The sequence below is a fragment of the Triticum aestivum genome, chromosome 1B (genome assembly GCF_018294505.1).
Source record: "Triticum aestivum cultivar Chinese Spring chromosome 1B, IWGSC CS RefSeq v2.1, whole genome shotgun sequence".
Taxonomy (NCBI): Eukaryota; Viridiplantae; Streptophyta; class Magnoliopsida; order Poales; family Poaceae; genus Triticum; species Triticum aestivum.
In genome coordinates, this window is record NC_057795.1 from 549,511,943 (window position 1) to 549,584,031 (window position 72,089).

General features: G+C 46.6%; 3 protein-coding genes across 3 annotated transcripts; 2 read left to right on the top strand and 1 right to left on the bottom strand.

Annotated features, from left to right (window-relative positions):
- Positions 1-21,884: 21,884 nt before the first annotated feature.
- LOC123137552 (uncharacterized) lies at positions 21,885-29,179 on the bottom strand. Its single transcript, XM_044557360.1, has 8 exons — positions 27,371-29,179; positions 24,657-25,195; positions 24,518-24,572; positions 23,526-23,636; positions 23,210-23,442; positions 22,581-22,788; positions 22,444-22,503; positions 21,885-22,359 (listed from the first exon to the last, which is right to left on the bottom strand). Exons 1-8 carry the CDS (start codon positions 29,078-29,080, stop codon positions 22,177-22,179), a joined length of 3,099 nt encoding a protein of 1,032 aa, XP_044413295.1. The 5' UTR covers positions 29,081-29,179; the 3' UTR covers positions 21,885-22,176.
- A 36-nt stretch (positions 29,180-29,215) lies between these two features.
- LOC123137550 (60S ribosomal protein L30-like) lies at positions 29,216-31,576 on the top strand. Its single transcript, XM_044557346.1, has 5 exons — positions 29,216-29,437; positions 29,584-29,689; positions 30,975-31,076; positions 31,184-31,252; positions 31,332-31,576. Exons 1-5 carry the CDS (start codon positions 29,417-29,419, stop codon positions 31,370-31,372), a joined length of 339 nt encoding a protein of 112 aa, XP_044413281.1. The 5' UTR covers positions 29,216-29,416; the 3' UTR covers positions 31,373-31,576.
- Positions 31,577-57,861: 26,285 nt separating this feature from the next.
- Positions 57,862-58,513, top strand: LOC123094587 (uncharacterized protein At1g05835-like). Its single transcript, XM_044516566.1, has 2 exons — positions 57,862-57,968; positions 58,101-58,513. The coding sequence occupies exons 1-2, from the start codon at positions 57,908-57,910 to the stop codon at positions 58,430-58,432; spliced, it is 393 nt and encodes a 130-aa protein (XP_044372501.1). The 5' UTR covers positions 57,862-57,907; the 3' UTR covers positions 58,433-58,513.
- Positions 58,514-72,089: the final 13,576 nt, after the last annotated feature.

Consider the following 72,089-nt stretch of genomic DNA (forward strand, 5'->3'; position numbering starts at 1 on the left):
CCAGGTATAGTCCATCTTCCTTTTGGAGCCGGCTTGCTCCACTGCCATAGCTCCATCTCCATGTTGATCTTTCTCTACTTCTACCGGCTTCTACTTGTGATGAGTTTATGTCTCATGAACTAGTGCCAGTACTATTATTCTAATCACACTTCTTCAACATCTTTGCCATCAGGGATGCTCAGGTCGATTTTAGTGGAACTGCACAAAAGCATCGTATGATCTGAGGGTGCCAGCCGTCTTTCCTTCGACAGGTTCTACCTGGCCAGGAAATTAAATCATGTTTAGGGTTTAGGGTTTAAGTTGTAGTGACCCCATCAGTAGTTTTTCTTTCGTACAGGCTCTCACAACTTTTTTCTTTAGTTGTGAAGTAAATATTGGCTATGATCTGTGAATCATTGAGATGCATCAGCATGCATGTTAGTTTTCCTTTGTATTTGATAGAATGTTGTAACGGGGCAACCTTGGAATAGGAATGAAAATGGAGTGGAAAGTTTCCGTTTTTCTGGAGAAAAAATGGAAACAGAGAGAAACCAACATCATTGGATCGCGCCATAGGGCAAAACCAACGTTTAAATCACGTCTGTCGTGTTCGTGTCTCACCCTCCTCCACGGCTCGACCCCACACGGTCGCTCGGCATGCCACTCACCGCAAACCGAGTAGTATACGATAACTTTCCCGTCTGCTTGTCGATGGACCGCGCCATGGAGTACTAGCACTACTAGAAGAGATTGACGAGTTGGGGGAGGACAGCTGGCTGTAGCACGGACTCCCAAGAACTTTTTACATGCATGTTGTAGCCGGCTATTGCGACCTTTGAACACGGAGCAGCCGCGTGCACCCGGAAGCGGCGCGGGCGACGCTCTCTCGGCCGGTGCGCCGCTTCAATGCCGGCGCCAGTGAGAGGTCGCGTCCGCTCTGGCCGGGCATGAATGCAGCACTGACCATTTCGGGCGGGAAGCACGCGTGGGTGATGAAGAGGGTTCGGGTTGGTCAGGACCGGCCGTGGCAGCGGTCCGGACGTGCGCAAACAAGAGATGATGTACTTGCTACGTATATAATTAACAACGTAAATAATGTGCCAGTTGGACAAATATGATTGGAGATGGAGATGAAAATGGAATTTTATGTAGTAAACATGGATATGCATGTCTATGTCTATGTGTGTGTGCGCGACGACTCTCGCGACCTGGAAGCAGGGGCGTGTTTTTGATCGAGTTCTCTTTCTTGGTACGTTAGAAAATCAGTTTGTCTAATTCACATCTACTGATGTTATTTAAGGATATCACATCTAAGCTCCCACAAGTATATAATGTACAGCAACAAGAAACAAAAAAAACAGGACAAAAAAAATAGACCACAAAAAGAGTGGACATCAATTTAGATGTGACATAACTATGTCACATCTAGATGTGTCCTAGGCAGACCCTTAAAAAATTGTCCGCCAGTTTTCGTTTCTTTTTTCCGGAAACGCGCGTATTCTATTTAAAACCACTGTTGTCTAGATCATTAAGTCATCTTAGGTTGTGCACCTTGGCCAAGGAGGAGAGGAAAACGAGAGACATTAATGTTTATTTGCTAATTAATAGCATTGCATGCAATGAACTAACCACTGCATGTCGTGTTTGTAGTCTCAACTCATTAAAAGCATGCACACCCCTCATCTTTTACTGGTTGATATGTCAAGAAACAAGAAACGAGGTAGAAGTTAATGCACCGCGCCTAAGTGTTTTGGGATTATTTGGTTTTCATAAGATGACTTACACACCTAGACGGAGGGATTCCACTAGGTAGATAAGTCTTTGTAGAGATTCCACTAGGGGAACTACATACGGAACAAAATGAATGAATCTACACTTAAAATGCATCTATATACATCCGCATGTGGTTCATGGTGAAATCTCTACAAATACTTATATTTAGGAACGGATGAAGTACTAGTATAGTACGTACTGTAATTTATCAGCGAGATAAATTTGTACAATGCTATGAAGCTTCCAGCTTCTGTTACACGTATCTTGCGTCCAAGGTTGCCCATTGCAACATTTCATCAAATACAAAGGAGACTAACATGCATGCTATTGCATCTCAATGATTGAAAAATCATAGCCAATATGTACTCCCTCCATTCCAAAATAAGTGTCTCAACTTTATGCAAACTTTAGTACAAAGTTGTACTACTACTAAAGTTGACACTTATTTTGGAACAGAGGCAGCTAAAGAAAAAAAACCGATCCATGTAGTCCCTAGCCCTTGAACCGTAAACCCTAACCAGGCTTAAATTTGCTGGCAACATGGAGCTACCCAAGAAATGAAGTTTGCAACCTTTTGCCATCGGATCATTTTGTGCAGTTTCACCAAAATCGAGATGAGCATCCCTGTGGCAAAGAAATTGAAGAAGCGTGATTAGAATAAGATTATTGGGACTAGTTGATTCACAAATACAGTATGTAGAAGCCAGTAGAGGTATGTGCGGGGCAAAGAAGTAGAGAAATATACACAGGGAGTGATGTGGGTAGCTGGAGCAGTGGTGCAAGCCGGCTGTAAAGGGAGTTGTACCTGAGGGACATAGCTCAACCTTGAGGAAGGCGGCGGGAGGCGGCAACTGCCCATGTCGCGGCAGTGAGCAAGGGACGAAGGCAACCTCACCGGCTTTGTGAGAGAGAACGGCGGGGAACCCTGATCGGGATGTGCCGACAGTGGGTTTTCGCCGTCGGCAACGGCGACCGCATCTACACTAAGCATCCACCCCTTCCCCCAGCGGACGTGATCCGTCGGGATGTTAGAGATGTGGCCACAGTCGTTTTGTGCGAGAGAGTGTGAAGAGAGCAACCCCAGCAAGCAACCGTGTAGGCTGGCCCGTCCTGACTATGTATATAGTGGAGCGGTTTCCTTTTCTCTCCATATGAACCTGTCATATTGCGTACGTGCCACTGAAGAAAAAAAACTTTATTTATAAATGACGCGGCACCTACTACTCGTTCTCCTATAACCTTGCGCTTGGCATCTCCAAAATATTAACCTTGCGATTGGCTCTTCGCCTCTTCGGGAAGTCGAGCAATAATGGTAGTGCAGTATATATCGTTCTGGCTATATGAGACCGAATGAATTGCTGCACGTCCACCACGTGGGCGAGGGTCGAGGGGTGAGGGAGAGTGCTACATACGGAGCAAAATGAGTGAATCTACACTAAAATACGTCTATATACATCAGTGTTTGGAGTATGTACTAGTAGTTCATATTGAAATCTACTAAAGGACATATATATTTCAAACAATATGATATAATCTCTATAACCAAGGTATTAGTAGGGACGTGGAGTAAATGGAGGGAGTAGTAAATTTTTCTCCTCGTCATGCGAGCCACCGCGCACATGGGCGAGGGAGCGGGCATAAGGCGGAGCAAGCTTCACCTCATCCTGCGAGCCACCGCGCCCGTGGGCGGGGGAGACGGCGCACTAAGCAGCTTCTCCTCGTTCTGCGAGTTGACGGGACATATCAAAATTACTCCAGTGTATAGAGCCTTGCCTCTAAGGTAGGCCCCACATGGTTTGCCTCTTTTTTTAATTTAACATAACGCGTCAAGTCGCAGTTTGTTTGTTCACCCGTGGTAGACGATCCTCCCTCCACCAAGTGGACAACCAATACACGTGCCAAATTACCACGTGGGCTGCCTTTTTCGTACAGAAATGAGCTCCACCGTGTACCCGCGCGGGCGTGCTTGGGAAAGAGACGGGAGTACGTGCGCCGTGCATGCACGTCCCCCACCTACGTGGGTGTGTGTGAGAGATACAAACCGTGTTCGTGAGTGTTTTTTGTTTTGGGGTGGGGGTGGGGGTGGGGTCGGGGGTTGATTTCATGAATTATTTGTGGGAATACGTGTCGATGACATCTCAAACAAAATTTTGCATGCAATGTGTGTGAAATGGAGGCCTATCCATATCATATATAGAGGGTCGGGCAATCCACGAGAAGAGAGGGAGGGGTCATAGCTATCGATAGAGTCGAAGAGAGGATCAAGTGGGTGGGTGCGAGATCGATGAAGAGAGCCATCGAAATTGTGTGTGTATGCAAGTCAAAGATATAGGGCGATTGGCCCTCTTATTTGATAGAGTTTCTCGCGTCTCGCTCTCTCACCCTCTCCATATCAAAACAAGATGACAATGTCCACTCTATCTCTCTCCTCACCGGTGGTCACAGATCCGGCTGAATCCCGTCCGCTGCGGGAGGTGAGGAGGTGCAGCATTGACGTTGTCGCCGTCGGTGACGGAGGAAGCCGATGCGCACCATCCTCTTGGAGCCGGTGCTGGCGCGGACGAAGATCCTCCGCGCCCTTGTTCGCTTCCGTCGTGTGGGCAAATCCCGCCCGCCCGCCTAAACGACATCTCGCCCACTTGAGGTATAACTTCTTGTACTGGTCCAGCTCCCCAGGTTGCTGCGTGCGGGTTTTCTTCTATGTGACTACTCCCCAGCTCCCCATGCATAGTAGCTAGGGTTCGTCGGCTGGTCCAACATCACCTACTAGTAGTACTATTATATAGGAAATGCCACTCGAAAAGTCATCCTGATTTATGTCTCGGTGGAGGTATACATGTTGTTTCGAAAAAAAGTACATGGTGGTTGTGCGGTCATTGTCCATATGGCGGTAGTACTATCACTAGTTAAATGAAGAAATGCTTTTTTTCTTGGGTATCCTGGTTTAGTTCCCATCAAGATAATTATGATGCTTCTGTTTGTTGGTGTACTTTTCATTAATTCTTATTGACAATTGAGATGTTGTTGCTAACCCTTTTTAATATTTTTGGAAACAGCGATGTGTATCTCCATACCCGGGCATGTCTTCCTCAATTTTAGTGGAACTGCACAAAATTGGATGGCCATTGTTGTTCCGCCTCACTGTCCTCTGCCACGTGGTTCTTCCTTCCTCGAGCTTGATTACTAAGAAGAAACAGACCACAGTGAGGATTTGTCGAACTTCATAGGTGCCTCACCCAAACTTGATGCCAAATGGATGATGCATCACCACGATGACCTATCGATGCTCATGGTTGCGCCTCATGGTTGCGTCGGCTGGTGAAGCTGATCGATTTTCAATGAAAAACAAGTTGTCTTCCATCAATGCTCTTTGCTTGTTACACACAAAGATGATATCCTTCGTCGGTTCACCTTGGTTGCGTTGGAGACGCACTCGTCTTTCACGTTGGTGCAATTTTATCACACAATGGGCTATGAACCAAATGTTTCCTCTAAGAAGGATCGACGTTGGTACTAAGAGCATAAGTTTTGTATTGATTTCTAAGCCTTCTCACAACTTTGTCTCCAGCTCCCCTGTAATTTTATTTGTCCAGCTATTAACTTTGATTTAAAAAATGGTGTGGACTAAAAACCCAGATGGACGTAGTAGCCCTCCATTTTTATTTACTCCGCATATTAGATTTGACTGAAGTCAAACTTTGTAATACTCTCAAACCTTTCCGATAATTGAAATTAAAATTCTTTATTTGTACACACTCTCACACGTTTCCGATAATTTGACGCATGTGTGGTTGTTCACTTAAGGGAGGGTAGTGTACCACACGTGAAGGACAGGAAGTGCGACTAGGACGTGTGGGCGTGGATCGTTAGTTCATCGGACGTAGTAGTACTAGTTTTCTTCATTGTACATTAAATAAAGAGTTTCATTTCGTACTTACACAATTTAAAACGATTATTATGGAGAGAATAAGAAAACCACTCCACTATATATTAGTCGTATAAACGAGAGTACTATATGGACACAACTTCATTGACTTAGTGCACCTGCCTTTGGGTTTATGACAGGTGGGCCCAAAATGTGGCTGGCTCACCTATCATACAGCCAAAAGCAGGTGCAGTGAAGGCACCGGAGCTCAGTCCATACTACAGTAGTATATATATAAGCGGGAGCCTCAGCGCTAGTTCGCTAGGGTTCACACTCTCCGCACGCTAGCCGCACTAAATATATGTTACACGTTGGAGGCTCAGCGTTCATTTGCTAGGGTTTGCTATATTCACAGTCTCTCACCCTCTCTTCACCAGATCTAAAAAAGACTGCATTGGCCTCTTGTCTCTCTCTCCCCCCTCACAGCTGGTGAAGGAGGCGTCCGTATCCCGTCGCACCGGGAAGGGGAGGAGGTGCAGCGTTCACTCTATCGCCTTCGGCGAGGGAGGCAATCCACTGCCGGCTGCGCTGTTCTCTTTCACCCAGCGCCTGTGCGGGAGGGCCACCGACCCCTTCTTCCTCGCTGCCGTACGTAGTGTGGGCAGATCCGGCCTCCCGCCGCACACCTTGCCACATCCCGACGACCCTAAGGTATAAGTTTCTTTGAAACCGTCGTTGCTCTAGCTGCATGTGGATCTTTTTCGATCTGTAGTCGAATCTAGAGCTTGGTTCAAAGAGGAAAGAAGGGTGCGGTGGGCTGGAGCAAGAATCTAGGACGTGGTTCAATGAGGAAAGGAGGGGCGGAAACTGGTATAGACTGGCTATCCAGCCGCTTTATAGGTCGAAAAGGGGGAAAGGGGGTAACCCAGTACACACATCTGTAAGGAACCGATCTCTTTGTTGAAAAGGGAAAGAAACTGGGGGGTCGGGTAGTTTGTGCAGGACTAGATTTGCTGCCCTCACAAAGGAAAAAGGTTCAAAGAGAACAAATATGGGACCAATGCATATATGCTGCTTGGCTACATACTCTGCATCACCCATTTATATGTATGGACGCACATGGTGCTGGCATGTCCCATACAACTATTTTGCTGTTGTTAATCTAAGAATACCGCCGAAAAATTGAAGCAATGCCACTGTTAAAAGTAAATTACATTTTTAATGAATGTTGTTTCAAGAGAATGTCTCTTGTAATATGAACCAATGCAACCGTTTTAGAAATGCTACTATCCTACTTTGTTTTCCATCCAAGATAAGTTAGATGCTTCTTTCTGTCATCGTTTGTTTCATCCTCCTTTATCGGCAAGTAATTGTTTCCTTTTTGCCTCTGTTAAAACAGGGGTATCTATTCAACTTGTTGCTATTGAGACATTTTGCTTCGCTACGCGAAACACTTTGCTTGATTTCAGTGCAACTGCACAAAACGAGATTGGATTTCCTATTCGCTTTGGTAGATTCAGATTTTATAATGGTCGTCTCATGAAAGGTCAGTACAAGCCTTCATCCACATGATTGTGCAGTGTGCTTTGAGATGTTGTGCTACTTGTATTGGTACTATTTTAAATAAATGTTGAATTGAAGTTATTGTATTGCTGTCTTTTCCCATTAAGTAGTGAACAAAAATGGAACAAAAATGGGACCACCCCCTTTATAAGCCAGTAATTGATGCCACTCTCAGAATTAACTATTGAATGTTATTTCAAAACTGCAACACTTGTTAAGGATTGGCGGGATTACCATTTTTGTGGCCGCATGTTTCATCCTCCTTTATTAGCCAGTAATTGATTCCTTTTTTGCCTCTGTTTAAATAGGGATATCTATTCAACTTGTTGCTATTGCGACATTTTGCTACGCTACGCAAAACACTTTGTTTGATTTCAGTGCAACTGCACAAAACAAGATTAGATTTCCTATTCGTGTTGGCAGATTCGTATTTTATCCTAGTCTTCTCATGAAAGGTCATTACATGCCTTCATCCACATGATTGTGCAGTGTGCTTTGAGATGTTGTGCTACTTGTATTGGTGCTGTTTTAAATAAATGTTGAATTGAAGTTATTGTATTGCTATCTTTTCCCATTAAGTAGTGAACAAAAATGGGACCAACCCAGACATGATGCTTGTTGCTTTGTTACAACAAACTCTGCATCACCCCCTTTATAAGTAGATGGAAGCACGTATTGTTGTTGCGCCCACTCTCCCCTGGAACTGTTTATGCTTTTCGTTAATCTAATGCCGCTGGTAAAATTAAGCAATGCCACTCTCAGAATTAATTAACTACTGAATCTTAGTTCAAAACTGCATGTTAGGAATGGTACTATCCTGCTTTGTAGTTCTTTCTACATGTTTAACCAGGGTATTGTTAAGATAATGTCTCTGTTAAAATGAATCAGTTGCATTGTTTTAGGAATGACACTTTTCTGCTTTGTCGTTCTTTATACATGTTGAAACAAGGCATTGTTAAGATAATGTCTCAGTCAATATGAATGAATCACACTGATGGAGAATTGCTACTCTCCTGCTTTGTTTCCCATTAAGATAAAGTAGATCAGTAGATGCTTTTCTTCTGGGAGTACAAGTCATCAACCGTTATTTCTCAGTAATTGTTTCCCTTATACCTATTGTTGCTTACAGGGATATCAAAATTAAAGCTCGGTTTTATTCCAACTTCGATTTTAGTTGAACTGCACAAAAGGAGCCAATGTGTCCAAGGCAAACTGCTGAATTGCTAGGGCTAGTTGGTCGTTCCACTTTGCAGAAAGAAGCAGTCACTATTTGCGCTACATTACAGAAGGAATGACCGAGAAGCTTTACAGAGTATTATTAGACACCGGTGACATGACTAGTCTGCAGAGACCATTGGCAATTTAAGAAGCTATGACAGGACTCCACGATCATAGGCATTACATATTTTGAATGGGAAAAGCTTGTCAAAGTTTAATCATTGATGTTAGCAAGAAGACGTTAGTTTAATATATTGGAATTGGAAAACCTTTTCAAAATTTGCTCATTAATGTTAGCCAGAAGACATGCATTGATATTTTTGAGTAGGACGCCCTTGCTATGAGCAGCGTCGAGTGTTTTTTCCTATTCCTGTGTTCATTTTAGAAGTAAATAGTTACTCTGCTGAGATATTCCTGTGTTAAGAGTTTGTTCTGAATATTGTCTATGTAATGCCAGGCCTTGTGTTTGATTGCAAAGTTGATCTTGGAATGTTGTGGCATGCGGCATCACGAGCTGTTCACCGTGCCTCCTAAGAATAATGCTTTGTATTGTTTTGCATGTCGATCTAATGCCAGTGATTTGCTTGTTAAGAAGATCATCCTCTTCTGTTGTTTCCGTGCTTAAGAAGTTCATCGTCTGATGTTTCATTCATAGCCTATACGACAAGTCGGGTAGGTTAGACGTGAAACCATATGATCTTCCGACCAACTCATGATATTAGGCCGTGATTGGATCGTCGTTTTCCAACCAAAACCGCTTGTAAAACTGACGCTTGTAAATTAAAGCAGATGGTCTTGGGCGAAGGCGCTTGGTTGGTCGATTTCGACTAGTAAAATATCGGAAGTACTTCACACACGATAAAAACGCTGAACGACACTCGGACGATTGCTATCCAGCTGTTAGCTGTTGTTTCAGCCTTGCCTATGGATGGCATGATACGCACGTCATGCATGTATCATCACGTAATGTCGTCCATATAGCAGTGCTCGTAAAATATATATTGGTCTCTCAAATTACACGCATAACCCACCGGTTTTACTTACAGACCTCGGGCCCTCGGTTTCATTACGCATGTATTTTAAGCGTTGTTTCCGATGACGAGTAAATTACACTTGTGTATGTTAATATAGGTTTGAAATAAACCAGAGCTCCCAAGCACGGCCTTACCGTTTTATGTCGTCTCAGTTTCTCGAAGGTGCTCATAGGTGTCCGATGATTCTGGCTTCCTGAATGAGCAGCGGGCGCTGTATCAGGCCATCCATAGGTCCCACAAGGCCCTCTCCGTTGTCCTTCGAGTTGTTGCGCTCGCCGTGGCGCCGAGCATTGTTAACATCATCAACGAACATGAGGATTCAGGAGATGACTTTATTTTGACTGGATGACACTAGGGACCCACTAGGGCCATAACCGTACGTACGCAAGTGCCTCCTTATTATGTACAACTATTTTTTTTTGCTTTCTCCTGGTTTCCTGACATCACGGTCCCACACCATTGTCAACATATGTAGTTAATATAAACGAGAGAATTGCACAAGGTGCGGCCGACAGCTGGGACCAAGCAGCTCGAGCAGTATTTGTGTTTTTGAGGCGTGAGCACTGCAGAGTTTTTCTTGGCGATGATTTCGTTGTTGTTCAGAGGAGAGCAGGGTATTAACTGGGCGGGCTGTGGCCCGTCTAGCCCAGGCCAGATATCCAGCCCAGATACTAATTTTTTCCAGATGAAAATGGCTAGCCCAGCTATACGTCTTTTTGAGGAATACCCAAGCAAGGTCAACTTGTTATTCTCCGTCCCGCTGGGCTGCAAATCTTTCCTAGGAGGGATGCATTAGGCTTAACAGGAAAATGGGCTTTAAAAAATAATAAATGGATGTAATTATAAAAACTGGGCAGTAACTACAAAAAAATGCACCAAACACGAAATTAGTTTATAAAATATTATTTATGGATTTTGAAAATCTTAAATTTTCATTGTTGCGCGCGCAATGTTTCGTTGGATTTTTACGTAATACAAATTTATATTTAATCTGACTAGAAATTTCGGGATAAAAATATTTCGGATCCCATCAAAATGTGGGAAATTTTATTGAATTGTGTCTTCAATGGTTGGTTGAAATTATTAATCATTGTCCTAGCTAGAAAATGGGTTGTACTTTTAACAAACTCTAAATGGGCTGTTGTAAATTCCATTAGAATTCAAGAATGGGATGTACATTCTTACATGCAAATTCTTACAAGGTGCTTCGGGCGCCCAAAAAATGATTCCTCCCCCTGACATCTGGGGCGCACCGTTTTGGAGGCTGACCTGTGGGCTTACTAAGTTGGAGCGTACCAAGGGCTTTGTCAACTTAGTCAATAATAAACGATTCTAGCTTCAGTGACCGTACGATGTCCATCCAACGGCTGTAGTGCTTCTTCAACCTCTAGTCTTATTAGTCCAGCCGCCCAAAGCAGCGCCAGTCGTGTCGCCTGCTCCTGCCTCCCGTGGTCGGCTGTGCTGTCGCGGAGGCCTCATCGCTCCCATACTACTCCCACTGCTGGCCAGGCCATCCCTCCACTCACCCACACCCCCTGTTATTCTGAGGCGATGGCAGCCTCACACCGCAGCAGAACCAGTGAACCCTTGTACTCCTCTCGACGCGGGCTTCCACTGCTACGTCTTCCCCGGCTCCGCATCGTCCCCTTCCTAGGTCTCGCCGTCGTCCACCGCCCTGGTGCTCTCAGCGCGGCATGGTCAACATGGTCAACGACCGACATCCATCAGAAGAGTACTGTACGTGGAGAGGCTGACAGCTGGGTCCATGGCGGCCGCAAGGAAGTGCCTCCTTATTACGTGCAAAATAATTATTCCTCCACCTGACAGCAGGCACCCACCGGACGGGCCACCTTATTTCATGAAAAAAACATTTCCCCCCTGACTGCTGGGACCCACCGGACGGGCCATCGTATTTCACAAAAAAATGTTCCCCCCGCTGTCAGCTCGGACCCACCGGAAGTGCCTCGTTATTACGCACACAAAAATGAATACTCCCCCTACTAGCTGGGACCCACCTTGGTGGGAGGCTGACTTGTGGGGCTACTAAGTTGACGGGGCGGAGGGCTTTGTCAACTTAGTCAATATGAACGATTCTAGCTCCAGTGACCGTACGATGTCCATCCAACGGCCGTAGTGCTTCTTCAACCTCTGGTCTTCTTGCTCCAGCTGCCCAAAGCAGCGCCGGTCGTGCCGCCTGCTCCTGCCTCCCGTGGCCGGTTGTGCTGCCGTGGAGGCCTCACCGCCCCTTACTATTCCCACCACTGGCCAGGCCCTGCGGCGACGGCAGCCTCACACCGTAGCCGAACAAGTGAACCCTCATATTCCTCTCCGCGTGGGCATCCACTGCCGCGTCTTCACCGGCTCCGCCTCGTCCCCTTCCTAGGCCTCATCGTCGTCCACCGCCCTAGTGCTCTCGACGCGGCGTGGTCAACATGGTCAAGGAATGACTTCCATCGGACATGGACTGTACGTGGAGAGGCTGACAGCTAGGTCCACGGCCTCAGCAAGGAAGTGCCTCCTTATTACGCGGAAAATAATGATTCCTCCACCTGATAGCAGGGACCCACCGGACGGGCCACCATATTTCGCAAAAAAACATTTCCCCCTGACTGCTGGGACCCACGAGCTACATCTTCGCACACAAGGAAGTGTGTCCGGGCAAAAAAATGATTGCCCCCCCTGACAGCTGGGACCCACCAGCTACATCTTCGCACGCAAGGAAGTGCCTGACAGTCGGGACCCACCTGGTTGAAGCGTACGTAGCGTTGTCATTCTGGTCACGAACGTGTAGGTACATATATACTGGTCGATGTAGAGGCGCGCACGTGTCGTAGTAGAGGCGCGCACGTAGCATGTACACGTACGTAAAGCGGCCAGGGTGCAAGAAAGAAAATACGGCCACGTATGTGTACATACGGGCGGGGTCTCGAACGCCTACTCGCGCATATATACATATGGCCAGGGCTCGTGTACATTGGCTGGGTCGGAACGGAGAAACAACATCATCGTCGTGTTCATGGGGAGCCAACCGGCTGGGTCGGAACGGAATGCGTGGTCGTGTTCATCGGCAGGGCTTGGACGGAACATGTGATGGAAACGAGGCCTGGCGTACCACAGAACGGAGGAAACAACCTTGTGTTCAACTGACCACGTTCGAAACGGGATCCTGTTCATCGGGAGGGGTCTGGCGTACCACAAATCGGAGGAAACAGACCTCCTACGGTCGAAACGGGGGTCCTGTTGATCAGGAGGGGTGTGGCGTACCGCAAAACGAAGGAAACAGACCTCCTATGGTCGAAACGGGGGTCCTGTTGATCGAGAGGGGTGTGGCGTACCGCAAAACGGAGGAAACGGACCTCCTAGAGTCGAAACAGGGGTCCTGTTGATCGGGAGGGGTGTGGCGTACCGCAAAATGAACGAAACGGACTTGTGTTGGAGCGCTACGGTCGAAACGGGGGTCCTGTTCCTCGGGAGGGGTGTGGCGTACCGCAAAACGGGACTCCACGGGATATTGTTCATCTCCACCTTCGACCTCCTCCAGCCTCCACGGGCTACTGTTCATCCACCGTCGACCTCCTCCAGCCTCCACCTGCGACTGTTCATCCACGGGCTCCTGTTCATCCAGCCTCCACCGCGCGCTACTCCACCGGCTACTGTTCAACCACCCCTCCACCGTCTACTGTTCATCCAGCCCTTCATCGTCTACTGTTCATCCAGCCCTCCACACCACGGGGTCCTGTTCATCCACCCCTCCACGGGCACCCCTCCACCGTCTACTGTTCATCTAGCCCTCCACACCATGGGGTCCTGTTCATCCAGAGGCAACGCCACCGCTCAATGTTCATCCACCCCCCCCCCCCGCAACGCTCATTGTTCATCCAATCGATCGGCTTCAGTTAGCAGCAGTAGCGAAGGAATCGCTCGATCAGGTTCAGTTAACAGCCATCGATCGATCGCTCGGGTTCAGTAACGCGTAGCCTGCAGTGCAATCGCTCGGGTTCAGTTAGAGCCCAACGCCTCGCTCGGGTTCAGTTAGAGCCAATGCCTCGCACACACGCGCGTACGTGTACAAGAGAAACACGCATCGCTCGGCCCCCGACCTCCCACCGTAACCGGGAACTCCCCGAAATTTTCCTCGCCCTCGCTTCTACCATGATTTTTTTCGTCATGGACAGCCCAAAGAATGTCATGCAGCTGCATCTCTGGCCCGCCCAGGACGAAAAGCCCATTTTCTGTCATGATTTTTTGTCATAGAAGTAGGACCCACCACATCTATGATGATACCGGATTTTGTCACAATTATCGTCACAGAAGTGTCATATGTATGACATACATTTTTTTCGTTCGGCCCAAAATGTCACGGATGTGTCTTTTTTTGTAGTGTTATATCATTTGAAGTTTGGATTGCCTGTTTCTCTTCACATATAAAACCGTTATTTGTAGAATGCTCTTTTGCTTCACTTATACTTATTAGAGCATAGTCTTTTATAGAAAGAATTAAACTCTCATGCTTCACTTATATTTTTTTGAGGGAAATGCTTCACTTATATCTATTTAGAGACTTAACATGGTCAATTGCATGGTTAGTCATAAAATCCTACATAAAACTTGTGGATCATTGAATATGATATGTTTGATTCCTTGCAATAGTTTTGCGATATAGAGATGGAATATGTGGGAGGTACTAGTAAATGGTTGTGGTTAGTAAGAATATTGGTGTTAAGGTTTGTGATTCCCGAAGCATGCACGTATAGTCTCTCGTTATGCTATGAAGTTGGAGCATGATTTATTATTGATTGTCTTCCTTATGAGTGGCGGTCGGGGATGAGCGATGGTCTTTTCGTACCAATCTATCCCCCTAGGGGCATGCGTAGTAGTACTTTGCTTCGAGGGCTAATAAACTTTTACAATAAGTATATAAGTTCTTTATGACTAATGTGAGTCCATGGATTATATGCACTCTTACCTTTCCGCAATTTGCTAGCCTCTACGGTACCGTGCATTGCCCTTTCTCACCTCGAGACGTGGTGTAAACTTCGCCGGTGCATCCAAAACCCGTGATATGATACACTCTATCACACATAAGCCTTATTATATCTTCCTCAAAACAGCCACCATACCTACCTATTATGGCCTTTCCATAGCCATTCCGAGATATATTTCCATGCAACGCCCACCGCTTCCGTTTTGATGACTTGAGCATTCATTGTCGTATTGCTTTGCATGATCATATAGCTGACATAGTAGTTGTGGCTCAGCCACCATGCATCATTTTTTATACATGTTACACTAGATCATTGCACATCCTAGTATTGCCAGAGGCATTCACATAGATTCATACTTTGTTATAGGTATCGAGTTGTAATTTTTATTTCTTTTGAGTTATAAGTAAATAGAAGTGTGATGATCATCATTATTCATTTTTAGAGCAGTGCCCCAGTGAGGAAAGGATGATGGAGACTATGATTCCCCCACAAGTTGGGATGAGACTCCAGACAATGAGAGAGAAAAAAAGAAGAAAAAAAGAAAAAAAGAAGAAAACGAAAAAAGAAGAAAAAAGAAAGAAAAAAAAGAAAAAGAAAAAATAAACAAAGAGAGAAGGGGCATTGTTAGTATCCTTTACCACACTTGTGCTTCAAAGTAGCACCATGTTTTTCATATGGAGAGTCTCATATGTTGTCACTTTCATATACTAGTGGGAATATTTCATTATAGGATTAGACACACACCCACTTAGTTTTCGTATGGAGCTTTCATACACTTATAGCTCTTAGTGCATTCGTTGCACGGTAATCCCTACCCTCGCATTGATATCAATTGATGGGCATCTCCATAGCCCGTTGGTTAGCCATGTCGATGTGAGACTTTCTTACTTTTTTGTCTTCTTTATATTTACCCCTATCATCATACTCTATTCCACCCATAGTGCTATATCCATGGCTTGCACTCATGTATTGCATGAGGGTTGAAAAAGTTGAAGCGCGTTAAAAATTATGAACCAATTGCTCGGCTTGTCATCGGGGTTGTGCATGATAAATACTTTGTGTTAAGAAGACAGAGCATGACAAGATTATATGATATTGTAGGGATAGCTTTCTTTAGCGTTGATATTTCGAAAGACATGATTGTTTATTGGGATGCCTGAGTATTGATGTCTTTATGTCAAATTATAGACTATTGCTTTGAATCACTTATGTCTTAATATTCATGCCATGATTATATATATGATCAAGTTTATGCTAGGTAGCATTCCACATCAGAAAAATATCTTTTTTATCATTTACTTACTCGAGGACGAGCAGGAATTAAGCTTGGGGATGCTGATACGTCTCCGTCGTATCTATAATTTTTGATTGTTTCATGCCAATATTATACAACTTTTTACATACTTTTGGCAACTTTTTATATGATTTATTTGGACTAACTTACTTATCTAGTGCCCAGTGCAAGTTCATGTTTGTTGCATGTTTTTGTTTCGCAGAAAATCCATATCAAACGAAGTCCAAATGCAACAAAAATCTACGGAGAATTATTTTGGAATATTTGTGAATTTTAGGAGGTGAAATCAATGTAAACGGAGGCCCGAGGCCTCCACAACCCACCAGGTCGCGCCACCAGGGCCTAGGCACGCCCTGGTGTATCGTTACCTCCTCGAACGTCGGTTGGAGCTCTACTTCGAGCACAAGGAAGCTTATATCTGGAAAAAAATCATGTAAAAATCTCAATGCAATCAGAGTTACGGATCTCCGGGAATTTAAGAAACCGTGAAGGGTCAGATCTGGGGAGCGCGAAACAGAAGAGAATAGAGAAGGAGATCCAATCTCGGAGGGGATGCTGCCCCTCCATCGCCATGGAGGCCATGGACTAGAGGGGAAACCCTCCTCCCATCTAGGAGGGGCAAGGAGGAAGAAGAATGAGGGGGCTCCCCCCCCCCCTCTCTCTCGGTGGCGCCAGAGTGCCGCCGGGGCAAGGATCGTGACGGTGATCTACATCAACAATCTTGCTACTGTCAACACCAACTCTCTCCCCCTCTATGCAGCGGTGTAACACCCATTCTCCCTGCTGTAATCTCTACTTAAAAATGGTGCTTAACTCCATATTTTATTTCCCAATGATCTATGGTAATCCTATGATGTTTGAGTAGATCCGTTTTATCCTATGGGTTAATCGTGATCTTGATTGGTATGATTGTATATTTTATTTATGATGCTATCCTACGGTGCCCTCTGTCTCACGCAAATGTGAGGGACCCCTGCTGTAGGGTATTGCAATATGTTCATGGTTTGCTTATTGTCAATGTTGCGGGGGATGACAACAGCCTAAATGCGGATAAGTGGGTCATGACGTATGGGAGTAAAGAGGACTTGATACTTAATGCTATGGTTGGGTTTCACGACCTTAATGATCTTTAGTAGTTGTGGATGCTTGCTAGGGGTCCAACTATAAGTGCATATGATCCAAGTAGAGAAAGTATGTTAGCTCATGCCTCTCCCTCATATAAAATTGCAAGAATGATTGCCTAGGGACAAATGACTTTCTCGTTGACAAAAGCTATCTACTCTTACTACCTTGCATTTTATCCATAGTTTTATTCTCGGAAAGTACTCGTAGTTTTATTCTTGCAAAATAGTTTCATACTTGTTCTAGGTAAAGCAAACGTCAAGTGTGCGTAGAGTTGTATCGGTGGTCGATAGAACTTGAGGGAAAATATTTTTTCTGCCTTTAGCTCCTCGTTGGGTTCGACACTCTTATTTATCGAAGAAGGCTAAAAACGATCCCATATACTTGTGGGTTATCAATAATCCTCATGTTACAGACCCGGTCAGTGTAGTTGCTACCATCATCTTTCAACTTAGCTTTCTCTAGGAACGCGTTAAAATTCAAGGGAACGGTAGCACATGCCATTGATCTACAACATAGATACACAAAGACTATCAGGACTAAGTTCAGTTAATCATATTACTTAAGAACTCCCAGTTAGATAGTCATCCCTCAAGTCATCTAATGATACATGATCCAAATCAACTAAACCATGTCCAATCATCACATGAGATGGAGTAGTCATCAATGGTGAACATCTCTATGTTGATCATATCTACTATATGATTCACGTTCGACCTTTCGGTCTCCAGTGTTCCGAGGCCATGTTTGTACATGCTAGGTTCGTAAAGTTTAACCCGAGTATTCCGCATGTGCAAAATTGGCTTGCACCCGTTGTATATGAACGTAGAGCCTATCACACTCGATCATCACGTGTCTCAGCACGAAGAACTTTCACAACGGTGCATACTCGGGAAGAACACTTATACCTTGAAATTTAGTTAAGGGATCATCTTATAATGCTACCGCCGTACTAAGCAAAATAAGATGCATAAAGATAAACATCACATGCAACCAAAATAGTGACATGATATGGCCATCATCATCTTGTGCTTTTGATCTCCATCTCCAAAGCACGTCATGATCTCCATTTTCACCGGCTCGACACCTTGATCTCCATCGTAGCATCGTGGTCGTCTCTCCAACTATTGCTCCTACAACTATCGCTACCGCTTAGTGATAAAGTAAAGCAATTACATGGCGTTTGCATTTCATGCAATAAATCGATAACCATAAGGCTCCTGCCAGTTGCCGTTAACTTTTACAAAACATGATCATCTCATACAACAACGTATATGGCATGATGTCCACAACATGCCCTACAAAAACAAGTTAGACGTCCTCTACATTGTTGTTGCAAGTTTTACGTGGCTGCTATGGACTTCTAGCAAGATTGTTCTTACCTACGGCACAAAACCACAACGGTGATTTATCAAGTTTGCTGTTTTAACCTTCAACAAGGACCGACCGTAGTCAAGTTCGATTCAACTAAAGTTGGAGAAACAGACACCTGGCCCGCCAGCCATCTTTATGCAGAACTAGTTGCATGTCTGTTGTGGAACCGGTCTCATGAACATGGTCATGTAAGGTTGGTTCGGGCCGCTTCATCCAATAATACCACCGAATCAAAATAAGACATTGGTGGTAAGCAGTATGACGATCACCGCCCACAACTCTTTGTGTTCTACTCGTGCATATCATCTACACATAGACCTGACTCGGATGCCACTGTTGGGAAACGTAGCATGCAATTTCAAAAAAATTCCTACGCTCACGCAAGATCTATCTAGGAGAAGCATAGAAACGATAGGGGGAGAGTGTGTCCACGTACCCTTGTAGACCGGAAGCGGAAGCGTTTGTTAACGCGGTCGATGTAGTCGAACTTCTTCTCGTTCCGACCGATCAAGCACCGAACGTATGACACGTCCGAGTTCTACACACGTTCAGCTCGATGACATCCATCAAACTCTTGATCCAGCAAAGTGTTGAGGGAGAGTTGCGTCCGCACGACGGCGTGGTGACGGTGATGGTGAAGTGATCTGCGCAGGGTTTGCCTAAGCACTACGTGAATATGACCGGAGGCGTAAACTGTGGAGGGGGGCACCGCACACGGCTAGGAATCAATGATGTGTGTTCTAGGCGCCTCCCCCTTCATATATATAGGTGGGAGGGAGAGGGGACAGCCAAGGGGGCACACAAGTAGGAGGAATCCTACTTGGGGCCCTAATCCTATTCGCCCACCCCCTTACCATAATTCCTGAAGGGGGAAGGAAGGAGGAGCGGGGAGAGAAGGAAGGGCGAGGCCGAACCCCTTCCCTTCCTTTATCTCTTCTCCTCTTTCCTTACCCCCTCTATTTCAGCCTACATGGGGCGCACTAGCCCCTTAGGGGCTGGTCTGTCCCACTCTTGGCCCATTAGGCCCATGTAGTTGCCGGGGGGATGCCCGGAACCCCTTCCGGTGACCCGATACATACCCGATATCCCCGGAACACTTCCGGTGTCCGAATACTATCGTCTATATATCAATCTTTACCTCTCGACAATTTCGAGACTCCTCGTCATGTCCGCGATCTCATCCGGGACACTGAACAACATTCGATCACCAAATCACATAACTCATATAATACAAAATCGTCATTGAACGTTAAGCGTGCAGACCCTACGGGTTCGAGAACTATGTAGACATGACCGAGACACCTCTCCAGTCAATAACCAATAGCGAAACCTGCATGCTCATATTGGCTCCCACATATTCTATGAAGATCTTTATCGGTCGAACCTTTATGACCACATACATTATTCCCTTTGTCATCGGTATGTTACTTGCCCGAGATTCGATCGTCGGTATCTTCATACCTAGTTCAATCTCGTTACCGGCAAGTCTCTTCACTCGTTCCGTAATGCATCATCCCGCAACTAACTCATTAGTCACATTGCTTGCAAGCCTTATTATGATGTGCATTGTCGAGAGGGCCTAGAGATACCTCTCCGATACTCGGAGTGACAAATCCTAATCTCGATCTATGCCAACCCAACGAACACCTTCGGAGATACCTGTAGAGCATTTTTATAATCACCCAGTTACGTTGTGTCGTTTGATAGCACACAAGGCATTCCTCCGGTATCCGGGAGTTGCATAATCTCATAGTCGGAGGAATATGTATTTGACATGAAGAAAGTAGTAGCAATAAAACTGAATGATCATTATGCTAAGCTAACGGATGGGTCTTGTCCATCACATCATTCTCCTAATGATGTGATCCTGTTCATCAAATGATAACACATGTCTATGGTTAGGAAACTTAACCACCTTTTATTAACGAGCTAGTCAAGTAGAGGCATACTAGGGACACGGTGTTTTGTCTATGTATCCACACATGTATCAAGTTTCCGGTTAATACAATTCTAGCATGAATAATAAACATTTATCATGAATAAGGAAATATAAAATAACAACTTTATTATTGCCTCTAGGGCATATTTCCTTTAGGTATCTTCATACCTAGTTCAATCTCGTTACTGGCAAGTCTCTTTACTCGTTCTGTAATGCATCATCCTACAACTAACTCATTAGTTACTTTGCTTGCAAGGCTTATTATGGTGTGCATTACCGAGAGGGTCCAGAGATACCTCTCCAATACTTGGAGTGACAAATCCTAATCTCGATCTATGCCAACCCAACAAACACCTTCGGAGATACCTGTAGAGCATCTTTATAATCACCCAGTTACGTTGACGTTTGATAGCACACAAGGCATTCCTCCGGTATTCGAGAGTTGCATAATCTCATAGTCGGAGGAATATGTATTTGACATGAAGAAAGCAGTAGCAATAAAACTGAACGATCATTGTCTATGCTAACGGATGGGTATTGTCCATTACATCATTCTCCTAATAATGTGATCTCGTTCATCAAATGACAACACATGTCTATGGTTAGGAAACTTAACCACCTTTGATTAACGAGCTAGTCAAATAGAGGCATACTAGGGACACGGTGTTTTGTCTATGTATCCACACATGTATCAAGTTTCCGGTTAATACAATTCTAGCATGAATAATAAACATTTATCATGAAATAAGAAAATATAAAATAACAACTTTGTTATTGCCTCTAGGGCATATTTCCTTCAGGTGCAACCACGGGGACGGCCTCGGGGCGGCTGCAGGGACCGCGTATCACGACACTATGGCCCGAAGGGGCGACGCAGGGGCGGCACACGAGTCAATGCAGCCACGAGGGGAACCACGGGCGACGCAGCGGCAACCCGTTGCTCGATCGATGGAGGGGCGTGCTGAACTCGAGGACGATCTTCACGGGACTTGCGAAGGCGCGCGCGACCGACGGGCCAGGTCGATCGCGTGGCATAGATGAGACGGATCGTGACGGCGAGCGGGTGATCAATCTGATCGCGCGCGAGGTCGGGACGCCGCTCAGTGGAGGCGGGGTGGCAGCGAAGTCCGAGATGAAGCCAACAACGACGGTCGGCAGGGCGGCCATACAGGCACGGCGTAGATCGACGGGCGGGCCTACGTGCGAACGGCGGCTGTGATGGGCCGCCACATGGCGTGAGGCCACCGGGTCGGGGCGATGCAGGAGTCCTGGTCAGAGCAGGGCGGCGAGGGCCGACGCAGGGCGACGAGCGAGCAGACGCGCGAACGGCAGCCGTGAAGGGCCGCCTGTCGCGCTAGGCTGCCGGGTCGATGAAGAAGCCGCCCGGTCGCGTCGGTGATGGAGTAGAGGTGCGTGACGAGGATCGACGGCGACGACGGGCAACGCAAACCGATCAAGCATAGATCGGAAAACCAAAAAGAAAAACGCCGATCAAGGTGACCGGCGGGAGAGAGAAAACCCAAAGCAAGGGCTCATGAAAAAGACTTTCTAGGGCAGCCGGTCAACATGAGCGGCGGACGAACCCTAGGTACGGGCGGCGCGGCCCCCGCGACGGTCATGGAGGCCGACCGCCCCGGGGGCGGCGCGCGGGGCAAAAGTGGCGGCCAACAATTAGGGTTTGAATCGGTTAGGCTGATACTATGTTAAAAGGGAGAGGGAGAGAGACATTGGTGCAGAATATGATGGATGTATTATTGAGCCTCGAGGGCGAGTAGGCAAGACACCTCTCCTGAAGATAAGGCATGAGACAAATTACAAATCCTAGACTATCAAATACATGTATTCAAATATATCTCTAAGACAGATGAATAGGTGCTCCCTTAGAAATAAATATCGTGCAGGAGTTTAAGCACAAACGGCGTCGCATCTACTGTTTGTTCCCCTTCCCATTTTACAGCAGCCGGTGAACTAAAGACAGAGTTCAGACAGGAGACTGCACGTTCAACTAGTACAAATTCGAATGAACAAGTCTACTGCTGCCCCGGTCGCAGGGACGAGAGGACGACATCCTGGAGGGCGCTGTCCTTCTGCATCGCCGCCTTGAACTCATCGAAGGTGACCTCGCCGTCGCCATTGGCGTCCATCGTGTCGAACATCTCGTCCAGCTTCCCCGGCTCCGCGATGTCCCCCGGGAGGCACTCCTCAGGCAGCGCCTACCAATCACAGCAACTTTGTGTTCAGAACAGCAATTTGATCTGGTACAGTACAGGTAGTGTGTGGTGTCTTGCCCTGCTTACCCGGAGCATCGACGCCAGCTCTTCCTTGCTGATGCAGCCCGACCGATCGGCGTCGTACATCTGAATCAGTAGTGTTTTTGGTCAGATCATCATCACAAGAACCTTCTCCAGCAGAGTCGCACTGTTTTGGAGTTTACCTGGAAGCAGAGCCGCAGCGCGTCGTCGCCCCGCGAGTTCCTCAGGCTGGAGAGCCCGCAAAGGATCTCCCTCATGTCCACGGTTCCATCACGGTTGTTGTCGAACAAATCAAATACACGAGGAGCCAGAGGGATCAGCGAGTCCATCTTCATTGCTTTCAGCACCTGCTCAAATTCTGTCAGCGTGGCATTCTCTCCGTCTGCGCATCTGCACCAGGAGCACCTTGCACATAAACTCAAGTATTCAAACTGCCGAATGAACAGACTCCAGAAACACACATCCTTTAAAAGTCGTTGTGTGCAAGTTCCTTTACTAGCTTATGACATGAGCATGGCTTGATATTATAGAAAAACATAATAATCGATTATTATCGCATTCAACACCATGCAATAACTTGCATGCATTTGTCTAGCAAAATAAACTTATTTGATGTTTAAAACAGCTTTTTGAGAGAATATGTTGAGACTTACCACATTTTGAACAATTGCTGTGTTTATACATTAGCAGAGAAATGTTGTTACCAATGTTCAAGTAATAAACAATATATTGAAGCAATGATAAGCAATATTTCAAGTAGTAATAAACAATGTTTTGAATATTGGAAAAGCCCATATAGCAGCTAACTCACATCCTTGCAAAATGTTGCCGCAGGTTATCTAGCTCTTCCGAGCTAAGGTCATGGGTTCCCAAAAGACTCCTCAGCCTTTTTGTCCTCAATGCCACTTTGCTGCTCAGGACACTGGCTATCGCTGCCGCCCTCAATTTCCTTCTAGCATTGAACCTTTGCAGTTTTGAGACGACCTCTGCATCAATGCGATCTTGCTTGGCGCAGTCTCCTATCACCCAAGGATGCATCAAGAGCTGGTTTTTCATCATAAACAGGCCCACGGTCAGCTAATGTCAAGTAAAGTGCGAAGAAGTAGAAAAGGGAGCCCGAGACAGACATCGCTTGCTGTGGGCCTTTTGTAAGGTTCAACGGAAAGAAGACTGGAAATCAAATCTTTGGCCGACGAAGTTATTGTTTTCCATGTATGCTCCTGAAAACTGAATTCACCCTGAAAGAAGCACATCAAACAAACGACATTAGGTTATGACTCTGACTAGTAGTGCAAGATTGGTGGTTTCATTGTTGAAGCAAGTAAGCAATCAGGAGTTTCGGGGACTTGATTCTTCAGAGACAAAGGTGTCAATTCCATTTTTAGTGGCTTATGAAACAATCTCCAATTAACCCCACATACATAATACCCGCCAAAAAAAACACACATCCATAGTGGCTTGTAATTTGGGTGTCGCTCTCATGTTAGAAATTTTTTGTTTGTACGCTTAAAGGAATCTCAAGTTAGCTACTGACTTACACATCTCAAAGAAACTTGGCACATTGGAAGTTTTGAACTGGACATCAGATAAGACAAATCGAAATTCAAGTGCCAACAACTAGCAGAAGAATAAAATTCAGCAATGATTGACAGTCATGTCTCTGTACTATTCAAGGTCAATGCTCCATACCAGCTGATGGAAGGTGGACACTCATGCAACTTTGCAAAGTGAATGAAAATGCCTCACCCATAATTTATACTGGAAGAGCGTGTGCAAACCTCAATATTACATTCATGGGCACGGTGCTTCTGTTTCTTAAGTAAATGCAAAGATGCAAAGATACTCCAGGGGATACAGATTTAACTCCCTTCCAACTACACATGTGTCAACGTGATCAATCAACATTTTCATAGCTGGTTGTAGAAATACTAATAAGGTGGAAACAAGGATATATGAATCATAAGAAAATCCCAGACCAATTTGGTCACAACCGCAGAACATTTTCCCCATATGAATCACAAAAAAAATTACAAATCAGTTTGATCACCACTGCAGAACATTTCCCATTCCCAAAAAAAGAGGACATTTTCCTCAGATGGTAGTTCAGAGGAGTACTTACTTGCAGGATCCTTTGCTGCTTTTCTTGATTAGTTGCGGCATGAAATGGTGGGCATCTGAAATATACAGATCAAAGTCTGCAAACTGCAATGACGAAATCAAACCAATGGAATTATTACAAGACAGGATGACCAACATACCCGGACAAAAGAATGTACAGAATCACCCCAACAGACCACATGTCGCTTGCAGTCGAAACCTCTTGCCGCGAGAGTGCTTCCGGCGAAACATAATCTACCGACCCAAACAGCGCCACAACCGGGTCACTGAAATCTTCTACAGAACTCAAACCGAAATCCATAATCTTCAGTGTTGAATCTTCTTTTCTGTCCGAGAAGAGGCAGTTCTCTGGCTTCAAGTCTCTGTGTATGATGTTGGCCTTGTGAAGGGCCTTCAACCCACCAGCAATCTGCCTAACAACAGCGGCCGCATCAAACTCTGAGTACCGCTCCCGCCCTATGATCCTGTCGAACAGCTCGCCACCCGAGCACAGCTCGAGGACGAGGTGCACGCCGTGGGCGTCCTCATAGACATCGTGCAGGCTGATGACGTTCGGGTGCGGCGCGACGTTCTCCACTATCCTCCTCATGACAAGTATCTCGTTGGTGAGCAGCGCGTCGGAGATGGATACTTGCTTCCACAGTGGGAGCCCACCCGAGCTCGGCGCGCCCTTTGACCCCTGCTGCATCCCCATCATCGCGGGGCCGAGCCTTCGGAGAGTCTTTATCGCGACCTGGGTCTTTCCTTCATCAGACTTGCTCACGCCTCTTCTCACTATGGAGAAACCACCTCGGCCGAGGACATCCGCGACTTCATAGTCGTCGGACAGCCTTCTGCTTTCAGTTGTTGACATTGTGCAGCACCAAAGAGCAGCTTCAACTGGCTATTTGACCAAAGAACCTGAAACTTCAGGAAGCAAACACCGGTAAGGCCCCTAGAGCCTTAGGGCAGGAGCAACCGGGGCTGGCGGTGAACCGGCACGAATCGACCTGCTTCACACGAGAAATCAAAACGGTAAGCACTGTTAGCGGAAGAACAAACTGATCGTAGGTGTCTCTGGGGGGAGAAGAGAGATTGGGGAACAGCAGAGCAGGAACTGGAAACAGTAGTTGTGGAGCTGACAGGGACTTTATATATAAACATCTGCCCTGTGGCAATTATACAGAGAGCATAACGGAGGGGGTGTGGGGAGATTGTGACGGCAGAAGAAAGGGACATGTGCCAACAACCAGCAAAAGGGAATAAACTCACCAGGTACTTCCTTTCTGTGCAGAGGGCAAGATGACAAGAGCAGATCAGATAATGGTTGAGGAGATGCTAATTGTGTTGACCTGGTTGCCACTGCTCTGGGCTGGGGCTGCTACTTTACCTTGGTCTTCACTGGGTGAGGCCAGACTTGGTTCTAGTTTACTGCGTTGCCTTGCGTTATTATTGATGGAGCTTTCTTCTTCAGCCGGTGAACACAAGAGCATATTTTGCCCATAGTTTAAAATAGCGCATAGCGGGCAGCCCTCCAAATCAGCTATAGCAGGCCGGCTATTTCATAAATTTACTGGACAATTGTACATGAGTAGCGGGGGGTTCCATTTAGCGGCACCGTCCTCAAACCGTTATAGCCGGCTATTTAAAACTTTGATTGTGCAACAGAACCTATTTTTTATTGCAAAGAGGCCCAGTAGAGCAACTGTGTCCACTTTGCAGTTGGTCTATCTATCTGACTTGGTAGTACAGTACTTAATTACATTTTAGACTGCAATAAGGCAATTCCTAAAAGCAGTCACAACTACTGGCAATACTATATTAAACAAATGCAGATAATGAGACCAATCAAAATTGGAAAACAAAGAATGCATTGTTGATAGATACTACCATGGAGTAATTGATACCATGAGGAACAGGCAGTTTCTACTAGATGCGGTGACAATTTAGAAAGATAACCATTCCTTTAAACCTCTCATCAAGAAATCACAAGCGAAACAAAACTATAACAGCAAAACCAAATCAATCTTTCACGAATGGACCGTCTTCGAAACTTTCAGAGACAAAAAGGTTGCTACTAGGATAACAGTGGGTTCATAACTGCCGAAATTAGACGACAATATCCTACTTAGATAGTATACTGATGGTTCAAACAGATGTTTCCACTACGGAACACCCACACAGAGGTGCATTGAAAAACTAAAGTATCCATATGAACTATGCTGAATCCCCAAAATCAATTGTTCTTCTGACTCTTCAGATCTATCAACCCGTATGCCCCCTGCCTGTCCCTGGATATTTTCAACTCCTTCCTTCGACGGTTCCTTCGCTCACTTCTAGTTGATTTTTTCTTGCCACCTGTTTCTTCTTCACTTCTTAACTTGCCCTCCTCTGGCTTTCCAGAACTAGGGTGTTCCTCAGACCTGGATTCCTCGCCAGTCCTGACCTTCTTGCTCTTCTTTGATTTTGTCTTGGCATCTGCATCTTCTTGCTCACTTGTCACCTTGACTTCCTCTGCCGTTTCAGAACCAGGACAATCCTCAGACCTGGATCTCTTCCCAGTCTTGTGCTTCTTGCTTTTTGACTCAGTCTTGGCATCTGCATGTTCTTGCTCACTTGTCACCTTGACTTCCTCTGCCATTTCAGAACCAGGACCATCCTCGGACCTGGATCTCTTCCCAGTCTTGTGCTTCTTGCTTTTTGACTCAGTCTTACCATCTGTTTCTTCTTGTTCACTTGTTGGCTTATCTGTCTCTGGCCTCCCGGAACTAGGGCCCTCCCCAGACTTAGATTTCTTGTGAGATTTGACCTTTTTGCCTTCTATCTTCTGTCCTCCAAGGATCAAATCTTTGCTCAGCTTCTTATGATGAGTCACCTGCCATTCATCCTCCCTATATGGTGCTAGCTTCTTCATGGATACATATTGGTTCAGATCCCTGTCATCTGATTGCAGTATCTCATACGTCTCCAGGCCAAAACTGTTTGGCTGAACTTGCCTATACTTGAACCGTGTCTTCAGATCTCCAATGGTGTCCTCGTAGTCTAGCTTATAATACTCATCAAGCTCCTTCTCAAGCTCCACCTTGTCCTTGAGAGAGATCTTCCCCTTCTTTTTCTCACCTTCCTCCTCACCATTTGCAAGCTCCTTATTTTTCTTCTTCTTTTTCTTCTTCTCACCAGTGGCAGTAGACCCTTCTTTACCATCAAGAGCCCAATCTTTGGGTAGCCCAAGCAATTCATCTTCCTTGTCAAAATCAGGTTTGACCAAATCTAAATCATCTCCACTTCCAAACCCAGGATCAACCTCATCAGCACCATAGTAGCTGTCATCAAACATCTCCTGCATTTTCCTGTCATAATCCTCTGGATCAAAATCTTCCTCCAAGTCATCTGCACCAAGCTTACAGGCAGCTTCCCCTTCAACTCCAGCAATCATCCGGATCTTCTCAAGCTTCTCAGCGATCTCTTTCTTCTTCAAATTCTTGAGATGCTTCAGCTCCTCTGCCTGCTCCTGCTTGGCTCGCGCAAGCCGTTCCTCTTTGCTCTTCCGCTGCTTCTTTCTGCTGCTCTCCTTCTTCCTCACAGACCCCTCAACAACCCGGGGATGTCCCATTACCCGATCAGTCACCACTCCCTCTGAAGCTTCCACCTCCTCATGCCGGAATTTATAATTCCCCAACTTATTATAAATATCCTCATAGTCCTCCTGAGTTTCGATCACATCCTCTTCCTGTGAGACCTCCTGGATATCATCCAGCGAGAACTTATCCGGCACTGGTTCAAGGTAGGGCCTATTGAGGATGTAATTCTTCAAAAACTTCTCATTTTCATCCAGCTTGTCATCATCCCCAAAAACCTCAACCAACAGCTCCTCGGTCTGCTTCTCGTCTTCGTCCTCTTCGCTGTCGCCGTCATCTCCTTCAGCCTGCTTCGCCTTGAACAGATCGTCCTCCTCGTCATCGCCATCCCCCAATGCCTTCTTCTCCGCCTCAAGGAACTCCTTCAGCCCCTCCCTCTGGAGCTCGTTGTAGGCAATCCGGTCGTACTTGCTGCCGCGGCCAGTCTGCGCGGCAAACTCGGGGCCCTCCTCGATCAGGTGCTGGGCGTTGACGTCCTTGAGGTACAGTGGCCGCTCCTTCTTGGCCTTCTTCCCCTCCTTGGGCTCCTTCTTGGCCTTCTTCCCCTCCTTGGGCTCCCCCTCGGCGTCGTCCTCGTCCTCCTCCGACGAGGAGGAGTACACCTTGGCGTCCTTGTCGAAGATGGCGCTGTCGCCGCTGCGGATGCGGCGGATGACCTGGAGCACGCGGCGGTCGACGCGGCGCGAGGCGGCGGCGACGGCCTCGTCCTCATCCGAATCGTCGTCGGAGTCGTCGTCGTCCTCGTCGTCGGGGTCGGCGACGACGCCCTTCTTCTTCTTCTCCTTGAGGCGCTGCATCGCCTCGCGCCGCTTGTTGTGCTCGTAGCGGCGGGCGTACCCCTCGTCGATCTGGATGTTCGAGTAGTCCTCGGCGGGGCCGTCCGAGTCGTCGTCGGAGCCCGCGAGGATGTCCAGCACCCTCCTCTCCCCCTCCCCCTCTCCACTCATCTCCTCCGGCGAGGATGGCGGCGGCGGCGGCGCTGCTCGTGCTAGGGTTTTTGCGAATGGAGACACCGCGTAGGGGGCTACGGATCAACCGTACCTATTTACGACCGAGCAGTCTGGCAACACGGGCCCACCTCGCCAGCTCAACGCCACGGCCCGTTGGGTTCATTCCCGGCCCATCAAGGCCCGGTCCAGCCGAATCCGTCGCGGCAGTCTCGTCCGCGCGGCCGCACCTATATAGCCCCTGCCGCTAAACCCTAGCGAGCCCTCCATTTGCGCCGCCGCCTCCCCCGAAGCCATCCGCATCCCCACGCTCGCTCGCCGCGGCCGCCCGACGCGATGGCTCCCACCAAGAAGGCGGTACGAACCCTAATCGATCCCCGCCCGCCGCTCCTCCCATTTCGGCTTGATTCGTTCTCCCGGTTGATTTGGTTCTTCTCTCGCCGTGTCTCTCTTTTCTGACGGATCTTCTCACTGTTTTCTCGATTGATGGATGCGCTCTGCAGAAGAAGAGCGGGGAGAACATCAACAACAAGCTGCAGCTGGTGATGAAGAGCGGCAAGTATACGCTCGGCTACAAGACCGTCCTCAAGACGCTGCGCAGCTCCAAGGGTATGGATGAATCGGCTCTCCGCTTTTTACGGCCTTTTTTATCTCACTGTTGATTGATTTGTCGTTGTGGCCGATCTGCTAGTTATTTTGTCAGCTGGATCCGAAGGGTGGGTGTAGTGCTATAACTTACGCTCGGGACTGTTAATTCCAGAGATGCGTGATTAGCTTTTGTAGAATGAATCCAATGGGCCGCGGTTAATATCTGTTTTGTGGCTGTCAATTGCTTGCTGTACTTATTTGTGGGATAAGTTGAACTGTATGCATATTCTCTGCACGTGTGTTTTGATACCCACTGAAGTTTGTAGAGTTGAAACTTTTAGTTTGTAGAATGGGACTGAAGTTTACCTCATTGGCTTGCTTTTGCCGTGCCTTAGAGATGAATACAGCGCCCTAGAACAAGCCACCTCTTAGTTAAGACTTCTGCGAGACCTCTTTAATGTCTAGTGGACAATGGGAGGGTGAAATATTTCTGTTTGCTGATAGCAGTTTGTACCGTGTGTTGTGTCAGAAGGTGTTGTGTAGTTTTTACGGATTAATTTAGTTTGTAGAGTGGGACGCATTGTTGTTTGTACTGATCAAATATGTTTGTAGAATGGGACTGAAGTTTACCTCACTGGCTTGCTTGTGCCTTAGAGATGAATACAGCGCCCTAAAACAAGCCACCTCTTGAACTGAGACTTCTACAAGACCTCCTCAATGTCTGGTGGACACTGGGAGGATGAATATTTCTATTTGCTGATTGCAGTTTGCACTGCAGTTTAGCTCGTTGGCTTGCTTTTGGTGTTGTCTGAGGCAATTGCATCTTTGTTGGGCAGTTTTGAGTTTAAAACTGATACAGCAAGATGGGTTTTGCTTGCCATTTAGGGCATTCATACATAGTTTGTCTCCTTTTTTCATTCTACAATTTTATTCCAGTGGTTTCAGCTTTTGTAATGTTTTTTTTTACTTTTTGTTTGTGTTAGCATATTGGATTGTAGAACGGGACTGAAATTTGGCTCCTTGGCATCTTTTGCTGCCATGGAGATGAATGCAGTGCCCTAGAATCATTTCAGCCTACCTGTTAAAGACTTCTCCAAGTTTCACTATCTGAGGAACAATGGGAGGATGAAATATTTTTTGTTATATGATGAAAATATTCTCTATTGTTCTATCAAACTAGTCCCATGGAATCACCTATGCCCCAGGATGGCATTGCTATATTTGTTGCACTCATAAGATTGCTGTAGTGTTCACCTGTTTACATGTGATTCTGAGTACTAATATGAGAATTTGTTGCAATATTCAGGGAAGCTGATAATCCTCGCAAACAACTGCCCGCCCCTGAGGAAGTCAGAGATTGAGTACTACGCTATGTTGGCGAAAATTAGCGTGCACCATTTCCATGGAAGTAAGATAATTTTGCTCTTTCAGACCCTTCTTTGTCTGATTGCTTGTCTTATGCACAAATAGTTGTCTGCGTTTTTAATTGTGCTAATAGTTTGCATTGTGTTTCAGACAATGTTGATCTTGGAACAGCCTGCGGCAAGTACTACCGGGTGTGCTGCCTCAGCATCCTTGACCCTGGTTCGTTGCCATTCAGATCACTTGCATTTGTTTCTACTTTCTCACTGTGATATCTGCTGACACTGGTTACATCCTTCAGGTGACTCGGACATCATCAGCACCACCACCACCACCCAGTGAAGAGAAGAGAAGAGAGCTCTCCACCTATTTTATTTAGTCGAGTTGTAGGGTCCTGTTGTGCTCTCGAAACCACTCTTGTTATCTTCGGTTTATGTACCTTTTTGCGACGCTGAGTTGGAGCTGTCATACAGATAATACTTCATATGGTTGTTCCGCTGGACATTCATGTGGTTTTGTTTTCATGATATCGTTGTTTCCATCTTACCCGTACTGTTGTTTGTCAAGCGTTGTGTGATCATACAAATCTAAGATTCGTTTCACCTGAATCATTTTCAAAATCTCCCCCAAATCCCTTGATTTTCCTAATTCTACATGCCAACTGAAACTGGGATTAAAACATAAGCTTTACAGATTTAGGTTCATCTGCCCACAGCCCTGCCCATTGATCTCACTTGACACAGCCCTGCCCGTTGATAACTCTTTCAAGAGATTCTAGTGCGGACTACGTTACACCTTGAAATAATATGCACTCCTGCGGTGCTAATTTGCTGATAATCCATATTGAAGCCTTTAAAGAATGCTTATCGAACATATAAAGGTGCTACGCAGAACCAATGTTTTTCGTCCACGTCGGCTATGAATAGTGCAGCCAACAGTATAGGGAGCATGTTGCGCGGCGAGCAGCTAGTCGAACATCGAACATATAAAGGTCGAAGGGGGTGCTACGCAGAACCAATGCGTCCAGTCGGCTATGAAACAGTATAGGGAGCACGTTGCGCGGCGAGCAGCTAGTCGAACATCGAACATATAAAGGTCGAAGGGGGTGCTACGCAGAACCAATGCGTCCAGTCGGCTATGAATAGTGCAGCCAACAGTATAGGGAGCACGTTGCGCGGCGAGCAGCTAGTCGAACATCGAACATATAAAGGTCGAAGGGGGTGCTACGCAGAACCAATGCGTCCAGTCGGCTATGAATAGTGCAGCCAACAGTATAGTGAGCACGTTGCGCGGCGAGCAGCTAGATAAGAGAGAGAGAGAGAGACCTAGCCCACCCCTCGTCTCCCCCGCAACTCTTGCAGCTCTTGCATCGCCGCCCTTGCCTATGACGAAGAAAGTGAGGAAAGAGGAAAGGGAGGTGAGGGTCACCGGCTGCTGTCGGCCTGCGCCGGCGAGGTTGGGCACAACCTGGCAGGGGAGGAGGGAGAAAGAGAGAGGAAAGAGGAGAATGAGGTGCGGTGGCTGATAGGAGAGCGTCATCGGAAGGAGCCGCTGGCTCGTTGTCATCGCGCTGGGGGAGGGATGCATGTGTACATCCCTCATGCCAGCAGGTTCCTCCTCCTTCCTTCCCGCTGCTCACCTCTAGCGCCGCCGCCCTTTCTTCCTCCATCCCCGCCCCTGCCGAGAGCCCCTCCTCTTTCCTGTCTAGTCAACCTCATTCTCTACCGCTCTCCTCGTTGGCCGTCGCTCCAGGTCGCAGAGGAGGATCTGCTGCCGAATCCACGCAGTTGAGGGTGAGGAGGACGGAGGTGAGGGAAGCAGCAGCAAGGATGGTGGCTGGCGATGGTTCAGGGGCCACCAGAGGAGGGGAAAGGGGGATGATGTCGCGCTTCTCGCCACCTCCACGTCCTTGTCTCCCGGTGGTCCGCTGCTCCTTGTCCACGCCGTTGCAACTCCAGCGACAACAGTTCGTCTCCATGATCCTTCTGCTCCTCCCGCTTCTCACCAAATTAGTCTGAACATAGCAAGGTAAAAGGCCATACATGCTCATTTTTCTTCACTATATTCTTTCTTGTTAGTCTGCTTAGTATACTCTTGTGTCTTCACCGAAAAAATTGTGGTGGCGATGCTTGATTTGAGTATCATGATTTGTTGTATGGAAATAGGGGATTTTACTTCTGATGATGTGGGTAGTGGTGGTCTTCTCTGCACTCTCGTGTTTCATAAATTTTCCCCTTGGAAACCCACCTATCTGAAATATGTGTCTTTCCAATTTGATGTTGGTTCACATGCAGGTTCAGTGAATAGTGCCATGCACGATGACTATTGTTGATCTTTGTATTGCGAGACAGTGCTTTTGAGTTTGATGAGATATGGCCATTCTCAAAAGGTAGATTTAACATATTGATAGAAAATGGCGTAAGTTTGCTCTCCCGTGACCACCCGAAGTGATGTTTATTTTATTTTATTTTTCATTGCAAAGTTACTGTATATAGGATAAGGAAGAACTTTTGGAGCCTCTAATGTTTATATTACTTCCTATTGTGTTTTTTTTTTGAGATTACAAATCCTTGCATGATCTACAAGTTTCAACCGAATAGTGAACTCAAAATTGTATTTTTGCTAGCCTGTTACTGTGTTACATGGCGTTCTGAATCTTGATTTCCATCTATATGTATGACTTCTTGGTATGCCTCTATTGTTGCACTATCACATGGATCAAATATGCTAAAAGATGCTTGCATTGATAACTGTGTTTAGTTGTTTACTGTTGGATTGCTCTTGCACAATAGTAATAAACATGCGGATAAATCATGGCTTGGCCTGGCAGTGACCATGTTAGTCTGCTTAGTGTTCCTACTCTCTACACTCCATGGAATACCAGCCCATTTTTAAACCAGCCCAGAAGTAACGACAACAATGTAGGCACCACAAATAATTTATTTGCATATTACTCGACTCCTTTCTTTGAATTTTCTGACAGTCGTGTGTCACTGCACTTAATGTGCACACCTACTGCAAAACTTTATTACCAGATTTCAGATTTTATCTCTTTTTTCATTAGATGAATTTAGGTCTAATAGTTTTCTCTTTTCCTATGTTTGCATTTAGTTAACTTGTCATCTAAACGCTGAATTAGTTACAGAACTGCAGTCTGAAAGGTGAAGGATAGCATGCTATCCAGGTTATGTTGTCGAAGGGGATCATTGGTCGTGTCTCCACTCTAGCATAGCTAATAACTACTCATCGTATATTTGCATTTAGTAGCCTCAAACATCAAATTTCTTCTTATGTTTCTTCTCTAGCATGTTGCTCGCTGGTTTTAATATTGATTTAGGTAGAATTTGTTTAGTTTAGGGCATGGTCCAACTCTCAATTACATACACGGACCTTCTGGATGGCTGTCGTGGTTGTTTCGGTCCGCTTTTATGTAGGGAGACCGTATTCCGGTCCTAAAACGAATAAAATTGAAGTAAAAAGGTATTTCTTTGGCTTCTTGGGTTGCTTCTCTTTCTTTGTCTCTAGGGACGGATAAGAAGGCGTTTCTTTTGCTCTTGGTGTTGCAGATGCACCAACCTATGCACAATATGAAGGTACTAGACAATAATGCACTTTAGATGGTACACTGGTGCTGATGAATCAATCTTTTTTGTTATCTGCTTTATGCTTCTAAAAGTGTGTGCTAGATTATCTATTATATTCAGAGAATACTATATCACACATGTAGTGCTTGTTGGATATTTTCACTTGATTTGAATAATTTAAGTGCGACTATATTTTTCTTAATTGTTCCTATTCTTTGAGAGTGCTTCAGTTTCCGTGTCATTGCAAATATATCTGTGTAAATTCTCATAAAGCTCCTATTGGTGTTTCAGTTGTTTACAATATGACCCCTCACAAAGCAAACAAAATAGCAACACCGGAGACATTTTATTGATTGAAACATGCATATTGGATGAAGGAATGCCAAATCAATACGGTCTCACACGATGGTGGTTCATAATTTATCTCTCTTTCTTGATCCTGTCTTTCTAAGTATATATAGATCATGCAAGAAAGTCATACTTGGGCATTATCTTGCAAGAAAGTCATACTTGGGCATTATCCTGCAAGGAGTTGTGTAACCATCCCAGTAGCTGCAGGCACACTTGGTTTCTAATATTTTTATGTTGTAATTTGCACTGGGACTGATGACTAATGTCGCCAGTTTGGTGGATGTGCCCCTACTTTGCTATATTTCCCAGCCTTTTGTCATTCTGGTGTATTTTCATTGCAAATAATCTGAAGGCAATCTCAACTTGTTCGTTGATCTCTTCTAGACCATGGTTCTCCTATTGTATCCTGGCATTTGTGTGGCATGATAACGCTATATCAACATTGCTTTTTGTTTTGTTGTCCACTTCTGTATTTCCCTTTGGAAATGACAAAGTGGGGCTTTCATTTGTAGCTTGTTGGATTTCTTAGTTAGGGGAAGTTGTTTAATGAATGATATTGCCAGCATTTTGTCTACATGGCTAAAGAAGGAACAAAACGAAGGAAAATATGGATTTATTTTTATAGTTTCCCTCGTAATGCAAAACAATTGATCAAGATTTTCCACATAACTTGATTCATTCATGCTTTGTTTATTCGTGTTCTGGTACTACCACAATTGGTGACTTAAGTTTCATCAAAATCAGATGTTCTTTTTTTCTTGCTTGTGTTTCTACAGTTAATAGTTTGTTAGGATATGATCTGAATTGTTCATATATTATTACGCCTCCATGTTATTATTTTAGAAGCACAATCAGATGAGAGGTCCCTACTTAGCTAGCTAATATATAGCGTTTGATGGTTTTGTCTGATGTTGTAACAACAAAATATCCTACTTGAGCATTACTATTATTCTGAATTTAAACTGTTTGATCCTCTTTTATATATTAAATGTAATATCATAGAGTTTCTTCCTTCAGAGTTAACTTGCCATGCAAAAATTGTTATGAAGGCATTGAATGGTATATATTTTAGGCCTGCTTCTCTTCACTTTTGTCCTTTCCAAAGAGGAATAAGAAAAGAAACTCAAAACAGACTCAAACATGCCTACTCTGCTTTTGTGTTAATAATTATACTATATTTTTAGACCTGAACCATTATATATCAAAGAAAAAATGCATTGAACTACGATTTGCTGGTGACCTGCCGTTGTTTACGGTCCGTTCCTGTTTCTGATCAATGATATGTTGGCTTGCAGTATTATGCTACCATAGCTGGTTTGGCAACTCCTAACTGAAAGCACTTGTCTTCTTGGACGATAGTTATCTGAATATAGTTTAGTTTTAAATACTTTGTCATCCCTCAAGATTTGGTTTTATAGTAATTAGTATGCAGGCAGTTCGATTCTTTTAGGACATTACCATGTGGTGACATTGGATACTTTGCTATGTGTGAGTATAATGATGAAATATCAGATGTTCTCCAAGCTATTTGCCATACACATGCTACCTTTGGCACTTGCATGAGCTCCAGTTTGTGCCAACAGTAATTTGAATGTGTCAGCGGAGTATGATCAGATATGCTTGTGTATGGATTATTGACATAGAAAAGAAATGAGTGTAGTTATGGATCCCAAAACAAAGAATTATGGATATGTTTATGTTTTAGCTCTCAAGAATTTGCATACTTATCAACGTATGTGCTGCCAATTTCTTTAGACAAGCATGCCAACAATGCACTAATAAACAGAGTAGCATTACAGACAAGCACTGCAATGTATTTTCAGATATGTACATTAGAGAAATTGTCAGCCAACAATTGAATTAGGTATATATGAAGCTATATATATTTACTAATCAACCATTTTCCTTATCTCTATCTAATTTAAACATTGCACGCTGATTTATCCCCTGTTTTTAGCTTACACTAAAATCTTAATTCAGCTGGTGTGCATGTATATACCCAGCCTAAAATCCTGTCTCCTGCATCTTGTGATAGGTGACCTTATGTATGAGTATGGTTAGGCGTTTAGTGTTGCTTCTCCAGCATACACTCTCACCTTTTGATTAGGTACATCGTATGTCTAGACAAGATCAGCTGCAGAACATTCTCCAGAAAATGCAATTTATCGAGGCTTAGATGATGCAACTTTAAATCCAAAGATAATTCTCCAAAAAATAAACAAATATTATTACGGCTTGGATGATGAGCTAAGTGATATGGATTGTCCTATCTACCAGTAGAAGATAAAAAGCTCAACCATATCATACTTTCTTTTGGGCTATCATGCTACTCTAATATAGACTGATATGTACGAAATTTCTATTTGAGACCCCGAGTATCTACTTCCTTATGCTTCAGGGACTTTATTACCAGTCTTTAGAGCATTCTTACTTATGGTTCAAGTACTTGGTATGCTCTCGCTTTTTGCGTCATGGGCGCAACGGGTCATCTAGTATTTAGAAACGAAGGGAGTAGATGACTATGGTTGGATGGAGGCTCATGCAGGAAGCCGCTGCTATCAAACCCCACCAACTATCATGCATGCAAACAACCTAACTACATGCTTATGTGTTTTTTTGCACCGTTTTTTTCTCAATCAGGCCTGGGTCACCCTAAATTATTCTCCTTATGTAGCTTGGCTCAATTGCTACAGTTTACCAAACAAGCCCTACAACACGGATCATCAAATGTCTGTGAACACATTCGGATGTGTCCGTTGACTGCTAGCTGGGTGGAGGCCATCCAACCATATGCCCTAAAAAGACCGTGAACATCAATGTTTTCAATGATATTTACCTAGTGTTCACAGAAAAAAAAGATCCTAACTAAAAAACTACTCTACTTCCCTCGAGATTGGCGACCAACCCAACACAACCACGGGCGCTGACATATACCTTTTTGGCCTCGTCATTGTGCACTCCCGCCGCACGTCATTGATGCGGACCTCGCAGCCCTCACGTTCAATGGTGTGGTGGCTCTGCACGGATGATAGCACAGCTCGGTTCTTGTTGAGGACACCCATGCTTGTGAGGAGCTCTGCCATGGTGGCGGCATCTGTGCGCGCCGCCTTGAGTTCAGCCACTGCCGTGCAGTGCTCCTCGAGGAGCATGAGGTTGAACTTCTACTTCACATGTAGCTTGATAAAGTTGGACACCTGTGCATCATCGACGACATCGTCTTCTCCGTTGCGGGCACCTTCTGCTATGCCATTGCAAAAGCCTCAACCTTTGTCATGGCCATGGGGTCGCTCTCCTCCTTTTTCTCCTCGCCCAAACTCGGAGGTTGGCCCTCCCCAGTACGGGCTTGACGTCAAGCATCCATGCCGGTAACCTTTGGCACGAGGTCAGCGTCAGCATCTTGAACCACTTCATCTTGGAGCGGGCCATGGTGATGGAGCCGGGCGGCGGACTAGGGGCTGGGACGGTAGGAAAGGTGGGAGAATGGGTCTGAAAGTGTGGTCTCGGGGGATGTCCAGTCGGATTTGTATATTCTGGCTGGCGGAGCGACGGATGTTCAATGCAGACAACAGGAGTAGGCCTCTCGTGCAGCTCGCCTGCCTGGATGCGGGTAGCAAACATCCGATCAAGTGTTGTGAATGCGGGCATGCATAAGGCTCTAGTGCCAGCCAGAGATGATTTTGGAGTGGATCCAAGGTGTCAGAGTTTGGCGTGGGCGCGTGGCGGACGTCCTGTCTCCCTAGAGCTCCCTCCATTTGGCACGGGTCTATGGGATTTGAGACGTCCGAACCAATTCAACCCATTTTGGTGATATGCATTGGAGGCAAAATTTTGTGTTTTGACCCTTTGCACGTATAAAATCTGGATCTGACCCCTGTTTGGATCTTTTTTTGAAATATGACCTTTTTTCCTACCGCCAGGGGGGCTGGCGGTAGGATCAGGCAACCTACCGCCATGAGGCCCGGCGGTAGGAAACTTATCCACGTCAGCAGCGGTAACGGCCTCCCGTCCCCCTCCGTCACACCCTACCGCCGCTGGTCCTGGCGGTAGCCTGCCCGATCCTACCGCCAGGGACCTTGGCGGTAGGGTGTGGGCAGTTATAAGCCCGTGGGCCGGCCGCCCCACCCCCTTCTCCCCCACCTAGCCGCCCCCCTCAAGAACAGCAGTTCCTCTCGCCCTCTCTCATCTCCTCCACTCCCCTCCTCTGATCTTCGTTGTTTCTTCACCGTTTTTGCAGATCGAGATTGGCCCGAAGAAAGAAAAGTAAGCTCCTTCGATCCCTCCAATTAGTTTTAGTCAAATAGCTACCGATTCGTCGCATTATTTGATTCAAATCACCCCCTTCTTGAACTAGATTTAAATATTTTGAACCCTAGAATTGATTTAGGTTGATGATAGATGTTATATTGTGTTAGATATGAACTCTAGTCACTAGTTGGTATGGTTATGTGAAGATGAACCCTAGTTCATATTATTTTTGGAGGATTTTTTTTATATGATGCATGTTGGAGGAATTTATTGTGATATGATGATGCATGTTCATATGCTATGATGCAAGTAGTGGATCTAGTTGGAGAACAAATGTTGAACCCTCAAGATGAATGTCACGCCCAATATGCGGCCCTATCCAAAAGGAACTCGAAGGTCCCACCAAGGATAGACCCGCATATTGAAACGCTTTTGCAAGGTGGATATCATTACATCGACATTACATAATAGATGGGGATACATACATAAGGCATACAATGCCACATGAATACAACATCACAATACATCAGAGCACCATCCGACTACGGATGAAACACAAACAGAAACTCAAACGACATCCACCCTGCTAGTCCAGGCTGCCGACCTGGAACCTATCCCCTGACCGAAGAAGAAGTAGAAGAAGAACTCAACGCAAGCAAGCATCGCTCTCGCGTCATGGTCATCGCATGAACCTGTACCTGCAACTGTTGTTGTAGTAATCTGTGAGCCACGAGGACTCGGCAATCCCATTACCATGGGTATCAAAACTAGCAAAGCTTAAAAGGAAAGAAAGGGGTAAAGTGGTGAGGCTGCAGCAGCGACTAAGCATATATGGTGGCTAGCATACGCAAATAAGAGCGAGAAGAGAGCAAATGGAACGGTCGTGAAACTAGCAATGATTAAGAAGTGATCCTGAACTCCTACTTACGTCAAACATAACCCAGAAACCGTGTTCACTTCCCGGACTCCGCCAAAAAGAGACCATCACGGCTACACACACGGTTGATGCGTTTTAATTCGGATCTGGTGTCAAGTTATCTACAACCAGACATTAACAAATTCCCATCTGTCTATAACCGCAGGCACGGCTTTCGAAAGATTATACCCTGCAGGGGTGTCCCAACTTAGCCCATGACAAGCTCTCGCGATCAACGAAGGAATAGACCTTCTCCCAGGAAGACCCGATCAGACTCGGAATCCCGGTTTACAAGATATTTTGACAATGGTAAAACAAGACCAGCAAAGCCGCCCGATGCGCCGACAATCCCGATAGGAGCTACGCATATCTCGTTCTCAGGGCAACACCGGATAGGTCAGCCTACGAGTAAAAGCAGCCCTCGAGTTGCCCCGAGGTGGCCCCACAGTCTGCCCGGTTCGGACCAACACTTAGACAAGCACTGGCCCGGGGGGGCTAAAATAAATATGACCCTTGGGTTAATTACTCCCAAGGGAAATATAGGTGGTGGTGAGGCAAATGGTAAAACCAAGGTTAGGCCTTGCTGGAGGAGTTTTATTCAAAGCGAACTGTCAAGGGGGTCCCATAAATCACCCGACCGCATAAGGAACGCAAAATCCGGGAACATAACACCGGTATGACGGAAACTAGGGCGGCAAGAGTGGAACAAAACACCAGGCATAAGGCCGAGCCTTCCACCCTTTACCGAATATATAGATGCATTAATAATATAAGAGATATTGTGATATCCCAGCCAAAATCCTGTCCACCATGAAGAAATCTTCAACTTCACCTGCAACTAGCAACGCTATAAGAGGGCTGAGCAAAGTGGTAACATAGCCAAGCAATGATTTGCTAGGAAGGGTGTCAAAGGTTAGAGGTTCATGGCAATTTGGGATGGCTTGATAAACAGGTAATAGGTAGCGCAACATAGTGATAGAACAAAGCAACTAGCATAGCAATGATAGTAGTGAGATCCAGGGTAGCGGTCATCTTGCCTGAAATCCCGCAAGGAAGAAGAACGAGTCCATGAAGAAGACGAACGGACGTAGTCGAACGAATCCTCACAATCGCAACATTACCGGAACTAAGAAGCAACACCGGAAAGAAACAAACAACATGGTAAATGCACAAGCATAAACATGGCATGATGCACAAACAAGTATGATGCATGACCGGTTTAATGAGGCATGGCATGGCAAATGCAACCAAACAATACTACAAGTTAAGTGGAGGTCAATATGCAACGAGTTGCATATTAACAAAACACCACATCAAATATTTAGTTCTCTCTCGTTTAAGCTACCAAACAATATTAAATGTTGTTAAACATGGCAAGAGGTGAGGCATAATAAAACTACCTATCTAAGCAAGTTTAAATGAGGCCGGAACAACAAAACAACAATTCCGAAAATCCCCATATGCATATTTTAGATTCGGTACTGTTCTGCCTATTACATAATTTTAGAGTTGTTAAACAGGAAAATAAAGTGCACCATGTTAATCTAGGCATTTTCCCACCCCATTTACATATAAAGAACATTTAATTCCGAGCTACGGTTATTTAGTTATGAAATAAATCATTTTAACATGGCATTATGCAAAATAAACACAAACAGCATGTTAAACATTTTTAACATAGATGAAAGTGGCATATTTTTAATCTACACAATTTTCTGAGCATTTTACATATATAATACATTTTAATATGATGCACGGTTCTAAAGTTATTAAATGCATGATGCTTAGGGGGTTTTCTGCAAATCTGAAAATCACTGGAATAAATGACAAAAACGCAGCAGCAGGAAAAAAAATACTATATGGGCCAAATCTGGCTACACTACTGGGCTAATAGAGAGGAGGGGCCGTGGGGAGCTCACCCATGGGCCTTTGAGGCCGAATCGGTGGAGGAAGAAGCTGGGCCGCAGGGGCTGCAGTTCTCACCATGGGCCATGGCCCAGATCGGTGGAGAGGCTTGGGCAAGCAGAGGAGGTGGACCAGGCCGGGACGTGGCCTGGGCCAGAGCGAGGCCCATGCGGGAGGCGACGGTCAACGCGTGGGGTCTATGCGGGAGGGCTCGTGCCCGACCCCTGTGAGGACGAGGCGAGGTCGTGGCTTGCCGGACTTGGGCCGACGACGGCCGGAGAGGCCAGAGGAGGCGCGGGGCGGCGGGAACAGGCAGATCCGGGCCTGGGGACCGCGGATCTGGCGTCGGAGGGGCCGGCGACGAGGCGCCCAGCGACGGCGGCCTGGGTAACTCCTGCGATGGGGCAGCGACCCTGTGTGTGTGTGAGAGAGAGAGAGACGGGGTCAGGGAGAGAGAGGAGGAAACAGGACGGGGCGGCGCGGGCTCACCGACGACGAGCGCGAAGACGGCGGGGACACTCCGGCGGTGAGTTCGCCGGCGACGGGCAGGGGAGGTCCGGCGAGGCGGGGCAGGAGCTCCTCGCTCCCTCGATCCAGATCGGGACCGAGGAGGGAGCGGCTCGGGCGCGGGCTGGAGCGGGAGCCGGGCCCAGATGGGCTTCGGGCGGGCCGCGCTCGGGCCTCGCAGGCCTGTGGTGGAGGAGGCGCGCTGGGGAGGTGGCCAGGGGAGCGCGGGCAAAGTGGCAGCCCCCGGTTGGCTGCGGCCGGCGGCTACGGCGGCGCGACCAATGGCATGGCGCCAAGTGGCGCTGAGGAGGTGGCCGGCGGCGGAATTTGAGGTGGGAGGCGGCAGAGATCCCGAGGAGGAGGGAGGGATTTTCTGCGGCTGGGTTTAGGGAAGGGGGCTAGGGGTAGGGGAAGACTAGGGTAACCCAAAAATGGAGAGGGGGGGTGTCCATATATAGTAGGTAGGCTAGGTTAGGGGGGTTTTGGGGCTTTCGGAGCCCTCTGATCACGATCCGACGGATCTAATCGCGAGGGGGCTTAGGCAGGCCTAGGTGGGCTGTGAAGAGAGACTTGGGCTGAGGGGAGAGAATAGAAATGCAGCCCGGTGGCAGTTTCGGAGACCGAAACGTCCGACGATGGTACCGGCAACGGTACCGCTATATGTTCAACGGTTGGGCTATCAAATGAACTCCGAATGCGACGAAACTTGGCAGGCGGTCTGTCTACACTATAATAAGACCGCACGACAAGTTGCAACCCATTCCGAGAACATTTTTATGCCACTAATAAAATAATATTTTGGAGGTGCCGCAGGCGCGTGCGAGTGTGGTCGGGCTCAGAACGGACAACGGAGAGAACCGGGAAAACCCAGACGGATGCAAGTTTTATGAAAATGATGCCGATGCAATGTGAATGATGACATGAGACGAGATGCATAACAAGAACAAAATGCAAAACAACAGACAAAAACCCAACCACGGAGGAAATAATATATCGCATCTCCGGAAAAGGCAAGAGCTGGAGTTACGAATATGGAAAGTTGTATCCAGGGCGTTACAACACTCCACCACTACGAGAGGATCTCGTCCCGAGATCTAGGATGGCACCGGAGGGAAAAGTAAGAGGAAGATAAGCGGTAAAACTAAGTTGCTTCTCTGACAAACGAGTGAAACCAAAGAACCTTGAGAGGTTGAAAAGTTGAAAGAAAGAACACAACGGAATTGAACACAATTGAGAGCACTGCGGTAGAAAATAGAAAGAAGGAACACCATGTGAACCTTGGAGGTTGTAAAGCTATGAATGACGAGCACAATGGACAAGAGGGAATTGGAACCACTCTGGTTGAAAAGAGATAAACACGTAACAAGGAAGATCAAATTCGGACAGCAGTCCGGTTGAGCATGGAAGGAATAGAACATGAACTTACAAGATGAGAGGATACTTGATGAGATCAACAACACACTACCTCCGGAACAATTGAAAGAATGGCACAAGGGGTAAAAAAAGATTTCAGACAGCTCTCCGGTTGAGGAAGGAGGCAAAACTAGATAAGATGAGAGAACTCGAATGAAAACACGACACTCCAGTTAAATGGATAAGAAAGAAAAGAACACGATCCTCACAATTCGAGATGATGAGTGAAAAGAGCAACATCACAATGCCTCCAGGAGAAAGAATAGAAGACAGATCACTGGAATAAAAGAATGGAGAAGAAAATGCCAACTTGTGCCACAAATGAGCTTGGAAAGCACCGTTCCAAGATGGTTACAACGGGGTTGTTGGAAAACCAACAACGAAAAGAATAAGCTTGTAGTGGGCTTATGGAAAACTTCTCAAAATGATGAGGTGACAACCTGCCACTAACGAAAAACAATTGCTTGCTTGAGATCAACGAAGAGATGAAAACTGCTTTCGCCGAGAGGATAGGAGAAAACTTGGATCATTGATAAGCACCACAAATAGCAACATTCCTTAGGGGAAGGCTTTAGGTGAAATATAACCCAAGATAACTCCAACAAAGAGATTGATGGATTTAAAATACCTCATTCTTGAAAACAATATGAATCATGAACCATGAAGGAAATTGTCAAGAGTGACATAACACCACCACAAAAGATAAGGTAGAAAGAATTGCACTTCAGAATGCAAGATGAAGAATACTTGAGCTCCTCAAGACAAAACATGTGTTGGGCACCATGTTTATTTTAGAGTATAGCTTAGCAGATCATAACTTCGAGAGAAATCTTGAGGAACAATTGAAGAATGAAAAGAATCCCTTGACGAATGATCATGTAGAGCCACCATGAAGAACTCCGGTAATGAAAGGATGATAGAAAGAAAGAGAAGTTGAAAAACACAAGGTGAAGCCTTGCGATGATTTAGATGGAGCTTTACGACGATATAACCAAGAAAACTTGGAACTCCGGAAATAAAAGAATTGAATCACCTCGAGGAAATAAGAATAAGATTTATTGTATGCTTAACCTTCATCAAATTCAATTGATGAAAAGCAATGGATTTGGCACACTACTTATTCTCGTAGAAAGAATTAAGAGAGATATAGCATAAACTTCAGAAGGTATTGATGGAACCACCGATGGGATTAAAAAGAACAAATGAATTGATATGATAACAAAGGAAGAGAAATCCTGAACGAACCACCGTAAAAATAGGAAAAGAGAGTAGCAAGGGCACAATTCACCGGGAAGAATTAGAAAACGAATGAAGATACTTGAGGGGATTTAGATACAAGAGAACGAAGAGATCACGAGCTGATTAGAGAATACTTGAGCAATGCACCGGTAAGATTTGGATAACGAGAGCTGAAGGTTGAGAATGAGGAATTATGACATGATGGCCTTCGGAGGAAAGAAATGGAAACAACTCATGAAATGATCCGGATGGGTGAAAAGAATTCTCACAATCAAAACAATTATGAGAGGATGGCATCAAGCTAGAACCATGAATCTTGAAGAGAATGGAGCAAGATTTAAGAGAAACTCTTCTTCGATCTTCAAAATCCGAGAATGATGACGACAAACACCACCATGAACTATTGAGATACTCCGGAACAAAGAAGAATAGGAATGATGAACCAACGATGAAAATATTTTGAAAGCAATCTTGTAGAAAGAATATGACTGATGAAAATTCATTCTTACGTCAAACTTCGAAACGGATTTGAGAATAGCTCCGGGAAATTAGAAGAGTCAGGTAAGATCCTGGGAAAAGACCTGTGGGTTAGGGCCCACTCAAAATATACACCGTTGAACGATTTAAAGAGAGGTTGCACCGGTTGAATTAAATAGCTTGAATGAGATAACAATCTCCAAATAGCTTGAATGGATTAAGAATGGAAACACAAATCTTCTGAGATATCTTCAACACTCTGGAACACATGAATAGCGAGAAGTGAAAGATTAAGAGGTGCACTAGTATGAAAAAGCATTTGACACGAGGAAAAGAATATGATCAACACTGAAAGCTTGAATTAAATCCACCGGAGAAGAAAAAAGACGAAGAATAATAAACTTGAAGCTTCCTTAGTATCTTCTTGAGAATCACCGGATAAAACATTGATTGAAAAGAGTGAAGAGACTTCACATGAATAAAAGGATACTTGATTAAAAAATCTGAGTCCTTGAAGAAAAAGGGTGGGATGGCAGGGAAAACAAAGGCAACTTGGGGAAGATGGAACAAACACCGATGAGAAAACTTAGAGTTGATCTTGTGGATGTTGAAAATGATCGGATCCACTTGAAGAGAAGCACTTGGAAAAGAATTGACATGACAATCTTGATAAACAAGGAGGATTAGCACTCTCATAGAAATATGAGAACACCACTTGAAAGGTATGGAATCAACACTTGACATTGAAGCAACTCAAATACCACAACTCAAAACAAAACAAAGGATTTGGCTTGCAGAATAAGCCGGAAACAAACATATGATAGATCCCATATAGTATCATGTGTCTGTTGGAAAGATAAAACTAGAGCTACTTGAATTCCCACCTATAAAACTCCCGAAACTTTCTGGTTATGCAATCTGGTGTTGGGGATACAGGGGAAGCAATATATCTCACCCAAACTAACAATACCTACATCCAGCTGTATCCATCCGTCAACACATAACCAAGAAAACTCCGGAAATCGTGTACCTCAACCTTCGAAAAGCATCCGTTATACGAGTTATGGCAATACTCCCGAACTCCCCAGTACTGCGTGACGTCGAGGTTATCTCACCAACAACTGCATAAAAGAGATTTTCGATGTCGGCAAAACTCAGGTATTCCAGAACTGCAACGATAAAATTGTGACGACAACACCTTGGAGCTCAACTCCCCGGGACACTGCCACAACCCCTAAATGTCAGGAGGCACCAAGAACAATGTTCTCGTTACAAGACTATCGGAACGATCCCAAGATACCCGCGTGATCCTAAAAAAAATTAGTGAAATTTGAGGAGAGGAAAGACAAAACATCTACGTCAGGAGACCTCACCAGAGCGACGAAGGGGACTGAGGAGTAAAAAGAATCCTACTCTCCGATATATATAATCCTAAGACTCAAAAATATTTTCTTCTAGACTCAACAACGGCCAACAATCAAGGGGGCTCCTATGGTCGGTCGAGGCTCTGATTACCAACTTGTCACGCCCAATATGCGGCCCTATCCAAAAGGAACTCGAAGGTCCCACCAAGGATAGACCCGCATATTGAAACGCTTTTGCAAGGTGGATATCATTACATCGACATTACATAATAGATGGGGATACATACATAAGGCATACAATGCCACATGAATACAACATCACAATACATCAAAGCACCATCCGACTACGGATGAAACACAAACAGAAACTCAAACGACATCCACCCTGCTAGCCCAGGCTGCCGACCTGGAACCTATCCCCTGATCGAAGAAGAAGCAGAAGAAGAACTCAACGCAAGCAAGCATCGCTCTCGCGTCATGATCATCGCATGAACCTGTACCTGCAACTGTTGTTGTAGTAATCTGTGAGCCATGAGGACTCAGCAATCCCATTACCATGGGTATCAAGACTACCAAAGCTTAAAAGGAAAGGAAGGGGTAAAGTGGTGAGGCTGCAGTAGCGACTAAGCATATATGGTGGCTAGCATACGCAAATAAGAGCGAGAAGAGAGCAAATGGAACGGTCGTGAAACTAGCAATGATCAAGAAGTGATCATGAACTCGTACTTACGTCAAACATAACCCAGAAACCGTGTTCACTTCCCGGACTCCGCCGAAAAGAGACCATCACGGCTACACACACGGTTGATGCGTTTTAATTCGGATCTGGTGTCAAGTTATCTACAACCGGACATTAACAAATTCCCATCTGCCTATAACCGCAGGCACGGCTTTCGAAAGATTATACCCTGCAGGGGTGTCCCAACTTAGCCCATGACAAGCTCTCGCGATCAACGAAGGAATATACCTTCTCCCAGGAAGACCCGATCAGACTCGGAATCCCGGTTTACAAGACATTTCGACAATGGTAAAACAAGACCAGCAAAGCCGCCCGATGCGCCGACAATCCCGATAGGAGCTGCGCATATCTCGTTCTCAGGGCAACACCGGATAGGTCAGCCTACGAGTAAAACCAGCCCTCGAGTTGCCCCGAGGTGGCCCCGCAGTCTGCCCGGTTCGGACCAACACTTAGACAAGCACTGGCCCCGGGGGGCTAAAATAAAGATGACCCTTGGGTTAATTACTCCCAAGGGAAATATAGGTGGTGGTGAGGCAAATGGTAAAACCAAGGTTAGGCCTTGCTGGAGGAGTTTTATTCAAAGCGAACTGTCAAGGGGGTCCCATAAATCACCCGACCGCGTAAGGAACGCAAAATGGAACATAACACCGGTATGACGGAAACTAGGGCGGCAAGAGTGGAACAAAACACCAGGCATAAGGCCGAGGCTTCCACCCTTTACCAAATATATAGATGCATTAATAATATAAGAGATATTGTGATATCCCAACCAAAATCCTGTCCACCATGGAGAAATCTTCAACTTCACCTGCAACTAGCAACGCTATAAGAGGGCTGAGCAAAGCGGTAACATAGCCAAGCAATGGTTTGCTAGGAAGGGTGTCAAAGGTTAGAGGTTCATGGCAATTTGGGATGGCTTGATAAACAGGTAATAGGTAGCGCAACATAGTGATAGAACAAAGCAACTAGCATAGCAATGATAGTAGTGAGATCCAGGGTAGCGGTCATCTTGCCTGAAATCCCGCAAGGAAGAAGAACGAGTCCATGAAGAAGACGAACGGACGTAGTCGAACGAATCCTCACAATCGCAACATTACCGGAACTAAGAAGCAACACTGGAAAGAAAGAAACAACATGGTAAATGCACAAGCATAAACATGGCATGATGCACAAACAAGTATGATGCATGACCGGTTTAATGAGGCATGGCATGGCAAATGCAACCAAACAATACTACAAGTTAAGTGGAGGTCAATATGCAACGAGTTGCATATTAACAAAACACCACATCAAATATTTAGTTCTCTCTCGTTTAAGCTACCAAACAATATTAAATGTTGTTAAACATGGCAAGAGGTGAGGCATAATAAAACTACCTATCTAAGCAAGTTTAAATGAGGCCGGAACAACAAAACAACAATTCCGAAAATCCCCATATGCATATTTTAGATTTGGTACTGTTCTGCCTATTACATAATTTTAGAGTTGTTAAACAGGAAAATAAAGTGCACCATGTTAATCTAGGCATTTTCCCACCCCATTTACATATAAAGAACATTTAATTCCGAGCTACGGTTATTTAGTTATGAAATAAATCATTTTAACATGGCATTATGCAAAATAAACACAAACAGCATGTTAAACATTTTTAACATAGATGAAAGTGGCATATTTTTAATCTACACAATTTTCTGAGCATTTTACATATATAATACATTTTAATATGATGCACGGTTCTAAAGTTATTAAATGCATGATGCTTAGGGGGTTTTCTGCAAATCTGAAAATCACTGGAATAAATGACAAAAACGCAGCAGCAGGAAAAAATACTATATGGGCCAAATCTGGCTACACTACTGGGCTAATAGAGAGGAGGGGCCGTGGGGAGCTCACCCATGGGCCTTTGAGGCCGAATCGGTGGAGGAAGAAGCTGGGCCGCAGGGGCTGCAGTTCTCACCATGGGCCATGGCCCAGGTCGGTGGAGAGGCTTGGGCAGGCAGAGGAGATGGACCAGGCCAGGACGTGGCCTGGGCCAGAGCGAGGCCCATGCGGGAGGCGACGGTCAACGCGCGGGGTCTACGCGGGAGGGCTCGTGCCCGACCCCTGTGAGGACGAGGCGAGGTCGTGGCTTGCCGGACTTGGGCTGACGACGGCCGGAGAGGCCAGAGGAGGCGCGGGGTGGCGGGAATAGGCAGATCCGGGCCTGGGGACCGCGGATCTGGCGTCGGAGGGGCCGGCGACGAGGCGCCCAGCGACGGCGGCCTGGGTAACTCCTGCGATGGGGCAGCGACCCTGTGAGAGAGAGAGAGAGACGGGGTCAGGGAGAGAGAGGAGGAAACATGACGGGGCGGCGCGGGCTCACCGGCGACGAGCGCGAAGACGGCGGGGACGCTCCGGCGGTGAGTTCGCCAGCGACGGGCAGGGGAGGTCCGGCGAGGCGGGGCAGGAGCTCCTCGCTCCCTCGATCCAGATCAGGATCGAGGAGGGAGCGGCTCGGGCGCGGGCTGGAGCGGGAGCCGGGCCCAGATGGGCTTCGGGCGGGCCGCTCTCGGGCCTCGCGGGCCTGTGGTGGCGGAGGTGCGCTGGGGAGGTGGCCAGGGGGAGCGCGGGCAAAGTGGCAGCCCCCGGTTGGCTGCGGCCGGCGGCTGCGGCGGCGCGACCAATGGCATGGCGCCAAGTGGCGCTGAGGAGGTGGCCGGCGGCGGAATTTGAGGTGGGAGGCGGCGGAGATCCCGAGGAGGGAGGGATTTGCTGCGGCTGGGTTTAGGGAAGGGGGCTAGGGGTAGGGGAAGACTAGGGTAACCCAAAAATGGAGAGGGGGGTGTCCATATATAGTAGGTAGGCTAGGTTAGGGGGGGGGTTTGGGGCTTTCGGAGCCCTCTGATCACGATCCGATGGATCTGATCACGAGGGGGGTTAAGCAGGCCTAGGTGGGCTGTGAAGAGAGACTTGGGCTGAGGGGAGAGAATAGAAATGCAGCCCGGTGGCAGTTTCGGAGACCGAAACGTCCGACGATGGTACCGGCAACGGTACCGCTATATGTTCAACGGTTAGGCTATCAAATGAACTCCGAATGCGACAAAACTTGGCAGGCGGTCTGTCTACACTATAATAAGACCGCACGACAAGTTGCAACCCATTCCGAGAACATTTTTATGCCACTAATAAAATAATATTTCGGAGGTGCCGCGGGCGCGTGCGAGTGTGGTCGGGCTCAGAACGGACAACGGAGAGAACCGGGGAAACCCGGACGGATGCAAGTTTTATGAAAATGATGCCGATGCAATGTGAATGATGACATGAGACGAGATGCATAACAAGAACAAAATGCAAAACAACAGACAAAAACCCAACCGCGGAGGAAATAATATATCGCATCTCCGGAAAAGGCAAGAGCTAGAGTTACGAATATGAAAAGTTGTATCCGGGGCGTTACAATGAACCTAGTTCATAAATTTTTTTGTTAAAAAATGATGATATGATGAATATTGGAGATATTTGTTTTGATATAGGATGCATGTGGATCTTGTATGATGCAAGTAGTGGATTTTGTTGGAGTAAACATGGTTAATCCCTCAAGATGAACCCTAGTTCATGGTTTTTGTTTTTGAAAAGAATGTGATATGATGCATGTTGGATGTTGTTGGAGAAATATGATATGATATGATATGATATGATGCATTTGAACCATGGTGATTGCATCTTGATATATGTATTTTATTTAGTTCTTAATATATGTATTGTATTTAGTTCATGTTCATGATCATCTTGATATATGATTATTCAAAGATTGAACTCACATGTTTTTTGGATGTGATGAACCTTTGTTATGCATCGATATGTTTCCCAGTTAATGATGAACCCTAGTTCATGTTAAAAAATCTTTTGATATGCTTATGCTTATGTTTATGCAATTTTTTAGGAGGCCACCTCTTGCGGATGACATCGGCATGAAGTACACCATGCTTGACACTAAGTTCGACAAGCGTCACCGTGCCCGTTTCATTGAGAATGGAGTGGTAATTACCATTCTTAAACCAAATCTTTCGAATTGATGAAAATGAGTTGCTAACTATTATGTCCATGCTAATTATGCTTTGGTTATTGATTTTCACAGATGCTGCCGCCACTGCGGATGAGGGCTCACAAGACGACGGTTAAGATGGAGTATGATGAGCAGTACGCACCGTTCTTCAGGAGAGACCGACTATTGGGTTTCGTCCTGCAGTTCAAGCGTAAGCCACCGACGCTCGTCCATTCAGCTCTCACAGCTTTGATCGACTGGTGGCGGCCAGAGACGCACAGCTTCCATCTCCCATGTGGGGAGATGACCGTGACCCTTGAGGATTGGGCAATGATTACGATCGTACCGCTCGAGGGTCGTGCTCTAATAGGAAGAGTGGAGAGGGCGAACTAGCACGATAGGGTTGTCACCCTCATCGGCGACTGCCCCCCCCCCCCCGGTTAAGAGCAACCGGACTTCTGGCATACCGCTATCATGGCTCCTCGAGAACCGGAGCAAGTGCACGAAATTTAGCCTGGATTGGATGGCTACAAGTATTTGAATGGCACGCATTTACGGGCATATTGGTGATCGGCGTTGAAGATGCCCTAAGTCACAAATCTCAACACATCACTGACAAATAAGGCATGCAATGCCTAGCCCCAATTTAAGCAGGATGCAACAAGTTAATACCGCATGCATAATAAACTAAGACCTTCTATTTGAACTTTTGCAATTTATGCCGTTGTTGCCTGTATTTCCTACGCAAATTTACATTTAATATTTTATTAAAACATACATATCTTGCATTAGGAAACAAATAACACAAAGGATAACTTCCTAACCGCATTCCTATTTTGCCACCAAATTAATGACGTACTACATACTATGGAAAGAAATTAACTCATTCCAATTTTATTGCCAGATGTTTTCTGCACCCCATATCTCCATTCTCTCAATCTTTACATATATATATATGAGTCAGGTGTTGATAGCAAGAAATTCTTGTGGTGCTAGAAGAAATATTCCTCATCGACAACCATCGATAACGTAGGATGGACAAGCATGCGATTCACATCCTTGCTCTATTCCTGCTTCTACATCTCACTTGCTATGCTACTATTGCACAATGTAAGAGCACGGTTATTTCTCCATCCTTTCTTTTGATTCATGTTAGATCCTTGGGCATGTTGGTTTATCGAATCCAAAGCAATTTGCTTAGCAATGTTTCATTCTTATTCCCATAGGCCGAATCATCGCCGACATGGACAGCGAGAAGATCAATCTACCAAATGGGTTGTGCGGCCTACAAAAGCTCTGCACTGGTGATCATTGCTACTGTTGCCTAGCAAGTAATACTTGCTATGCTTCTATGGCTGTGTGCAAGAGATTCTGTGGATAACTAGTGGAGATGAAAATCACCCCGCCTTTACCTGTTCCTTTTCTAGCATTGTTAGATTGGCTTTCATATTTATCCTTTCCAGCATATAACGCGTGATGCGAGCAAAAACTGTTTGGAATAAGAGTATTACCCTATGCTAATTGTTTCAGTTCTGTTTGTCATATTGCATTTGAACTATTATTACTCTGATAGTGCAAATATGAATCCAGTGATTGTCGGTCTTCATAAAAGAGGTTATGAGTGTCGTCGTAAAATGGTCTCGTGGTTCAGATTCAGCACAGAAACGTATCTGAAGTATTAGAAAAAGAATAATGATATGCAGGAATTCCCACATCGATTTTGAGAAAGTTTACATGTATAATTAGTAATATATATCTGCTAATTATGATTGGAACGGTTAAGATCAAAAGATTAATTATGATGATAATTAAGTGTAACGATAGTCCTAAAACAACATTGAGAGTATGACGTTAGAAAAACGATCATATTGAGTTGACCCAAACTTGTTTGTTATACTTTGACATAAAATCATCAGAAGTCAATTGTAATAACATGGAGTGTTAACGTGTGATTTAGTTCCTTAGACCATGAGAGTAACCTAGTCCCTTCTTACCGTATGATGTGAGGTTTCTCAAACGCCATCTGTAACATGGTGATCATAACGACAACTTACAGGTTCATCAGAAAGTTTGACAAGGGACTAGATAGCTCGAGAGTGGAATTTTCTCCTCCAATGATGGAGAGATACTCTTAGGGCCCTCTCGGTGTGACGGCATATGTCATCGTCTGGCTAGACACAAGTGACTATGTCACGGGGATGCAGGAACATGTCAATGAGAAAGAAGAACAAAAGCGATAACGAGGAAACCGGTATAGTGAGCATGTGTATGAGGATACTGATATATCTCACCTCCGGTTTTGTAAAGTATCGCGAAGCAAATTGAATAGCACATGATAACCAAAGCTTCACCCGAATGTCATTCGTGTACTCACAGGGATCGATATGGACGCCCACGGTTCCGTAACCCATCATTGAACGAAAAGGGTTTTGTTCATGTCTATGTTTTACCGAACCAACAGGGTCACAAGCTTAATATAATCACGATCTGTTGAGTGTTAGTTGGGTGGGAATAATGAGAATATATTTGTGAAATAGTTTCACTAGTATTCGAAATAGTTTCATGAGGAATCAGAAGTGTTTGAGGGTCATCGGATGAGTTTCGGAGTTTACCAGGCAATACCAGGTATTATCGATAAATAGTATATAGCTGGAAAATGTTTCTGGTGATGTTAAATTAACAATAAAAGGCTTCAATAATAGTTAGGAGGCTTTTATATTTAATTCAATATCAACGAACCTTAAAAGGCCAAGTGGTGGAAAGCATATTGGGCCACAAGGGCCCAATATAGGTGGCGTCCCTCTCCCCATGGAAAGGAGAGAGGGGAGGCTGAATTGGAAGGTGAACCCCTCTCCTCTTGGCCGGCCACGGGGGGGCTCCCCCCCCCCCTTGTGGCGTCCCCTCGTCCTCCTCCAACCTATATATACTAGAGGTATTGGCACTTTTGGACACACAAGTTTTGGAGCCTCCTCTAGTTTTCTAGTTCTAGTTCTAGTTGGTCCTAGTTGATTAATTAGAGCTAGACCTAGATTCTCTAATCCTCATAATTAGAAGTCTAGTTTGGTTCTAATCTCCTCCCTCTAATTCTTCGGTGGCGTTTACCTCTGGGCGGCGAAGCGCTGCTGGATCATTAAGACTGTAAGCTTGCAACTCGTAGAGAGGCCTTGCTTCCGATCTTCTATTTGAGGGACTATTCATGAGCGGTTTGCAGGATCGTTCATCTACAGTTCGAGGGACTCTAAGTACAATCTACACAAACTCGTCTTCTTTTGCTGCAACTCAAAGTCGGTAACGATCTGGTCCAAACCGTTCAACGCATCTTCATAGTGTTCCTGGTTGATCGTAGGGCGGTTTTTTTTTTTGTTTTCTACCATGTTTCCCAACAATTTCTCCCTCATACATCCGGGCGTGTTCGGGCATCAAACGGGAACCTAGTAGGCTCCCCGAAATTTAATAGTCCGTGCAGTCAGTTCTCCCCCAAATCCAGACCATATCGGGGGGGGGGGGGGGGAATGTCATTGTTTGGAGTATCCGCCATGTTATCTTCAACATGCCGGCCCAACACAAAAAGCCCACCCCATGATGCACCCTTCTCTTTTCCCGTCGGACCCTCTTTCCGCTCGGTTTCCTGCCGCAACGAGACATTTCTAGCTGGAGCCCTCTCCTTTAAAGCCGGATGATGCCCACCTCACCTTCGTCGTGCGTTGCAACATGGATGAAATTTTTCATATTTACAATATAATAGAATGGGTTAAACTAACACATGCTATTGTCACAAAATAACAAATAACTGTATCGATCATTCTCAAAGGTCCATTCAACTTTACAAATGAATGTAGTAAAATACCATCTTTTCAAGGGTTTCTAATTGTGTCGCAGAAGGTGCCAATATTTTTCTCCCATTTCTCATATCTTTCATCTATTTAGAGTTTGCAACGCCTTTAGTTCAGCATGGCAACTTCATGATGAAACGACATCGTATGTCCCTTGAATTTTGTAATTGATGAAACAAAAAACACATACATACACACTGACATGCAATACGGGTGGCAACCTGAACATATTCCTAGTCACCAATAAGCTCCATCTCTAGCCCACACACCATTCAATTCTAGAAAGGATACTTGTCATTCTTCTCTTCATCGTCCTTCCCTACATCTTGTACTCCTCGCTTCTTCTCCAACCCATTTCGGCGCCAACCAGCACCATGTCAACATCAATACGTTCGTCAACGGCGCCGCATCTTCGTCATACTCCTTCCTTGCCGGCTTTAGTTCTCGTTCCTACTTATTTCCTAGAATACTCTTTCTTTCTTTTTTTGTTTTATCTTTTGGAACACTCTTTCCTTATCCAACACCATGGACCACTTGTCTGTTTTTGTTCTTTTTCCTTCCTATTCTTGAAACACTCTTCCTTTCTACTATAGCATGAACCACCTGGCTAATGTAGTGTCATGTTGTCCTCGTCGATGAATGTTTCGGCAACCCTCAATGTGTGGACATCCTGCAGAGCATGGTCGTCATCCATCTGGGTGAACGCTTGGTCGCCCATGTCGCTAGTGCATGGTGGCCATTGTCCATGTTGGCAAGCGGTGCTCGGCCATGTTGCTGTGAGCCTATTGACCGTCCTTGCCCGTGAATGCTTTCAATATGATTTTGCGCGAACCGCCTACCTAATTCTCTGCATGCCTAATTAACTGTCAATCAAATCAATTAATTACATGCCTAATTTGTAAAAAATATCTACTTCTAATTATCTATAGGCATAATTCATTGTCTGCCTAATTAATTAATTACATTAATGACTCGGTTTCCAAATTGATTCGGTGCGGAAAAAAATGCTATTTAAATGGACCTAATTAATTACATATAATTAATTACATATGTAATTAATTGTCTTGATAATTAGTTGCATTAGTGGTTTGATTTCCAAATTGATTCAGCGCTCGATTTCCAAATTATTTTTGCATTAATGGCTACTATGAATGACGACTACGTAAATATTTCCTTTAATAAAAGATATATTACACATTTGACACGCCTCTTGAAGTGGATTCATTTCTTCAAGGCCTATCGAGTATTGTAGGACACATTTTCTGAATGGTTTTCCTGTCATTTGAATGGACACACTTGATTTATTGAGAATGTAGCCTCCCTGACTCGCTATATGACCGACAAGAAACATAATATGACCGCGTCCACGAACGCATGTACGTGGCGGTCCGATGACCCGCCTGCCACCACAGAGGTGGGAGTGTGCAAGGAAGAAACCAACGTGGAGGGGGGATGGTGGGAGGTGAAGACGAAAATAAATCGTGAAAGAGAAAATAAAATATGTGTACCGGCCTACCAACCCCCCTTTAATAGTAGAGATATATGTGATTTGGTAAGGTAAGAAAATATATGTGATTTCGTAAGATAAGAAAAATTATATGTTACTTTTGTTGTATTAGAAAAGTTGCGATTGTTATTTAATAGTAGAGATATTGAAACAATAAATGGCAACACATTAAGGAGTATCTTTTTTTGTAAGGTAATCAAGAAAAATCTTATGTTTGTCTTCTAGGAAGGTGATCTCACGTATACAATGCGATTTCTAAATTTTTAATTACATGATTGAATTTAATCAGCACATGACAAAGAAAAAAGAAAACAAGATCTTCCCCTTTAATGAGATTTGATTTTTTTTTAATAGGAGGGGGTGGTGTGAGGTGAGGCGGAAAAAAATCAGAGGAAAATAAACCAATGAGGAGAAGCTATCAACTCCCTCTTTAGGAGTAGAGATTTTTAGTGCTATATTATTATCTTTTATACGGTGACTCTCAAATGCATTCTTCACAATCTTGCAAAAGAAGGTTGGATCCTAGCGAGGAGAGTTAGTACATCACTTGTCCTAAATTAATGCATCACTTATCCATGTGTAATCCTAAATTAATGCATCACTTATCCATGTGTAATCCTAAATTAATGCATCACTTATCCTAAATTAATGCATCACTTCCTCAAGCTCAGCGTACAATGGCCTATAAATAGCGACCTATATGCAGTATATGTGATGCAAAACAGAAACATAATACAATATAGAGAAACCGTGCGCACATATTAGTGATTAGCATGGAGGCCAAGCTTGCAGTCATCCTTGCGGCTTGCTTGTTGATTTTCTTCACCAATGGAGGTACGCATGTATACAGTATTGTTTGCGCAGACAAATACCTGAACATATTGCTTACTTTGCATTGAAAACCTTAATATTCTCCATTTCATAAGTATGCACGTACGCCGGGAACTAACAAATCGGACGATGCAGGAGACGCACAGTGCACAGTGAAACACCTCGTCGTCGCCCAGACCACGGCGCCGACGCAGCCCGGAGAGACGTACCCGAAGCATCTGGTGACGGTGAAGAACACTTGTGTCTGCATGCAGCTCAACGTGAAGATGGACTGCGCGGGGTTCGACTCCTCAATCGACGTCATCCCTGCTGACACGATCACGCCGGACGGCGACAATGCGCTCTGCACCCTCAATGGTGGTCGTCCGGTGTATGGAAACGGCACGGTCTCGTTCAGCTACGCGTGGAGCACAGACATCAGCTTCCGGCCCGTCTCGTCGTACATGGAATGTTCCGTAGCACCATAATGTCTAAGGACTCTAAAAACCATGGAAAAGTATACAATTCGTAGTGTAGGAAATAAAAGGGGTACTTGCCAACTCTATTTATTTATTTTGCAGGAAATCTTTCGGTCTATTCATGTTAAGGTAGTACAAAAAAACAACAGAAGTAAAAAAAATACATCTAGATTCGTAGAGCATCTAGCGATGAGCACAAGCACTAGAGTGAGCCGAAGGCACACCGCCGTCATCGTTTCTCCCTCACCGGAGCCGGACAAACCTTTTTGTAGTAGACAACCGGGAAGTTGTCGTGCTAAGGCCTCATAGGACCAGCGCACCAGAACATCAACCACCGTCGATGAAGAGAGAAGTATAGATCAAAAGAATCCAATCTATAGAAACACGAACATGGACGAACCACCGGATCCAAGCGGATCCACCGAAGGCAAATGCCGACCGAATCCCGCGGGATCCGCTGGAGAAAAATCTCCACACGCCCACCAACGAAGCTAGAAGCATTGTCGGGACAAGCGAGAGAGTCCTGGATTAAGGGGTCCTCGGACAGCCGGACTATATACTTTAGCCGGACTGTTGGACTATGAAGATACAAGATTGAAGACTTCGTCCTGTGTTCGGATGAGACTCTCCTTTGCGTGGAAGGCAAGCTTGGATATTCGGATATGTAGATTTCCTTCTCTGTAACCGACTCTGTGTAACCCTAGCCTCCTCCGGTGTCTATATAAACCGGAGGGTTTAGTCCGTAGGACAAGAACAATCATAATCATAGGCTAGCTTCTAGGGTTTAGCCTCTACGATCTCGTGGTAGATCAACTCTTGTAATACTCATATCATCAAGATCAATCAAGCAGGAAGTAGGGTATTACCTCCATCAAGAGGGCCCGAACCTGGGTAAAACATCGTGTCCCCTGCCTCCTGTTACCATTAGCCTTAGACGCACAGTTCGAGACCCCCTACCCGAGATCCGCCGGTTTTGACACCGACATTGGTGCTTTCATTGAGAGTTCCACTGTGCCGTCGCTGTAAGGCTTGATGGCTCCTTCGATCATCTTCAACGATGCGGTCCAGGGGGAGGTTTTCCTTCCCGGACAGATCTTCGTATTCGGCGGCTTCGTACTACGGGCCAACTCGCTTGGCCATCTGGAGCAGATCGATAGCTACGCCCCTGGCCATCAGGTCAGGTTTGGAAGCTTAAACTATACTGCCGACATCCACGGAAACTTGATCTTCGACGGATTCGAGCCCATGACAGGTGCGTCGAACAGTCACGGCGGGCATGACCTTGATCTGCCGTCGGGCAATATTTGGGAGATCGCGCCTGCGGTGGCACCGGGAATCAATCCGGAGCAGTTCCTGCCTTCCAAGGGCGGGTGGATGGACCCCGCCACGGAAGCCACACACTCATCGGCGTCGGAGCCGAACACTGACGCCACCTCCTATGAGGGTAGTGTCATCGGACCCTCGGACTCGTCTCCGGCCACAGGATCCGAACCGCGTGCATCCGTGCCTATCGAATCTGATTGGGCACCGGTCATGGAGTTCACCACCGCGGATATTTTTCAGCACTCGCCCTTATGTGATGTGCTGAACTCATTAAGGTCTCTTTACTTGTCACGAGATTCTTGGCCGAACTATGTCCGGCTCAAGTGGGGAGCGGAAGACGAAGAAATTCGTCCCCCACCCACCACCCACTTTATAGCCACTGTCGATGACTTAACCGACATGCTTGACTTCGACTCCGAAGACATCGGTATGGACGATGATGCAGGAGAAGAACAGGAACCACCACCTATAGGGCGCTGGACAGCCACCTCATCATATGATATTTATATGGTGGACACCCCTAAAGAAAACAATGGCGATGAGGCAACGGAAGATAACCCCTTGGGGAAGCAATCTAGACACCGGCGTCATCGGCGCCGCTCCAAGCCCCGCCATAGCAAAAGTAGTGATGCCGGCACAAGAGATAACAATCCGGATGGTGCCGAAGACGAAGGCAATCCTGCCCAACCAGGCTTCGAGCAGGCCGAGCAAGAGGATGGGCAAGCTAGCCCTAAAGAACAGGCAACTGATGGAGTATCAGAGGATGATAATTACATGCCTCTCTCCGAAGACGAAGTGAGCCTTGGCGACGAAGAATTCATCGTGCCTGAGGATCCCGTCGAGCAGGAGCGCTTCAAACGCCGGATTATAGCCACTGCAAAAAGCTTGAAGAAAAAGCAGCAACAGCTTCAAGCTGATCAAGATCTGCTAACTGACAGATGGACCGAGGTCCTGGCTGCCGAGGAATACAGACTGGAACGCCCTAGCAAAAGCTACCCAAAGCGCAGGCTGCTACCTCAACTCGAGGAGGAGGCTTTAAAACCCACGCCACCAGCGCATGATGCGGCTGACCGGCCACCCCGTGGCCGCGACAAAACGGCGTACCAGCCCGAAGTCCAGACCGCACCCCGTGGCCAATCAAACAATAACACTAAGGCCCGGGGCTACACGAAGGACCTGCGAGATGTATTGGAAAACAAAGCAGGCAGTCGAGATCGATCTACGGATCACGGGGGGCGCCACAAGACGTGACGATGACCGTCACGCCGGATACAATAAACCAAAGTCCGTCCGGGCCGAATACAATAGACCGGATTCATTTGAAACACGTCGGGATGTAGCCCGGTATAGAGGCGCCGCACACCCCCTATGCTTCACTGATGAAGTTATGGATCATGAATTCCCCGAAGGGTTTAAACCCGTAAACATTGAATCATATGATCGCACAACAGACCCCGCGGTATGGATCGAAGATTTTCTTCTCCACATCCACATGGCCCGCAGCGATGACTTGCATGCCATAAAGTACCTACCACTTAAGCTCAAAGGACCGGCTCGACATTGGCTCAATAGCCTGCCCGCAAGCTCCATTGGTAGTTGGGAGGATCTGGAAGACGCGTCCTCGATAACTTCCAGGGCACTTTACGTGCGACCACCGGATGCTGATGACTTAAGTCACATAACCCAGCAGCCCGAAGAGTCAGCCAGGAAATTCTGGACTCGGTTCCTAACTAAAAAGAACCAAATTGTCGATTGTTCGGATGCCGAAGCCTTAGCGGCCTTCACACACAACATCCGTGACGAATGGCTCGCCCGACATCTCGGCCAAGAGAAGCCAAAGTCCATGGTAGCCCTCACGACACTCATGACCCGCTTCTGCGCGGGTGAGGACAGCTGGCTGGCTCGAAGCAACAACACACCCAAAAACTCAGGCGATTCAGATGTTAGGGATAGCAACGGCAGGCTGCAACGGAATAGACACAAGCGTCGCAGTAATGGCGACAACGCCGAAGACATGGCAGTCAATGCCGGATTCAGAGGCTTTAAATCCGGACAGCGGAAAAAGCCATTCAAAAGAAACAGTCCGGGCTCGTCCAGTTTGGACCGCATACTCGATCGCTCATCTCAAATTCACGGCACCCCCGATAAACCAGCCAACCACACCAACAGGGAATGTTGGGTGTTTAAATAGGCCGGCAAGTTGAATGTCGAAAACAAGGAAAAGGGGCTGCATAGCGACGACGAGGAGGAGTCCCGACCACCGAACATGGGAGGACAGAAGACATTCCCTCCCCAGGTGAAAACAGTGAACATGATATACGCAACCCATATCCCCAAGCGGGAACGGAAGCATGCACTAAGGGACGTCTATGCGATGGAGCCAGTCGCCCCAAAATTTAACCCATGGTCCTCTTGTCCGATCACTTTCGATCGCAGGGACCATCCTACCAGTATCTGTCATGGCGGTTCAGCCGCATTGGTCCTTGACCTCATCATCGACGGATTCCATCTCACACGAGTCCTCATGGACGGTGGCAGTAGCCTTAACCTGCTCTATTAGGATACAGTGCGCAAAATGGGCATCAACCCCTCAAGGGTCAAGCCCACAAAAACCACCTTCAAGGGTGTCATACCCGGTGTGGAGGCCTGTTGCACGGGCTCAATCACATTGGAAGTGTTCTTCAGATCTCCGGACAATTTCCGAAGCGAGGAGTTAATCTTCGACATCGTCCCCCTTTCGCAGTGGCTACCATGCACTTCGGACGAACCACATTCGCCAAATTCAATGCGGTACCACATTATGCATACCTCAAGCTCAAAATGCCAGGACCTCGCGGGGTTATCAAAGTTAATGGAAACACAGAGCGCTCGCTCCGCACGGAGGAGCACACTGCGGCCCTCGCGGCGGAAGTACAAAACAACCTTCTTAGGCAAACAGCCAACTCAGCGATAAATAACCCGGATACCGTCAAGCGAGTCCGGATTACTCTGTAACAGGATCATCCGGCACGTCCAGAGCTCGACTAGCAATCTGGCCTCTGCACCAGTCCGAGTCAAACGGCGAAATTTGTGCCGCGTGTACACAACTACACACTTAAAATACCCTGGGCATAGGTGGAGGCACGGCCATAACACGGTCCACAATGCAGTTCAACCGCCCCAGGACACACTCATTTTTGCACCCCTCTTCCTTTCAGGTCCCTATCTTTAGGAGGCTCGTCCGAAAGACCAGCTATCGGACACATAGCGGGACGGACACACCAGGAGGACAAGAAGCTTTGGCGTACGAGGGAATCCTCAGGTGGTCTCTGATAACGATCGTTATACCTGTTTTACATACCCGCATACCGCCCACTGTCGGTGTCAAAACCGGCGGATCTCGGGTAGGGGGTCCCGATCTATGCGTCTAAGGCTGATGGTAACAGGAGGCAAGGGACACGATGTTTTACCCAGGTTCGGGCCCTCTCGATGGAGGTAAAACCCTACTTCCTGCTTGATTGATCTTGATGATATGAGTATTACAAGAGATGATCTACCACGAGATCGTATAGGCTAAACCCTAGAAGCTAGCCTATGATGATTATGATTGTCCCTCTATGGACAAAACCCTCTGGTTTATATAGACACCGGAGGGGGCTAGGGTTTACATAGAGTCGGTTACAAAGAAGGAGATCTAATATCTGGATCGCCAAGCTTGTCTTCCATGCAAAGGAGAGTCCCATCCAGACATGGGACAAAGTCTTGAGTCTTGTATCTTCACGGTTCAACAGTCCGGCCAAACTATATAGTCCGGCTGTCCGGATACCCCCTAATCCAGGACTCCCATAATAGCCCCTGAACTAGGCTTCAATGACGATGAGTCCGGCGCATAGATTGTCTTCGGCATTGCAAGGCGGGTTCCATCTCCGAATACTCCAAAGTACCTGTTGTAACGAACAGTGTCCGGCTTCCCATCAATGTTGTAATCCTCGACTTCTGTCCTTCAATAATGGCCATCTCCACGTGTCGAGAGAATACGAGGAGCCGGAGCATTTTCACATTTGCCACCCCGGCCCTGCAGGCAAACCGTCTATTTGAAGGAACGGGGATCCTCATATCCAAACCTCACTTTCTTCCCTTGAGCGAGCATCCAACAGAGTGCGCCCGGAAAAAACCATTCCAACATGGCCGGCCGTCACAGCTTCTCTTCTCGCTCCCTTAGCTCTAAGCCAGGTGATTGGGAAGAGTGTTCTATTCCCCATAGCCATTTAGTAGAGTTGCAGACCCAAGGGTTTCTTCTGCCGGTGTTCATGGTCCCCGTTCGAACCGGACTAGCCACTTATGATGGCGGGGAGCAAGCGGAGAGATTTCCTAGCCCATCTCAGGGGGAGCGAGTATGCCTCATCCCATATTTGCTAAGAGGCGTCGGGTTTCCAATCCACCCATTCCTTCGCGGGCTCCTGGAGTTCTATGGCCTCCAGTTGCACAACTTCACCCCCGCCTCCGTGATGCACATCGCAGGATACGTTGCCCTTTGTGAATTATTTCTGGGCTGCGAGGCTCACTTCGAGTTATGGAAGAAGTTATTCTGCCTCGTCCCTCGCAACCAGGGGAAATCCTTATGTCAAGTGGGCGGAGCCGAAATATGGCGCGTCGCCGAGACCGGATACCTGTCCGATACTCCCAAGAAGGCATCTGAAAACTGGCCCTCGGAGTGGTTTTATGTTGATGACGTTCCCCTTCTGGATCCAATCCGGACGGGCCTCCCTGAGTTCAATAATGCTCCGCCGAAGACACGCCGAAGTTGGCGCCCTCGGGGCCCCCAAGAGGAAGATACCAGAGAAGTCCACTTCCTGATGAGCAGGATAAAGACACTGGCCAAATCAGGGCTAACAATAGTCGAGGTTATAGCAATATGCATAATGCGGGGGGTGCAGCCACTTCAATATTGGGGGAAGCCCATGTGGCACTTCAATGGGGAAGATGATGCCACCCGCTGTGGTCGTAAAGGTCTGGACTCCGCCACTGCTCTGGCGAGAATACTGTCCGGTTTGTATAAAGGAGAAGAAGAAGAATTCCTTCGTATTAAACCGCGGGATGGATTTTCCATGTACAACCCCCCAAGCTGGGTAAGTCGTCACTCCTTCCCCCACTCTATTCATTCTGGCGCTCTTCATCACAATCATTTACCTCGATATTTCTGAGCGGGAACTGAGGAGGGCCATGGAAGGATTTAACAGCCCCTCCCCGCAGCCAGAGGACTCCGGAAGGGCCTTCGATCCAGGACTTGAATAAGATCCGGATATATCTGTGGAGCTTGTCAATGGGACATTTTATCAGGCCAGCTGCGATGGCGCCTCGATGGCTATTGTCGCCGACTATCCCGGACTGCTACCTGCGTCGCGCGTAAGCAAAGCCGAAACCTTATCCTATGAAGAGGACTCCTTTCTTATACCATGCCTTATGCATAAAATATCGTATTTTTATAGAGACGACCATCGGAACGCGGCGCCGAGCCCCTGGGGGCTCATCGGCAAAGGGCGTTTGGGTCAGGCAGGCTTAAGAGGAAGGCAGTTAGGGCCGAAATGCCATTACAGAGGTATGGTAAAAAACCTGCTCTGTAATTATCGTGTTTGAAATGTAACAACGTCCTTCGTATTCTGGCAGAAAGAAGAGTCGCCAGACTATATGCGGAGATCCTGCCGGTCACGGCTCTACCAGCCGGATTCCAGAACCGGCTTCGAGAGAGGAGGCCGATGCGGGGCCGATGCCGAATTGTCCTCCGACAGAGGATGCGGATATGCTCTTTGCCACAAATTCCTAAGTAGAGAGTGCCATGAATCACCGGCGTCGACGGGCCGTACTTCGCAATAGCATCTTTTCCAAAGAGGCATTTAATGCTTCCAATTCGGGAGATGCATACATCCAAGCTGCTCAAGGCGGGCTCGCCCGAGCGACATACCAGTATGCAAAAGATATACGGGTAAGGAAATTTGATAAACATGTATAGAAGTAGCCCCTGAGACTTGAAATGGTTGGAACAACTGACTTAAGGATCATTTTATGCACAATTTCTTGTAGAGAAGAATACCCAATTGTCTCAAGAGCTGGAGGAGTGCTAGACCCAGCTGAGGGCCACGGTTGCCAAACTAGAGGAATCCCATAAGGCCTTATCTGGTAACGTTTGTCTCAATAGAGAAATCTTAACGGAATATACCAGTTAGGAATTGGCTTGCTTCATAAGTCTAACAGAAAATTATGCAGACAATCTCGGGACGAATCCGGAGATCGTAAGAGATAGCGAGTCGCATCTCCAAAGATAGTTGAAGGCTGGCGAGCGTGTGCTTACGCAGGTTAGGCAGGAGAAAAGCAATCTCCAAGATGCCAACGTCCGGCTGGGCGTCGAATTATCAGATGTTCGAGCTCAGTTGGCGGACTCCGTGGAGGAGAACAGAAGGCTTCGTCGCGGCATTTATGGTAAGTGCCTAAACGAACTGCAGTATACTTCGGCGAGGAAGCATATTAAAAGAGTTTATATCCGTAGGTATGTTAACGGGCCGTCCTGAAGAGGAGATGCTCGGGTCCGCAGGCGATTTACTGCAAGACCTCTCACAGCTACACGAACGAGTTCGGCAGGTGATGCAAGGTATTGCCCAGGCCTTGTGGCCATCCACTTCCCTGCCAAGAGGCATGGGGGAGCTCGTGGATATGCTCCAAGGAGCACGGCAATGCTTCCGGTTGTGGAAGATGTCAGCCTGCCGACAAGGTGCAAGGGAAGCCTGGGCCATGGTGAAGACGCGCTACACCAAGCTTGACCCGAACCATATGGCCGAAGTCGGACCGGCGGGGCCAGATAGGCAAGAAATTCCCGTGAGTCTGGTGTATGACCAGGTAGCGTTAGCCGCAAAGTATTCCCAACAGGATTGCAAGCTAGATAGCCTGTTGAACGGTATAGAGGAAGAATATAGTCAGTCCAAGTGACTATGTAATTCAATGGACATATGTAGTCCCTAGCCGGATTAAAAATCATTTGTCATGGCGGACCTTTTTGCTTCAGCCCCCGGATCCGACAGTCCGGGGTGTATCCGAATACCCGCTCAGTTATGCAGAACCGGGTATGCGTAGGGGTCATAAGTGCTTGAACAGACAAGTACCCAACTAGTTATGTTATATTACATGGGTATTAAGAAACATCTTCCAGGGAGAATAGTTTCGTTAGGGGTTCCTTTCCCTAGGTACGCATGCATCGATGTACATGTCCGGACTGCGAACAGAAACACAGGATACAAAACTTCTGGGGGTTCACGTTGTAATAGACGAGAGAAACATCTTTTGTTCACCGACCGAATATTCCCTTAAGAACGCTAGCTTTCGGCTTCACCCAGTCTGAGGTACACATCCGGCTTAACCGACAGTAACAATTGCAGAGGTGCTCCCCTTATGCCCTAGCCGAATTAACGGGAACGTAGGGCATAAACACAAGAGCCAAGAAACCCAGCATGGCCACATCTTAAGTCATATCGATGCATGTAATGGTGAAGAAAAGGCACATATGGGAAAAGAACGCATATGTGATAGGCAAGAAGCCATGAAAGTAATTATATTTAGCTTCCGTATAGGGAGCCCCCAGGTATGGTTTACACACATGGTGCGGCCGGAGTGATCCGAGCATCCACACTGAATTGAATACTTTGTGTGAAGAAGGGAAAAAGGGCGAGAAAGGAAAAAGGGGAGGAACATAATTAAAAGAGCGGGGGTAAGGAGACGAACACTGAGTTCGGCACTAGGCGTAGAATCTCCGGAGTCTGGCCGCGTTCCATGGGTTCGGCTCGAGTCTATTATTGGATGCATTATGCAGGCGGTACGCTCCTCTGGTGAGAACTTTATCAATAATGAAGGGACCCTCCCACTTAGGTTTGAGCTTTTCCTTCTTCTTCTCCGGTAGGCGTAGAACGAGTTCGCCAACATTATAAGTTTTGGCCGCACTTCTCTACTTTGATACCGTCGAGCCTGCTGCTGATAGAATGCGGAACGGGCTTTTGCAACGTCGCGCTCCTCCTCCAGGGCATCTAAGTTGTCCAGCCGATCTAACTCGGCTTCCTTCTCTTCGTACGTGCGCACGCGAGGTGAGTCGTGGATTATGTCGCAGGGTAGTACTGCTTCTGCGCCGTACACCATAAAAAATGGTGTGTATCCGGTGGTGCGATTCGGCGTGGTCCGCAGCCCCCAGAGTACGGAGTCGAGCTCCTCGACCTAGTGCGTGTCTGATTTTGTCAAGGACCGCACTAGTCTGGGTTTGATGCCTCTCATGATGAGACCGTTTGCATATTCGACCTTGCCATTTGTTTGGGGATGGTAGACGCAGGCGTAAATGAGCTTAATGCCCATGTTGCCGCACCAAGTTTTCACTTCATCAGCTGTGAAGTTTGAGCCATTGTCAGCGATGATGCTGTGGGGGACACCGTAACGCTGTACAACCCCTGATATGAAGTCTATCACTGGTCCGGATTCGGCCGTTTTAACTGGTTTGGCTTCTATCCATTTGGTGAACTTGTCCACCATGACCAATAAGTATTTTTTCTTATGGCTTCCCCCTTTAAGGGGTCCGACCATATCTAGCCCCCAGACCGCGAAGGGCCAAGCAATGGGGATTGTTTGGAGAGCGATAGGGGGAATATGGCTCTGATTGGCAAAGAGCTGGCAACCGATGCAGTGTTGGACAAGGTCCTGTGCATCTGCTCGGGCTGTCGGCCAAAAAAACCTGCACGGAAGGCCTTGCTGACAAGTGCCCGAGCCGCAGCGTGGTGCTCGCCGAGTTCGGCGTGGATTTCAGCCAAGAGCTGCCTCCCTTCCTCTTCGAAGATGCATCTTTGGAGCACTCCGGTTGCACTTTTCTTATAGAGTTCTCCCTCATGGACTTTGTAGGCCTTGGAACTCCGCACAGTACAATGTGCTTCATTTTGGTCCTCGGGCAGCTCCTGCCTATTTAGGTAGGCTAAGAAAGGCTCGGTTCACGAGGCGATTACATCCATGATTTCGTGGGCTGAAGGTGTTATTTCGGTGGCGGAGCCCCCGATTACATCAGATGGTTCGGAATCCGGGGTTGTATTCGGATCCGGGCTAGTGTTGCCGGAATCCCCTTCCCATACCACGGATGGCTTGAACAGCCTTTCCAGGAATATGTTTGGTGGGACAGGGTTGCGTTTAGCGCTGATGCGGGCGAGGATATCCGCCGCTTGATTGTTTTCTCGAGCCACATGGTGGAATTCGAGCCCCTCGAACAAAGCTGACATTTTGAGGACGGCGTTGCGGTAGGCCGCCATTTTCGGATCCTTGGCATCAAAATCTCCATTTATTTGTGATATTGCGAGGTTTATGTCCCCGCGCACCTCCAGGAGTTGAATGCCCATAGAGACTGTCATCCGAAGACCATGCAACAGAGCCTCGTATTCGGTTGCATTGTTGGAGTCTGTGTATAATATTTGGAGTATGTATTGGACCGTGTCTCCGGTGGGGGATGTCAGGACTACACCCGCTCCCAATCCGGCCAGCATTTTAGAGCTGTCGAAGTGCATGATCCAATTGGAGTACGCGGGTGTCTGATCCGATCTAACGCCCAGGGGCAGAGGAGCTTCCAAGCTTGGCAGCTCGGGCTCCGGCTCTAAAATGCAATTAAATTCGCTTGGGTCAATAGTTGGGTTCCATCTTCGATCGCGGATCCGGCCCGGTTTTCGGCTCTAAAATTGCAGCGGCGCCATAATCGTGTGAGATGGAACCCACAAACTATTGGGTCGATGGTAAGTGCAATTAAATTGCTATGGTTGATATTGTCCGGACGGTCTATGTGATTGGAGATGATCGGCTCTATTTTTGTACTGCGGAGGTTCTTCCTTTGACCTCGCCATGTTTGGTGGTCTGACCTTCTCGTTGTTTGAGACCTCCTTTCATTGTTTTTGGCACATAACCGGCCGTTTTGTTTTGAGGATCCGGCATTCTCTATTGGTATGCTTGGCCGCCATTCTAGGGGTACCATGAATTTGACATGGTTGGTCCAGTATGCTGCCCGGGCCGGATGGGCCTGAGCTGTTCTTTTTCCGCTGACCGGACTGGGGGCCGCGGAATTCGGCACCAACTCCCTTGTCTTGGTCGTCATCATTATTTTTGTGACGCTTATGTCTGTTGCATCGAGGTTTATGGATGCTGCCTCGCGTTTCCTACGTATTGCCTCGGACCATGGTGTATTGGCGTCGGGGTGTGGGCTTTAGGACCTCCTTCTTAGGTTGAGGTAGCGAATTGTGTTTTGTGTACCCTTTGGTGGGGCGGTCGAGTCCGTATTCCTTGGTTGCCAGGACCTTGGTCCATCTGTCTGTGAGCAAATGTTGGTCAGCTTTGAGCTGTTGTTGCTTCTTTTTCAGGCTTTTCACCGTGGCCATAAGCCGTCGCTTAAAGCGAACTTGCTCTGCAGGATCCTCGGGCACGCCGAATTCATCGTCGCCGAGGCTCACCTCGTCTTCGGAGGGGGGAATGTAGTTGTCCTCCTCCACATATCCGTCCGTCGCCTGTCTGGCTTGCTTGAAGGCAGGCTGATCGGGATTGTATTCATCTTTGGTACCATCCAGATTGTTTTTGACTCCTGTGCCGGTATTGTTGTGGCGGGGCTTGGAGCGGCGCTGATGACGCCCATACTTTGCTTTCTTCCTTGAGGGGTTATCCTCCATTGCCTCATCGCCATTAGTTTCTTTCGGAGTGTCCATCATGTATATATCATATGAGGAGGTGGCTGTCCAGCGCCCGTGGGCGGTGGTTCCTGTTCTTCTCCTACATCGTCGTCCACACCGTCGATGTCTTCAGAGTCGAAGTCAAGCACGTCGGTCAAATCATCGATCGTGGCAATGAAGTGGGTGGTGGGTGGGCAACGAATTCCCTCGTCGCCTGCTTCCCACTCGAGCCGGACATAGTTCGGCCAAGAGTCTCCTGACAAAGAGAGAGACTTTAACGAGTTCAGCATGTCGCCAAAGGGCGAGTGCTGGAAGATATCCGCAGCATGAACTCCATTACCGGAGCCCAACCAGATTTGGCGGGCTTGGGGGTGCGTGGACTGGAACCTACAGTCGGACACGAGTCCGGGGGTCCGGTGTCACAGGCTTCCTTGGGGGTGGAGTCTATGCTCGGCTCTACCACCGATGAGTGTGCGGCCTCCAGGGCAGGGTCCATCCACCCGTCCTTGGACGACGCGATCTGCCCCGAATTTAGGTCCGGAGCTCCTGCAGGTGCGATATCCCGAGTATTGTCCGACAACGGGTCTAAGCCATGCTCGTCATGACAGTTCGGCGCTCCTGGCATAGGCCCGAATCCGTCGAAGATCAAGTCTCCGCGGATATCAGCCGTGTAGTTCAAGTTTTCGAACCTGACCTGATTGCCAGGGGCGTAGCTATCGATATGCTCCAGATGGCCAAGCGAATTAGCCCGCAGTGCGAAGCCGACGAACACGAAGATCTGTCCTGGGAGAAAAGTCTCACCCTGGACTGCGTTGTTGTTGATGATTGAAGGAGCCATCGATCCTTGCAGCGACGACACAGAGGAACTCTCAATGAAAGCACCAATGTCAGTGTCAAAACCGGCGGATCTCGGGTAGGGGGTCCCGATCTGTGCGTCTAAGGCTGATGGTAACAGGAGGCAAGGGACATGATGTTTTACCCAGGCTCGGGTCCTCTCGATGAAGGTAAGACCCTACTTCCTGCTTGATTGATCTTGATGATATGAGTATTACCAGAGTTGATCTACCACGAGATCGTAGAGGCTAAACCCTAGAAGCTAGCCTATGATGATTATGATTATCCCTCTACGGACAAAACCCTCCGGTTTATATAGACATTGGAGGGGGCTAGGGTTTACACAGAGTCGGTTACAAAGAAGGAGATCTAATATCTGGATCGCCAAGCTTGTCTTCCACGCAAAGGAGATTCCCATCCAGACACGGGACGAAGTCTTGAGTCTTGTATCTTCACGGTCCAACAATCCGGCCAAAGTATATAGTCCGGCTGTCCGGATACCCCCTAATCCAGGACTCCCTCACCCGCTCCTGGTTAGGATGTGTCAAACAGTCCTATTCTGCTTATCGCACTACTTGTATATGTATGCTTTGACATATCATTTGAATAACAAGGGAAAATAGTATACAGTGTCAGCTTTCTATTAAGTTTATTTGCCCCTTTTTCTTTACTGCTTATTTATTATACCCGTGCATTTTGGCACGACCAGTTTGCCAAGGGCTTCAGTACCCCATAACTTGGCAAGACAAGTCCGAACACTTTCGATAGTGCGGCACCCCAAACTTATAGCACTATATGCATCAGCTCTGAAT

Excerpts from the sequence above, each read along its gene's own strand:
- LOC123137552 (XM_044557360.1), bottom strand. The coding sequence starts at position 29,080 with ATGAGTGGAGAGGGGGAGGGGGAGAGGAGGGTGCTGGACATCCTCGCG. Across the intron at positions 23,637-24,517 it reads AGCAGCAAAGGATCCTGCAA|GGTGAATTCAGTTTTCAGGA; the intron begins GTAAGTACTCCT and ends TGCTTCTTTCAG. Across the intron at positions 22,360-22,443 it reads AGCTGGCGTCGATGCTCCGG|GCGCTGCCTGAGGAGTGCCT; the intron begins GTAAGCAGGGCA and ends TGTGATTGGTAG.
- LOC123137550 (XM_044557346.1), top strand. The coding sequence starts at position 29,417 with ATGGCTCCCACCAAGAAGGCG. Across the intron at positions 29,438-29,583 it reads TGGCTCCCACCAAGAAGGCG|AAGAAGAGCGGGGAGAACAT; the intron begins GTACGAACCCTA and ends TGCGCTCTGCAG. Across the intron at positions 31,253-31,331 it reads CCTCAGCATCCTTGACCCTG|GTGACTCGGACATCATCAGC; the intron begins GTTCGTTGCCAT and ends TACATCCTTCAG.
- LOC123094587 (XM_044516566.1), top strand. The coding sequence starts at position 57,908 with ATGGAGGCCAAGCTTGCAGTCATCCTTGCGGCTTGCTTGTTGATTTTC. Across the intron at positions 57,969-58,100 it reads GATTTTCTTCACCAATGGAG|GAGACGCACAGTGCACAGTG; the intron begins GTACGCATGTAT and ends CGGACGATGCAG.